At 43.2% G+C, this 72,089-nt stretch overlaps 1 protein-coding gene across 1 annotated transcript; it reads left to right on the forward strand.

The window, feature by feature from the left end:
* Positions 1-20,562: 20,562 nt before the first annotated feature.
* LOC134436818 (G2/M phase-specific E3 ubiquitin-protein ligase) lies at positions 20,563-21,136 on the forward strand. The gene is made up of 2 exons (XM_063186168.1): positions 20,563-20,761; positions 20,901-21,136. Exons 1-2 carry the CDS (start codon positions 20,578-20,580, stop codon positions 21,134-21,136), a joined length of 420 nt encoding a protein of 139 aa, XP_063042238.1. The 5' UTR covers positions 20,563-20,577.
* Positions 21,137-72,089: the final 50,953 nt, after the last annotated feature.

Below are 72,089 nucleotides of genomic sequence, written 5' to 3' on the forward strand. Positions count from 1 at the left end.
TTTTGCACGATCACTGCTCCCCCCTTATCCGCAGATTTAATAACAATGTCCACATTATTCTGCAGTTCTTTCTGCAGACGTGATATTGTGCTTGACTCTTTTTGTAGGTGATTTTACCACAGCTTCAATGTCTTTCTCTACCAACCTACTAAAGGTAGCTAGGGTGGGATCTGGGCCACCTGGTGGCATAAAGGTGGATTTTTTCTTGAACGGGTCATATCTGCCCAAGTCAGTGGCGCATCCTTTATTACTAAAGAAATGCTTGAGGTGGAGCTGTCTGTAGAATTTGAACGTGTCAACTTTAAGATGGAACACATTCACTTTGTTAGTGGGGACAAATTATAATCCTTTACTCAAAACTTTGATTTGGGGGTCGGTTAGTGGGCAGGGAGAGATGTTAATTACCGAACGCTGTCCATTCTTGTTCTGAAGCTGCGCGTCTCCTTGCTCATCATCTCATTCATTCATCGATTGCTTGAGTACTTCATTGGAGTCAATGTAAAAGGTGGGGGGGCTGCAGTCTTGAATACCCAAATGCTCCGTTCAGCACCAAATGTCAAAATTGTGATGAGAACATCTCTACTTCACCCCAGAAGTCACACAAACAGGGCTTAATGTTTAAAATAGCGAACCACCACTTTAAGCGTTGATCCGATCCGTAGGGGATTCGCTGCTACCAATAGTGTTGTCGATTTAGCGACTTTTGGCCACCTCTGGCGACAAAAAAAATCATCTAGCGACTTAGCGACTTTTCAGGCTCAATCTGGCCGAATCTAGCGACTATTTCGCTTGTCTTGTGAGAGGCAAATCAGTATCTCTACCCACGACACCACACAATGCATTTTCAGTGGCGGGTAGAGACAGACGTGACACATGATGCACTACGGTGTGGCAGCTTTTGTGATACGCACTGGAATTCACATGTACATCTTCTTGTATGAGGCTATGGCAAGCAATGTGGGACAAAGATATGACAGGAACCAAATGTCAACATAAACCGAGATTACAGTCTTTGATATGGTCACCAAATGTTTTAGGACTGTCATTTATATGCCTACACTTTGGAATCAGTCTTGTTACACAGGTATATTTGATTTACCTCAACTGTACCCTGCACTTAACTTTACTCAGTCTACTTCAAGCAGATACAGGGGGCATGAGAATCCGGTGCGTATCATAAAAGCTACCACAACGGCTCCTTGGGATATGCATACCAGTACGACAAATTTAAAAGAGCACTAGCATGCTGGCCGCACCGACCGCAGTGAATCCCGGGCACTGGCGACAAAAAAACTCATCTAGCGTCTTTTTGGTGCATCTGGCAACTTTTTAAAACGTGCATTTTCTGAGACAAATTCATTGTTTTCCCACATAGTTCTGACGCGCCGCCTTCAGAAGCGTTTCCCACGGTTAAGCAGGGCTGCAGCTTAGCTCTGATCTCCAAAAAGTGGCTAGCACCGCCCATTTGTACTGTGGACGAAGGCATGTGGGCACGTTTTTTGTAGATCAGTGCGCCATGCGTGACATTGTGACGTCATACGTAGCGTCATGACATCATCTAGCGACTTCTTGCGACTTTTCAGTAAGCCCATAGCTACTTTGGCTGATTTTCTTTTGGCAACACTGGCTACCAACAACTCAGTCAGGATTCGTCTCACCGAGTCGACGAAGGGAGTGACAGCCGTGGCTTTAAAGTCTGTACGCTGTAGTGAGTGATAGTAGTCACGAGAGTAACCTACAGACTGAGATGTAAAAGCGTTGGCATTTAGAAATGTAGACCTCAACAGAGTCACAAGCACACACATTAGGAGTGGGGATCCGCGACTCAATTGGCCACAACAAGGCAGGAAGGATCAAACAGGCTCGATGAATGACGAGGCGGGAGTTGATTCCGTTTTACTCAGTGAGTGTTCGTGACTGAACAGCATACTAGAGAGATTAGAGAATGGCTGTTGTAGTCAACTAAAGAGGATATATTTCTGTTTCACAATTTCTAGCGTTTTGTTGACATATTAATGACATGCCGTCTGACCCGCCTTTGGTGGATCAATGCATGTAGACGGTGGGTTAGATTTCGTAGCTCCTGTAGAAAACGAGTGGCAACTTGATTTTTCTATTATGACCTCCTGACAATATGTAAGGCAATATTCTGGCTGTTGCCACACTGAGAAGTTGCACGTTTATATTAAAAAATAACGAAAATAAAAAAGACTGGGGGTGACGTCACATAATGCACGGTCAATGGGAAGTCTCCGCCCCTCAAAGTTGAAAAGGGAATATTTATCCACATATCAGGCTTTTTTCATGGGCACATAATTCACCTAATCATTGAAACAACGTAGGTATTTCATTCATAACCATTTTCCTGTAACTGGAAAAAAATAACACAGCTTGCATTTCTTTACTGACACGTTGTTTTTTGGCGAATTGATCTACCCCCGTCACCTCATTGCTCTATTGCTTTGAGGGAACAGACCTGTCCTCTTTTTGACATTTATCTCTCGTTGCCCAATGATGGTCAGACAGTCGAACACTAACAGCAAAAAAGAGCACTTCTGAAAGTTTGAGACAACAAGTGAGCCCACTTACCCCCCAACTTGTAACTTTTTGCCATGAAGTCTGACGGTTCCGGGTAGCATGCACGCGCTAGCTGTATTCTGCCTCATTGACTTTGCATTGACGTGACGTCACTCGGTCGGCTATTATTTGTTGTCATTTTTATAAATCAATGTGCAAGTTTTGAGGATGGCAACAGCCAAAATATTGATTAATGGGTTGTCAGGGGGTTATATAAGCAAAAATAAAGTTGCCACTCGTTAACACCAACGAACTGACAAGATATGAGACTGATCCCACCACCTAATGACAGCCATCCGGTCTATCCGGATGAGGTCTTGATACGTCTCTCCAAACGGATCATCCGGGTTTAATCAGCTCTAGTTTTTAACACATTAATTTGCCTGGCTGACTGGCTCACTGTTCATAAATAGCTTTGGTTCATTATACATGGCCCATGTAGATATAATAAGCCAAACAGACAACTAATACGATAAAAAACACAAATCGACACGTCTCTTGAATTGTTCATAATTGCTAGATAGTAGTTGTTGGCAGCTAGTGCCCTAACACGGACACCACGTGTGACCACCTGCATTGTATCTGTTGTAATGCGCTCTAGCTGCTATCCTGCTAAATTGTTTGACCATCTTAGCCATGCTATCATGTTTAGGTAAAGTCGTCTGGTAAACGTAAGATAATGATTTACAGTCGAAAGGGATACTTTCTTCCAGCAAACGAGACTTCAATATGCAGTGGCTGCGTTTCCCAATCCTGCTAAATCCATCATACATGCAAGGAATCTAGAACTTGACCTTGATCGCTAAAGTTCGAACAGTCTCACTTCTCATAAATGTTATATTATGGGATCAGTTTATCACGTCGAATTTAGCTCTGTGGTTTATCGTTACACTTTCACTAGCACTGTTAATACAGGAACTAAAACATGAGTCTACCACACATTAGCCTGCCCTTACACATTAGCCATAGCACGGCCCACGTGTCAATTTGGAATGGATTATTAACGCATTCATTTGTCTGGCTGGCTGGCTCACTGTACATTATAGCTTTGGTTCATTATACATGGCCCATGTAGATATAATGAGCCAAACAGACAACTAATACGTTAAAAAGCACAAATCGACACGTCTCTTGAATCGTTCATAATTGCTATCAGACCTGCATAGCTTAATCAGACAAGAACTTACCCAGAACGTGCGTGGAGGAGTAGCAGCACTACCGCTACCATCTTCCCAGACCCCGATCCCGACACCGGCCGGTGAAGTTGGCCGGATGGCTTCTTCGATCAGACTGGCTGCCTCCCGGAGCAACTCTGGGCAGCTCTTTCTCATTTTTCAGATTTTTTCGTCTTCTCTATCCTCTATACTCTAAACTCTGTCCTCTTTCCTCGTTCACTGTCGTCTTCTGCACGTGTTGTATCAGCGACTACTATATATTAGGGCTGATCTGACACCCAGACCAACGAAGCTAATTTGGTCAAAATCCAAAAAACAAGAAGTTATTATCTTACTCTTGGCGTAATCGCAGGTACTTGTGGGTTGAATCACATAATTCCAGAAACTCGTCAACAACTCCAGAAAGTAATGTGATGATGCTTTGTTTATTAACTGTAGCCATTCACTTGAATGGAACTCTGCAGCACTCATCTGCTTGTTATGCGGACACTGCCTGCCGCAAGTGTCCTGCTACGGAACACAGAGAGATGAGCCACGCACGCGACTCTCCTCAACACAGCTGTAGTGATTAACCAGCCATGGAAAAAATAAATTGAGACTGTGAATTGCGATGTTTACAAGGAAATGATTTTAATCAATAACAATGAAATACCCAAAAAAGCAATACCCATGTCAGATTCGAATATTAATGGCCAATTAATATTCGTTCGAATGTCTCGAATTTTCTTAACATTCGACTTATATTCGAATATCGAATATCGAAGTCAAAGGCTTACTATATATATATTTAAAAAAGGGGTTCTAAGTTCCCCAGTTGCGGGGAACATAGGGATGACCCCGTCACCATGACAGACAGCCCAACGGTCCTTCACACAGTGTGATAACAATGCATTGTGAGCAAGGAAAATAGAATTGGATAAGAACTATCTCTTGGGGGAATATGAATTGGTCACGTAGCAGTGCGCATGGTCAGTGGGTGCGACACCTTGATGGATCAAAATTGTGACCCCCAAAATCTGCAAAAATCGCCCGAAAGAGGACATCCGGTTGTTAGTGTTCAGTGTGTGGCCAAATGAACTGCAGCTGTCAATCTGCGGTAATTGCAGGGGATAATAGAGCTCTTCAGCGTTGACGTCAACTTGTATGCAGCGTTTGGACTTCCGGTTCGATGGCGATTTTTTACATTGCAAAACGCCATAGAGATTCAGGTTTGGCAAAAATATAAGTTGCACGGCAACAACGAACATTAGCGTGTCCCCGCATCCCTTTCTCATTAGTGGAACGGATCGTATCATCATGTTGGTGTATTCACATGATAAATCATGACGATTATAATTCAATATTGCTAACCCCTTTCTGATCATTAAAACTTCCGAACTACATACTTTCCTTTGGTTGCCATGGGTACAACCCTCCGCACGTACATGCCGTTAGATACAGGCGCCGCTTCTGTAGTCGCCAAAAGCTTCCGGGTTTAGCATATGGACGCAACATTGTATTTATGTCGAAGTTTGACACAAAATGATCAACCATGTCATACCTACAGCCTATTTTTAACACCCTCGACAGTTTGCGGGGGTTCGCTAAGCGCGTGCTTGCACTCGGAGCTTATTTGAAATTTACCCCTCTTCATTCCCAATAGAGGCCGGAAGCCGATAGGAACCAGGACGTCCTTAAATGCTAACATGAAAGACTACAATCTACTACATGCTTCCGCGTTACTGAAGAACTCTATTAAGGACAGCTGACAAGCATTCATGGCGTCCAATGACTGTTCCACACTCCAACCCTGGCGATAGTGGCATTGCACTTAACTTTTATGCCTCAAGTACTGACTGTAGAAGATTTCAATGTGTCAAACACTTGATATTCACAGCAAAATAATGATGAATCAATAACATACATATTAATTATTAGTCCAAAAATAGGGAGGCCATCATTTTAGTCTGTGATTATGAAAGTATTTCCACTAATGTACTTGTTGCCATTAAGGGACAACCATTTCACAGAGATTACATGATGGAAACTGTCAATATTCAAAAAATCTCTAATCTTTGAACTGACATATGCCTCTGCGGTCTCTGAAACCGTTGATGTGGGGCCTAATTCCTTTTCATGAACAAATATATTGTTTGTTTGATAGGTACTTTCGACAATTTTGCTATTATTTACAAGATATTTGCAGACATTCATATAATTTAATTTAGAGGCCCACTCGGTCGGGTACCTAACCGGTAAAAAAGTTCAGTCAGATGACTTTTTTTTTGCTTTAATCCCTGTAGTTTATGCTAATGTTTTGTCTCACGTTTTTAACAGTGCCAGACGATGGATGGGGGTGATCTGTCAATATATGTTGATGTGTGTGTGGAGCGGGAGACGTGTTGTTGAGCGTGAAGAAACAACGTTTCACGTCTTTATACACTGTAACAACTCATCACTATGAACACGTAGCAAGCTATATCCAGTCGGAGGCATGTTGCTAGGGTAGCTAAGTTGGCATACCTTCGTCTGTTGTCGCTCTCGTATCCAGTCCTCCCACCTCTCCCGTCACGGACTTCTCGCCAATAATCGAGATTATCTTCTCAAGCAAGAGGGTCAAGGTGGATGTCGCAGACCCCACCTCCCGTCTTCCTCTGCTCCCTGGCCCTTTCGGCTCCCCTTTTCTTGGCTAGAGATTTGATGTCGGCCCACTTTTTTTTACCGCTTCAGCGTCTCGATTCAGACCTCCCACTGATGACACAGATTGGGCAACCCTCGTCCATCCCCTCTTTTTGTTTTCTGCGGTCACCCCCATGCTGTCAAATTTCCCCAATAATAGCTTTTTTCTTATGGAAACTTCTTCAACTAGCACCTCCAATTCCTGCTTCGAGAAATTCCTCGACCTCTTAGCCTCCATCTTTAATAATTGTCGTTATTGACGTTAGTCTCGCGAAAGCCCCCACCCCCCACACACAAGAACGTTCTTTAACAAGTACTTAAGTCATAAATGTAAGAAGTTCGTAAGAAATGTCATAGTTCTTACGAAAATATTGAGGAATATCACCTTAGATAAATCTCAAGAACTTCTTCGTTTTTGTCTTAAGAATCTTTCTAAGATTAATCTTAAGAAAACTTTTGTGAATCCGGCCCCAGGTCAAAGGCTATTTTGAGTTTGGCCTGTCTGTTAGCACTGGCTAAAAAATGATCTATTAGTGTATATGTGTGTCCTGACCGTGTGTGTGTCTTTCTGTCTGTCTGTATTTGTGTGTGAGGTCATGTTGAGCGGAGCCAGTGAGTCCGATCGATGGGCAGCGGAGTGCCATGGTCCTGACGGATTGAGAAGTTAATCACACTGACGTCCCTAATGGCCCCCGTGTCACCACGGAGACGAAATACTAATGTGTGTATGCATGTGTGTGTGTGTGTGTGGAAGGGATGTATGGGAGCAATATGGGAGGGACGCTGCTTCTACCGCTCTTTGCCCGTTTGTCTGTTTAGAGGTGTTTTTTGTGATTATGCGCCCATATACAGTGCTCGTCCTGTCTCAAGCTAATGACTAATGTCAGTCTTGTCATCTTGACAGATGTAAAGATGTGGACTGCGGTGCGGTGTGGAGGGAGAGGATGGCCGAGGTCAAGGGGTGGGTTGGGTGGAGGACTGGTTGAAGTGCTTGATCTGCGCAGGAGAGAGGTGAAGAGGGGAGAGCAGAGAGGAGGCAGAGGAGAGGAGAGAGATGAGAAAGGGAAAGGAGGGGAGGTGGAGTGAGGAGGGGTGGGAGGACTGACGGAGGTGTTTGTTCTGTGTTTATGATGTGTGTGCTTGTCTAGGTATGTGGGCAGGAGAGGGAGGAGAGAAAAGGAGAGGAGAGAAGGAGGAAAGAGGGGAGGGGAAGGAGAGGAGAGGAGAAAATAAGGGAGGGGAGAGAGGAGAGGAGATGAGAGGGGTAAGGAGAGGGACATCCGGTGGGAAGTGACATTGAGAGACGTGGCTATCTATCTCAGTGACCCACCCTCCCCTCAGACATCCATCATTGTGTGTGTGTGTGTGTCGTCTGTGTTGATAGCCAAATCTGTCACTAGTCATCCTGCTAATCAATACGGGGCAGGGGCACACATGACAGTACACACTGTAGGAAAGGAAGAGGAATCGTGTGTGTGTGTGTGTGTGTGTGTGTGTGTGTGTGTGTGTGTGTGTGTGTGTGTGTGTGTGTGTGTTTGTGTGTGTGTGTGAGTGAGTGAGTGAGTGAGTGAGTGAGCATATGTATCTGTGAGCGGGAAAGGCATGTGCCATATAATCGTCCAGCCTGTATACACACACACACCTTACTCCCACTACACACACACTTTAATGCCGCTGATGGGAAGTAGTTGTATTGAAGCCTCCCACCTGCTTTGTTCTGCCTCATCTGTCTTTGTTGTGGGTCAGCAGGCAACCTTTCTTTTATTACGCTCTTTCTTTCTTCCCCACTTCCTGTCTGATTCTTTATTCTCTCTCTCTTTCTCTCTGGCTTTCTCTCTCTGCTCCCCTCCCTCTCAGTCTTAGTATTCATGCTGAGGTTAGTGTGTTCCTCCTGGATAGAATAGTGTGTACCGCATCTGTCTGTGTGTGTGTGAGTGCTGATGTCCACACTCATCTTCCTGTTCTGTTTCTCCATCCGAGCGAATGGGAATCCGCGTGACCCCTGATGACCCCTGTAATGTCACCGCTCTGATGCACAGGAAATGCGCCCATTTTTCATCCATTTTCTCAACCTCTTTGTCTTACACACACACACACACGCACACGTATAATACGGCCTGTCTCTCTCATGCTCAGTCATTCGATCACTCTCCCGCCCTGTCTGATTTCTTCGGTTCGACTTCAGTCTTCTCAGCGGGAAAATTGCATGCCGCAGATAGACTCCCAAATGCATGCATGCATGCATGCACGCACACACACACACACACAATCAGTCACACAAACACCCAGACATACACACAACGTTACACATGTCACAGACAAATTTCCACACATCACGTCACATACCAATCAAAAACTTGCTTTTATTCCATTCTGCCAAACACACACACACAAGTGACAACAATACACACACTCACATACAGACAAGAAAGCAAGATTAGGTTCTGAAAACAGAATCAAAGCTGAAACACACACACACAGGTACGCTTGCACGCACACACACACACACACACAGGTACGCTTGCACATACACACACACCAGCCAATTACTAGAGACAGTAATGAAACAAAACAATCAGTCCTGTATTCATGCAGACATCCAAGACAATAGTGAATGCAATTTAAGCTGTCAGCTATGAAGCAATTTTGGAGAGATGTTCAACAGAAAGACAGAAATGTTCGGAATTGCGTTCAGATATGGTTAATTTGTAGGTTGCCCATTACGTGCTCAACACATTCCAAAAGGGTTATTTTTTGGTGTCCAACACGTTCTCTAAACGTTTCAAAAGGGTGTCAAACAACACGTTAGGAAAAACACGTCCACGGACGTACAAATAAGGTGTAAAGTTAGGTTTTATTACGTGTTCAACACCTATTTTTGACACCGAAAATAAGACCTGCCGCAGCACCATGGGCTTACTTTTTCTTTTTGGGGCTACTTTGGCCTATGCTTTATCCTATAGCATTTATGAGGCCATTATTCCATTATTACTACAATTATTGTATAGCCTAGTTATGCAAAAGAATGAAGCATGTGTAATGCTTGATCAATGTATTTATCTAAAGCAATAAGCTGCCACTTGGACTTGGAGCGGGAGTGCAGTCTGTGTCAGGGCTTTACAATGTTGAAGAGGGCGCTTGCGTTGGCTTTTCCCACCTGAAACACGAAAAGAAGAACTTATTCAACAAGTGATGCTCATGACAATATATGGGCCGCAGATATGTGTAACGCAGGCTAACTAGCACAGGGTTGGCGTGGAACGTTGGTAAAAACCTCCCTCCGATAGCCTCATACAGTCTCGTGCCGTTGGGCCGAGAGACTAGTCTCTTGGCCCAGCGGTATCGTACTGTGTCTCCCATTGCCGAACCGTTGTAGTTGACGAGGTCGCACGTTCGATCCCAGAGGGGGGTGAACAGGTGCAAGATGACCTCCGTCACAGTGGTGCCGTGACCCGGATGGGAGTGAGGTTTAAGGGGGAGAGTGTAACGGAGGCTAACTAGCACAGAGTTGGCGTGGAACGTTGGTAAACCTCCCTCCGATAGCCTCATACAGTCTCGTGCCGTTGGGCCGAGAGACTAGTCTCTTGGCCCAGCGGTATCGTACTGTCTCCCCCATTGCCGGACCGTTGTAGTGGACGAGGTCGCACGTTCGATCCCCAAGGGGGGAGAACAGGTGCAAGATGACCTCCGTCACAGTGGTGCCGCTGACCTGGGATGGGAGTGAGGTTTAAGGGGGAGAGTGTAACGGAGGCTAACTAACACAGAGTTGGCGTGGAACGTTGGTAAAAACCTCCCTCCGATAGCCTCATACAGTCTCGTGCCGTTGGGCCGAGAGACTAGTCTCTTCGCCCAGCGGTATCGTACTGTGTCTCCCATTGCCGAACCGTTGTAGTTGACGAGGTCGCACGTTCGATCCCCGAGGGGGGTGAACAGGTGCAAGATGACCTCCGTCACAGTGGTGCCGCTGACCCGGGATGGGAGTGAGGTTTAGAGGGGAGAGTGTAACTGAGGCTAACTAAGTTGGCGTGGAACGTTAGTAAAAACCTCCCTCCGATAGCCTCATACAGTCTCGTGCCGTTGGGCCGAGAGACTAGTCTCTTCGCCCAGCGGTATCGTACTGTGTCTCCCATTGCCGAACCGTTGTAGTTGACGAGGTCGCACGTTCGATCCCCGAGGGGGGTGAACAGGTGCAAGATGACCTCCGTCACATATGCATGAGCCCACTCTACAAATCATCTTAACCCTTTTACTGCCGTCGTCGCAAAATTGCGACAGGTCGCGGTATTGAATTAGGTGGGCTGTCACGTCGAATAGAGTGTAAAATCTTGTCCATACTCCTTTCCACTGGGTGGCAGACATGTGGTACTTCAATCCTTTCTAAGAATTTCGACCCCTCTTAGTGCATTTTTTTCGAGTAATTTCCATCTGAAAACCCAGACGCGGAAGTTGCGTTGCAAGTCACTATTTCAAAACAAAGGAGGATCAGCGTTGTGAGATTGTGCACATAATTTCCTCTAATTCAAGCCCAAATACATTCCAAATGCAAGTTGTCTTGGTGGTTTATGTTTAGTGACATTATATTTTCCCACAAGTTGATTGTATATGTGTAGATATTTATAATATGGCCGTAGGCAATGCGTCGGCAATGCTAGCTTAGCCGTGGCTACAGAGAAGAACAGCCAATTCGAATAGGCAGTGAAAAAGATCCCCTTGCCAAACACAGGGAAACATGGCGTCAGTTTTACATACATAAACAGTTTTACAAACATAACTGATCCTAACCACAACTCAATGGAAAGTTTCGGGATTGAGAGAAGTGGTTTGTTTGGAGACTTCATTACGTAGGGGAGTTCCCATTTGAACACACGCGACGCGAAGGCGAAGCCCTGTTCCAGGCGAGCTGAACCCATGCGACTGGTTTCATTCACTGAATAAATCTGAAGCAAGTTGGCCTGCCCCCAGACGACAACTTGTCATGATGTTTTGTGTGCAATGCAAGTGCGTATTTCGCCCCTCAAGTAATTGCAGCCATTATTATAAGAAAAAAGATGTTGCTGCTGAGATTGCAACACAGACGATCAATCGGCTGTTTGGGACCTCCCCTGTCAAACACAGAAACACGGTGTAGACCTAGGAAACATGATCCTGAACACAAACTAATGAACATTTGCGGGGTTGTGATAATGTGTTTGCTTGGCGATTTGTAAATGGTTACGGGGGTTTTCCTTAGAACATGCGAGAAACGTTTATTGTCATCCAAACCCACAGGGCGATATGCGTAATTTCACTGAATAAACCTCCAAATAGGCAACCACTATTTCTCTGTCGTGCGTTTTATATGCAATACAATGCCATATGTCGCCCCTAAAGTGATTGCAGTCATCATGTGTTCATCGAAATAGGCTATATTTCACTTGGTGGTGAACTTTGACGTGCGTCTTCCCCTAAGCTGGAGTAGGCGAAACAGCTAAAACATAAAGATAACATATGTAATTTCCCTCTATGAAAGACTGTAAGGAAAACCACTGCTACAAAAAAGAATGGATTATCCTGTTAGACGTTGTACATCCCGTAGAAATTCGATACATGGCTTGGGGAAATATCCGCGTTTTTTTTTGTTTTTTTTTACCGTTGCGCACGGCGAAATGAAGACGCATACCCTATAACACAAATATTTTAGACTTGTTGAAAACTGGGCTGGTCGCCGTGGTTGGACTGTCTTTATTAGAGTTTGTCATGTCACTAAAGCAGCATGGAAGAGGGGGCGGAACCGGAGAGACTGGAGAGGAAAGCGCTGCGCTATGCGTGAGGGAGGATGGTGCCCGCTTCTGATCGCCTTCAGATGGCCGACTTTAGGTGTTACTTATAAAGTATAGGCCTACTATAACGTGATAACGTCGGCCTAATTGGGCTGTGTGTATTTTCGATCCATGTCTGTATGCCTAACAGTAGCCTATGATACCAAAATGAATAGAAGCAGTTTATAAGTCAATAGAGCTGAGATAACAGGAGAGGTGATGCTGATTTGCTCCGCCTCTCCACCCCTTTTCCTGAAACTGATTTCACAAGGGTACACCTCATGATACAAATTAGGCCTTTTTTATGCCCATTACCTTGACACTGTGCCCATTAGTTCTGTGAAATGTAAGTGACAATCTGTAACATTCATTCACTGAGCTATGCTGATGATCATCCAGGATGATCCTATGCATACAGAGGTCACTGCCCCTGCGCCTTATCCAAATAGCCTACAGTAGCCTATATAGGTCACAAGTGTAGTAAAATAGGCTATATAGGCATATAGGCTATGTGTACTGAATATGTGTGCTTACCCTGCCTGAGAAAGGTTTTCACAGACTAAAAAGTCACAGGTAGATGCAAACACTTTTGGCACTCCAGGCAACAACCTCCCAGTTATTCCGTTTCTTGCTAGTTATTATTATTACAATATTATTTACAATATTTACTATATGTTAGGCTTAAAACTACTTTTTTACTTGACCATAATGTATGTGCACAACATGACAGTAATGGGATGCCACATATTTCTAAATAAATTCAATAATCTATTGAAAATCTATTGAAAATTATCAATATTTTCCATTACTAATTAAAAATTCAAAATGGCCGCCCCATATGACGTCATAATATGCTAATTAGGTATGCATATTTACTCCCAAAATAAACTTTGGGTCTTCCTCAACATTTTTGTATTTTACAGTTAGGCTCTATCTGTTACATCTGTCCAGCCACAGCCTGTTGAATATGTGATGCCCAAATCGAGCATTTTCACCAAAATAACATTGGCATTAAAAGGGTTAAACTTAAAGAATGCTTTGCTGGTCGCGAAGATTTCACTGTTGTAGGCTAATGTCCGTTGGGTTCAAGGGATTCGTGTATGAAATATGAAACAAAATCTTATCAACATACTTCTATGTCTTCTCACCTTATTCATAAAATAATACAGAGGTGACACCTGTGGTAATCTTAAATAATAGTCCAACACAATGTCCGTACCGTTATAAGTGTGGAAACCACGTTTCATTACAGTCTAAAAGCCCCCATTGGTTTTAATGGGTATCTTACATGTTATTAGTGAAATGCTAATGACAACTCACCGGAGTTTCACGTTTGAAGTTTCACGTCGTCGATCCAGAAAGAGAAATTGTCAAAAGGAGGGTTGATAGTTGATAGTAAAGAGGATGCGGGGAAAGTCAAAGAAGGTGAAAATATGAAAGATGAAGGATCAAATAGTCAAAGTTTACGGAGAAATCAAGAGGGTGAAGGTCTCAGTCAGGTCAGGCAAAGAACAAAGCGGTCGCCTAAAAACAGGACAGCCGTGAGCTGCACAGCTGGATCCAGTTCAGACAAAAACATTTTGGATTTGGGAGCTAGATCAGTGTTTTAAGAAACGTGTCTTTTGACACCAAATCTGTACCTTCGAATTCGGTGTCAGATCGGTGTTGTGGAAAACGTGCCTTTTGACACAAAATCTGTACGTTCGGATTTGGTGTCAGATCAGTGTTTTAAAAAACGTGTCTTTTGACACCAAATCTGTACGTTCAAATTTGGTATCAGATCAGTGTTTTAAGAAACGTGTCTTTTGACACCAAATTTGTACGTTCAGATTTAGTGTCAGATGCGTTGGTATTTTCACGTGTCATTTGACACCTACGGTGGCCGAGGGGTATCAATCGTAATTCAAATAAAAAAAACAACTGCAAGTAATGAAAGCATTTCAAAGTAATGAAAGCAACTTCAAGTATAGAAAAAACAACTTCAAGAAGAAAAAACGACACAAATAAAAAAGATGCAGACCAAAACGCGCTGAAAAAAGAAAACGCGCTGCAATTACAGAACCACTTCAAAAGCGGAAAGCGCTTCACATCAGAAAAACGCTGCAAGTAAGCCACAACACAACGGAAGTGCTCCTGAAGTGGTCATCCGAATCTGAAGAGGGCGCCGTGAACAAACATATCGGATGATGATATCAGGGAGACTGCATATGAATTTCTGGTTCTATGAAGCTAGTTTTACCGGTACTTTACCTCAGAGAGAAGCTGTCGCCAGAAACAGTGTTGCCAGAACTGTCGCGGACCACATCAAAGGTAGGTGAATCAAGCAGAGTGAAATATAATTATAATAACTAGCTTTATAATCTGTTTGTGGACAACTTCTTACCTACTCTGGAACGATATCTGTCCACTATTCAGTAACGTTGAGGTGTAGCACAGACCTTTTCGCCACTGTCTATTACTGTATACTATATTCCAATAACGCAAACGTAAATTATAATCTGACGGCATTTAAACAGCTGTCGCTGCAGCCGGGGACTACATCAAAGGTAGCTGAATCAAGCAGAATTATATAATTATAGTTTTGCTACTGGCTTTGACTTTGAGCTATGTTTGTTGATGACTTCTTGTACTCTCAATCGGGTAACATTGTTATTGACAATGCTGTCCGCTATTCTGTAAAGTTGAGATGTAGCAAGAACTGCCACTATTGTATATTCCAATAAATACAAACGTAAATTATAATTTGAGGCATGAACTCATAAACTAAAAGCTCGAAAAGTGTTCTTCTGCGATTGATTGATTGAAGCTAGTTCTACATTTTACCTCAGGGAGAAAGTTATTGCCGCCTGAAAGACTGAAAGACTGCATACACAACTGTCGCTGCTGTAGTGAACCACATCAGGTAATCGGGTAACATTGTTATTGACAACGCTGTCTGCTATTCTGTAACTTTGACATGTAGCAAGAACTGCCACTGTTGTATATTCCAAGAAATACAAACGTAAATTATAATTTGAGGCATGAACTCATAATGTAAAAGCTCGGAAGTGTTCTTCTGTGATTGATTGATTGAAGCTAGTTCTACATTTTACCTCAGGGAGAAAGTTATTGCCGACTGAAAGACTGCATACACAACTGTCGCGGATCACATCAAAGGTAGGTGAATGAAGCAGAATAAAATATAATTATAATTAGGCTACTGACTTTATGAGCTATGTTTGTGGATGGATAATTTATACATGGAATGTGGGTGTGTTGTGGACCTTTTTAAAAATATCAACATCACTGGGGGTTAACCTTTATTGTAGGGAGGGGATCTCATTTTACTGATTTGATGAACTTTGTTAATTTATTATTTACTCATATTATTACTATTATTTACATAAATGTATCATACTTCATGATATAGTTTCTTTGACTACTACTTTTTGGTTACTCCTATATTTTACTTGAAACTCACAGAAAACCCACAGTTTCATTGCCTTCATTGACTATAACGATAAACTCCTTGAACTTACAGATGGTGTAACTTCAATCTGCTCATTACCGTGCCGGGCCGCGACAGCGTACCGTGATCATTACACCCTGTGGCCATTCGGAATGCGGGGGGCAGTATAGCACAGCTTTTGCAGAGCAGCGTCTGCCTGTGTCTATGGTCTGTTTGTGCTTCCGTCCTTGCCCGTCCCCCAGTTTTAGTAGTAGTAGAAATACAGTCAGCAAATTGCATGTTTTATTTAGCATTGGGCATTTGATAGGGCATTTGATAATAACACAAGTGTGAGCCCTAAACAAGACCACAACCACAATAACCCAATTTAGGACCATAGGCCTATTCAACCGTTTCCACAACCACACTGATCACAGTTGCTTCATCTGTAATGCCAGGGCTAAGAATAACGAAAATAGCAAAACAGAGTAGGCTAATAAACCGTAATGGAGAGACTGAGGAGACATGAAATCAAGCGGCGGAGTTCGGACCATTTTGAGTGGACCGATGTCGCTTGCTTTGTGTAGCCCTATCAAGCAAGCCTGTCTGTCTCATTTGTGCGATGAGCACAAAAACACAAATTGAACCACTCGTATAGTGTGAGTCAAACAGACATGAACAACATTGTAGCCTAATGAAGTTGTGCCCCGTCATGTCAGCATGAGAGAGGTGATTTTACATTTGGCGACGACATTCCGTCTTTAAAACTGGCGCATGCCGCTTCCCCTATTGCAGGTTATTACCTGATCTACACTGTCGTTACCACAAAAAACAAGGTAGCACAACTTAATACTATTACTAGCCTATATATCTGGTAGCCTAAATAGTAGGTTGAAGACGGGGGTATTATTGGTGCACTGGGTTTTTTTTTGCGAAGCAGAGTAATCTGCTTCAGTGTAGCTCATTGTATGTTGATCCCTCCCTCAGTTTTAGGCTACAAGTGGAAAGAGTCAGCCAATTGCGCACGTAACATTGGGTATTTGATAATAACACAAGCGTGATCCCTAAACAAGACCGCCAGTCGACGGTGTTTTGTTTTCATTATTCTGTCCTGCATTCACCGTCTCAATTCCGCTCCTAACTTATAGGCTAAGTGATGTCTGTTAATTATTTCTGCACTACCTATTCAAGTCAGGAACGGATATCCTCAGGATAGCCTACGGACTAATAGGTTGAAGACGTTTTTTTTGTATTGGTGCTTGTGAACATTTCATCCTTTCAATGCGCTGTTGTGCGCGATCGACGGGATTCCGGTTAACTGGGGATGTGATGCACACATGACAATACATCTGTTACACCAGGTGTGGCTAATCATCTGTGATTAGGACTGCAAATTCAGTTGCTTCGGTGGAGATGCGAACCAACAGTAGGCTTAGGCTATGACTGGGGAACTATGACTCCTTCGGAGGCTGGATAACCTGTCGCGCCACGACATGTCACAAAAGGCTGTGCAGTCCCGTGCACTGCACTGCACTGCTGTAACCCACCCATCCCCCACAGACAAACATTCATGTTCTGAAAAGTTCAACACGTTCTGAACATTTTAGCCGCTTTGCATTAAGTTTTCGAGCAGACACTTGTCCACGGTGACGCAACATCGAAAGTGAAACGCAGAGACTGTTCACAAATAACTGAATAAAGATTTCATTAAAAAAAAAAACCCACAGCATTTCTATGAAAATGTGCTGGGTGACCACACTGCCTATGCCTATCCAGATGCACGTATAGCAACAATGAGAAAGAGAGGGAGAGACGGAGAGAGAGAGAGCGATTAGCGCGTATCTCTGTGTGTGTGTGTGTGTGTGTGTGTGTGTGTGTGTGTCGGGGAACATTTGAAGTGAAAAAAAACACCCTCCCCCACTTCAGCATCAGATGTTGGTGGTCTACAAGTCAATATGTTTACCCGACTATCTTGTAGCCCAGTCATGAAGTTCATAAAGCCATCGGTAGCCTATAGGCCAAGATATCCAAAATCCCTCCGCAAATTTCTGCATTGCCTGAGTTCATAGGCTAAAACAACTTTATTTAGGCCTAACTTATTTAGCTTACTTTATTAGCCTTATTTAGGCCTATTATCGTATTTAGGCTTTAACGTGGACCTATTTTACAAAATATCGAAAGAAGGAAAAGACACGACAGACAAGTTGAGGCTTACTGATCGTAGCCTATTACAGCAAATCGAACATGCGCTTTATGAACACACTAGCCTGAGGGCAAACATCTTCTTGGCACTATTGAGATAACCAGGCCATGCCATGAATTCAACTAGGCCTACCTGGGCCCACACTAAAATACTGACAGACTACAATTGCTTGGATCTTCAGTGGGTTTCGTGGGTCCGGGGGGATGGGTGGTGATGGCACGCTTGATGTATTTTCCCCCACCCCATGCATGCACGCGGACACAGAGGGTCGGGACATTCACCCAATGAATGACTGAGTGCGGCTAAATATGCCTGTTGCATATCGTAGCCTAATTATTCACACATCACGTCAAGTCACAAATTAGTAGTCTCTTGCAGTTGACCTATGCCAAATTAACGTCCTCCCTGTAAGGCTGCACTAATTCAAACAGGTAGAGGAGTCGGCTTAGCCTATAGCCAAAGTCTATAAAATGTAGCCTATTTTTTGTAATTTCCAATTATCTAGGCTATGTTTACGATAATGATTTGTTGCGCTACGACGGTGCTCAAGACAAGTTGGAACATAGTCATCTCAAGTGCTCCCATTTTATTTTGATCCTGCTTTAAGTCAATGGGCGAGAGGGACGGATGAAACGGGTGTTTCATTCGTCCCGACAGTGTCTACTGACACTAAAATCCCTTTTGCCTGTAAACCTGACAACTTTGACTTTTCATACTTTCGGATATGTTAAAGTTTTCGAGTAAATCGCAGTGTTTCATTCGTCCCGAGTTTCATGAGTCCCTGCTCTCCCCTACTGCCTAAACTGTTACAGTTTAAATGCGTCCTCTCCAAACTGTGTGTGTGTGTGTGTGTGTGTGTGTGTGTGGGCGAGAGAGGGAGAGAGAGAGAGCGAGGGAGAGAGGCGCTTAATTCCCCGCAGAAAGAGCAAGGCGATGTCTCCAAATATTAGACAAATGCATCTTATTTTAGTTAAGTAGACATCAGGGATGTATTTTGCTTAATAGCAACGCCGACCTGATTGGTTCATATTGCTCTGAATAGCCACAGAAGGCTAGGCTATATTTTAATGGGTTTACGCGCGCGAGGTCATCTAACTGTGGTCACAGTCGCCAGGTGCTATTATGAGAGGAAAACTATAGCACGTTGGCAAACATTAAAGTCAGTTTAAGCCATGCATATGATGAACCAGTTTTCTTGTTTGAAAAAACACACTTCCCGGTGCGCAAGGTGCATGCATTTCTGACTGACCCAGATGAAATCGCATGAGGAACTCCATGATTATGAGATGACATTGCATAGGCCTATATTTCCCAGCATATATTTCCCCCCTCTCTCTCTCTCTCTCTCTCCAAACCCAGTTGTACTTGGACTCACTTTTAACACCGCTGGCCTTGAATCGCAGCACACATTGCAGTGAGCCGTGCCGTGTGCGAGTGCTGAGCAACTTCACCCCTAACGTTTCACCTAGACTAGCGAGTGCAGTGTTGTAAATCACGTGGAATAAGTGCAGCGATTACCTGCGTAGCCTACTTAATTATGGAAGTGAGTGTCATTTGGACTGCCTATGGAATCAAGCCTACTGTCACCAAGCTCTTCCTGTCTCCCCAGCCTCGCAATAGATGGACACCTGGCCACCGCTCCTCCGCCTCCTTCGGAACGGATGACTGTGGGGGGGATCTCCAAGGAAATTTGGAATTTCGGACTTGTATAGATTTGGGGTGCCCCGGGACTCTTTTAGATTTCTGTTAGTTAATAAATATTATTTTAAAACTCAATATTTGTGTCTTGGCGTATTTGTGGTGTACAGTACTCTCCAGGGTATTTGGTAACAAGGAGAGGTGTCGCTGGAAAAATGCGCACTTTCTCACCTGCGACACATAACCCGACAGTTGGTTACACTTAATTTGAGCACGAAAACAGCAATATCAGTCGCTTGCTAATTTTTGCCAATGTGACAACATTAAATTCATTAGGGAAGTGTAGGTTAGGTTATCGCCCCAGCTGTTGGCGATGTGAGATAAATAGCCAACGCTTACACGCTCAAACGAAGCGCTGTTAGGTTACTGCGGTGAGGTGTATTGCACTCTCAGTAATTTTTACCAAACGAAAAAGTATCCACATCCAGACAACAAGTCTGAAGTTGCAATATTAGACGTTTCAAATCTTGCGATGCGATAATCGGTATGGCTTCTGGCTACACTCAATTTACATTTTGTCAGAGCTTGCACATTAATGCAATTCATCCGATCATCATTTAAAAAAAAAAAGAAAATTCATTACATTATTTAGGCTATTCTTTTTATGACTCTTCCTACTTCCTGGAGGTGTTCTCACACAATTTATAGGCATGTTGTTATCCGCTGAATCGGTGCGTGCTGGTGAATATGAGCATATATTAATATGCCGTCAGCATCGTCTAAAACATTCCAAGCGCTCCCAAGTGCCACCCGGCGGTTGTTTGGGTACACTGCAGCTAGGCCCGGTACGTACCGAGGTGGATGACGTGGCATTACCTCGGTAAAGGGTGTGCATTGTAGGGGGACCGACTGTACTGTATGAGATACAAGGTGAATCTATTTTTCATTTAATAGTGTTCTAACACGGCAAGTGTTCTGGGCAGTCAAGGTTTGTGTGTGTGTGTGTGTGTGTGTGTGTGTGTGTGTGTGTGTGTGTGTGTGTGTTTCTGTTGTCTGTGGATATTTTTTAGGTTCAAGGATGGGCTTTCGACCCTCAACCTGATGCAGGCTCTGGAGCAACATGCTTCTCTTTTCAAAGACTTCATGTGTAGCAGTGAGATAACGCTGACCTCCCAAACAGTTGAAAATCTGTTCGAGTTTCACCTAAGTGCACCAGGGAGCACCCGACGCCAAGACGAAACCCGAGTCTTGGGATTCTGGATAGACTATCTCATTGAGATACAAGGTATCATTTCATTTCCATTCTTTTATTTATTCCACTCTTTATCACAGTTGTGTACAAACTCAGGTGAATAGTTTGAATACAATGTTAACAAAAAACACATTTGAAGACCATGTTATTAAGATTTACTTATTTTATTTAGGCAGCGAAATCGGTCCTTCCTTGGCGGACCTCCTAATGTTCGCCACAGGGCTCAAGTCCCTCCCCCCAGCTGGACTGAATCCCAAACCTCAGCTGGTCTTCAATTGGACGTCCCGGTTCCCCCAAGGCCGCACCTGTGCCAACACCATTGAGATTCCTATTTTGCAGACTTATGAGATGTTTCAGGACAGCATGAGCTTTGGAATCCAAAACTGCCCTGGCTTTGGCATGTACTAGCCTTTTTAATGTAATTCTATTTATATATTTATTATTAATAAAATCAATCATTCAAAAAGTAATTTTGCATGCGTATCTGTACCATCTAAGTAACAAAACATTGCTTAATATCGCAACTTAACCCTTTTAATGCCGTCGTCGCAAAATTGCGACAGGCCGCGGTATTGAATTAGGTGGGCTGTCACGTCGAATAGAGTGTAAAATCTTGTCCATACTCCTTTCCACTGGGTGGCAGACATGTGGTACTTCAATCCTTTCTAAGAATTTCGACCCCTCTTAGTGCATTTTTTTAGAGTAATTTCCATTTGAAAACCCAGACGCGGAAGTGCGTTGCAAGTCACTATTTCGAAACAAAGGAGGATCGGCGTTGTGAGATTGTGCACATAATTTCCTCTAATTCAAGCCCAAATACATTCCAAATGCAATTTGTCTTGGTGGTTTATGTGTAGTGACATTATATTTTCCCACAAGTTGATTGTATATGTGTAGACATTTATAATATGACCTTAGGTGATGTAGTCCATGAGCCAGACCACCGATCGCAATCGAAAGGGTGGGCAAAGTCTTGTTGGTATTTTATTATTGCTATATATGTCCAGTTTATGAATTGGTATGATAACCTTTGCAGAACAGTAGCTTTATCATATTTATCATGTATTTCTTATTTGAACCATTTTACACTAAAAACGCCTAGGCTAATTTGCCAATATCTTGATAAATTGAACATAAAAATGACTTTGAGATAAATATATTCATAGGAAAAGATGTTATACAAAGTTCTTGGATAGTTAAAAGGGCACGTTACACATATTTCCCACTTAATTTAATTCAGGCCCCCATTTTCACTGACTTTTCATTTAAAAATGAGGGTTTATTTCTCAAGAGTGAAAATACTGGAAGATTGGGTAAAAAAAATAAATCTCCTATGCCTCACCACACAATTTTCCCAGTACATTACAATACAGGTGGGTTTTGTATTACAAGTTTCCTTAATAGTTATGTTTCATTATCCAAACAAAGTGTAATGTACATGTACTTAAATGTAAACTAATTTACAGACACACTCGAATTTGATATGTAGACAACCTATTTGATAAAGCAGAGACTACACTTTTTACATCGACTAAGGGTGTTCGGAGAGGATAAAGTAACTTTTTGTACCATGCTGTTATTGAGAGTGTACTACACTATACAATCCAGTGGCATGCACAGACATTTTTGGGGGCAGTTGCTCAAGGTGGGGGTGGGGGGCGTGTGGAACTTCCAGTTGCCTTGCTAGGTTAGAGCAGGAGTGGGGAGCCGTTTTCATTCGTGGACCACTTCAAATTTTACAAAAGGCTGCACTATGAACACAGATCAGGATTTCCCCCTGCTGTTTAGGCCTATATTGAAGGTGGGCACCTTCACAACAGACCCCACCTCCACTAGGTCCCCTGAAAACAACTTAAGTGCATTGCAAATTAAATTTCTAAGAGTTCTTTACAAAGCATGTCAAATTCCATTTGAAACTGCATACGATTAAAATTACATCAGGGGCCGTAAACGGCCCTTGAGACATAAGTTACATTCCCTACCCTTGAATTATAAACTATATTATATCAGGGGGAATTGTCACATGCTTTTGATCTGAAGAATTTCTACCGCATGATCATGCCAATATGGAACACATTGTGACAAAATAAAAGGGAACTGTCAAAAAGGGCCTTTTTTGTCCAATACTGCGAAGGGGCAGGTGCTTTAGCACCACCAAGTCCGTTCCTATATCTGTGCATGCCTATGATACAATCACTTGGGTTTGGAAATCTAATCATAAAAGTAAAGTCCCAAATCAACAGACTGACCCACTCTGCACTGAAAGTAGTGGGGGTGAGGGATCACCCCACCTTCAAAGCAACATACTGTATGAAGAGTCCAGAGAGCAGGCCAGTAACAGGGAATAACAGATTACACGTTTCACGATTATTAACAATCAAAAAATTGAAGAGTTGCATTCTCTTACAGTTACTACTTCAGTGTCTGGTAATGAAAGAACATTTACCATGTGAAAATAAGTGGTGGTTTCTAGATTCATATGTTATGCTATTCTCAAATTTTGATCATTCCACACATAACCCAGAGAATACACATAATGTGCATGCGTGTTGGTGTGGCAGTGGCTGTGCGTCTGTGCCTGACAGATGGAGTTGACTCTATGAGCTTTATCTGCTTGCATTTGTCTCCTTCTGCTCAAATATCTACCTTCATCTGGCTGTCCCTGCTGGTAACTCTTATAATGTCGTCTTAGGCTGAGTTTCCCAAAAACATGTAGCCTCTTAGTGCAGCTGGGGTCGCCAGCGACCCTATTCACTTGCTGAAAATGCTTAACTACATCATAACAACATTGCTATGAAATTACAGAGAGCCATAGTGCTGCTCTAAGGGGTTGTAGTAATAAGTATTACTTAAGTACGAGGCACCCTTTAGACAATATCAGGGATAGACATCAATTCAAGTTTATACAATACCTTTTCTTGTACATGCATGCTTAACACATGTGTGGGGAAAAGGCCTATACACTTTTAGTGGTGATGTGTATATTCCTGATATACTGACAAGGGGCCACCTCATACTTGTGTACTTTACCTGTACCTCATACATGTGTAATTTGTAGTTTCCAAAGTAGTTATTAAAATGGGTGATTTTATTTTTTACTCAAATTACAATTTGGCCCAAGTATTTTACTTACATCTACCTTGAGTACTGAGGAAGGCAAAATTGAAATAAAGGGGAAAATCTGTCAGACATGAAGGGAAATTGTGTGTTATTACCATTTACCATAAACTATCTATTTTGAACTAATCTATTGGATTACTATTTAGGGCTCGCCGGCCCCATACCATTAGTCCGACAGCCCACAGACGGTACACAAGTTGCAAGCAACTGGCTGAGAATAGTAGAGCACACACCAGGGACTAGATCTGAGGGAGTAGCAACGCAGCCTGAAAACAAGTTTTTTAGAAGATATACAAGACTTATCATTTATTAACAAAATTTATTCATAAATGTAATCTCACAACAGGAAATTAAATTAAATCCACCAGACTATTTCCTTTGGTAGGCTTCCCAGCCTTTGAAATTGAAGGTCCCAGACCCAAACACAATGAAATCCAGACCCCTAAATTCAGAGTAATGGGCTATTGTATCAATGAGCTGACCCTAGGCCTGCAATTTTGCCACACCAGGGCACACATAATTTTGTTCAGGTTATTATTCAGGTTTGTGCCAGGTTATTGGAAGATGACTTGTGTAGAGATAGACAGAGGTCATGAAGGGTGCTATTTAAGGAAAGCAATAGAAATACAAACTGAAAGTAACTAACTTTTACTCAAATTACATTTTTTGTATTTTTTTTTTTTTACTTTTACTCAAGTAGATTTTTTTTACTTCCACTTTGAGTAGAATTTGAACCAAGTAATGGTATTTTACTATTCCTACTTAATTACATTTTTTTGTATTCTTTCCACCTCTTATAGCCTCCTACTGCAAATGGGCCTGGCGACAGGCCAATTCACTCTTGGCTGAAAACGCTCAACTACATTATAACAACATTGCTAACAATGCAAGAAGTCTTAGGTAACCGATTAAGACTTGGCCATTACCATTTGGTGACAATAAGGTTATAACAGAGGGACTGCGTTACAACGTTAAAGCCAGCCGGCCGGGGTGCACCACATGACAACCGGGGTACACTACATGACAGTTTTCTTGAACTACTTTGTACCCAGTGCGAGTACTACCGAGCCACCAGGTTATTTGATAGGGAATATCTTAACATGAAATACAGATTTTCTAATGTAAGGGGGAAGGGGCTAGGGCTACAATAGAAAAATAATGTAAAGTAAATACAAAAAATAATCATAAAAACACAAAAGGACAGTGCAGGCCGTGGAAAGCTCAGAGCCTTAAAGCTCACGATGAGATCAGAGCTCTTTTCATAAGCTGGGGCAGGACTTGGAGCTGTCCATGTATGTATTCATGAAGCATTTAGGTGTCAACTCTACATAACATCGACAAATACGTAGAACATAAATACAACCTGCTACCAGCTTTTCTGCACTCAGCATGGTGTGTGAATCAAGCCAACTTCCACCATGTGAGGACTGCCTCCTCATGCATGCTATGTTTGCCAACTATCAAGGCTGGCATCTTGAGAGCAAGTCTTCAGCAGCATCCACAAATCCCAAGCCCACTTGACCATGGTTGGGCCAACTATGAAAATGACCAGCTCATTATGGATGCGGCAATCTCCAGCCCCTGAGGCAGTGCTACAACTGATGTCTTGCAAGTACAGCCATCAATGCAAACTGCCGGATTGCCAATGTCTGAGAAGTAGCTCAAAATGCACAACCCTCTAAAAACTCAAGACATGCGTATATCAGCATGAAGAGGATAATCATAGTGACATATTTCCAGATGCTTACTGGACTGAGTCAGATCTTGAGGACTGAAATAATGCTCTTTAGTTTATTTTAATATGGTTAATGTGTATTTGTTCATGGTGTTTGTTCATGTTATTCTTGCTGTTGCAGGACAAGTTTAATAATAATATAAAAAAAAACGATTTCACATGTTGTCATTTTTATCACATTTTGTCATTCACATATTGCTTAGGTGATTCTATTAGGTCTATTGGTATGGTCTAACAACAGTTTTAGGGTCTTGATTGAAGGGAAAGCATCCCTGAGGAAATGTAAGCACCCTGTGTGGTCAAAAAACTGCATAATAACAAACAACAACAATACAGTTTTCACATTTCCGTTTTACTGGTTCACCATTTCAACGCATGATCTTTCACTAACTACCTCTTTGCAATGGTTATCATGCCATATTAATGTACAGTATATGGTTGTCACATGTTAGTATGTGTTAATTCATTATGTTTTTGGTGTTGCTTTGCTGTTGGGGGAAAAGTAAAAAAGTAAAAATAAAAAAAACATAAAAAACGGATTTCATATGTTATCCTTTTTATCACATTTTGTCATTCACATATTGCTGAGGTGATTCTATTAGGCCTATTAGTGTGCTCTAACAACCCCTGTAGGGTCTTAATAGAAGGGGAAGCATCCCTGAGGTAATTCAAGCACCCTGTGTGGTCAATTAACTACATAATAGCAAAGAACCACAATACCGATTTTCACATTTCCATATTACTGGTCCACCATTTCAACACATGATAACTACCAAAAAGCTACCTGTTTGCAATGGTTATCATGCCAAACTGTTTACTTGAGATGTCCAAGAAGTCAAAAAAACAGATTAGAACTTGCCCACCCGTTCGATTGCGAGAGGTCAATTTTTGGGACCTGGCTCAAGGCCTAATGCGTCTCCTATTGCTAGCTTAGCCGTGGCTACAGAGAAGAACAGCCAATTCGAATAGGGAGTGAAATAGGAACGTGGCGTCAGTCTTACATACATAAACAGTTTTACAAACATAAATGATCCTAACCACAACTCAATTGAAAGTTTCGGGATTGAGAGAAGTGGTTTGTTTGAAGACTTCATTATGTAGGGGAGTTCCCATTTGAACACAAGCGACGCGGACGCGAAGGCGAAGCCCTGTTCCAAGCGAGCTGAACCCATGCGACTGGTTCCACTCACTGAATAAATCTGAAGCAAGTAGCATATTCCTGCCCCAAACGACAACTTGTCGTGATGTTTTGTGTGCAATGCAATTGCGTATTTCGCCCCTCAAGTAATTGCAGCCATTATTATAAGAAAAAAGATGTTGCTGCTGAGATTGCAACACAGACGGTCAATCGGCTGTTTGGGACCTCCCCTGTCAAACACAGGAACACGGTGTAGCCTACCTAGGAAACATTATGACCCTGAACACAAACTAATGAACATTTGCGGGGTTGTGAGAATGTTTTTGTTGGCGATTTGTAAATGGTTACGGGGGATTTCCTTAGAACATGCGAGAAGCGTTTATTGTCATCCAAACCCACAGGGCGATATGCGTAATTTCACTGAATAAACCTCTAAATAGCACAGGCAACCACCAAGTAGCCTATCTTGTCATGCGTTTTATGCAATACAATGCCATATGTCGCCCCTAAAGTAATTGCAGTCATCATGTGTTTATAGAAATAGGCTATGTTTCACTTGGTGATGAACTTTGACGTGCGTCTTCCCCTAAGCTGGAGTAGGCGAAAAAGCTAAAACATAAAGATAAAGTATGTCATTTCCCTCTATGAAAGACAGTAAGTAAAACCACTGCTACAAAAAAGAATGGATTATCCTGTTAGACGTTGTACATCCCGTAGAAATTCGATACGTGGCTTGGGGAAATATCTGCGTTTTTTTTTTCACCGTCGCGCACGGCGAAATGAAGACGCAGGCTACCCTATAACACACATTTTAGACTTGTTGAAAACTGGGTTGGTCACCGTGGTTGGACTGTCTTTAGTAGAGTTTGTCTAGTCACTAAAGCAGAAGAGGGGGCGGAACAGGAGAGACTGGAGAGGAAAGCGCTGCGCTATGCGTGAGGGGCGAGGGTGCCGCTTCTGATTGCCTTCAGGCGGTCGACTTTAGGTGTTACTTTATAACGTATATTATAATGTGTTATTATATGGTTGTGACGTCATCTGTCGAATGCTCCATTCATTTCAACGGGGCTCCCCAACGTTCGGACGTCTGTTATTTTTCGATAACGGACGGGTTGGTCTATAACAGACCGCTGTCAATGGCAACAAGACTTTTCACTGCTAAAGCGACTTTTCAACAAGACTCTAATCAGCTGCTGTGATAGACAGCACCCGTTGTCCTGGCTACCGCTGTCAATGGCAACAAGACGTTCACTGCTAAAGCCACTGGCTTGTATACAAGTCAGTGGCTAGAAGCGAATGTTTCATACCACTCCGCAGAGTGTCCGGTCTTTTGTCACTCTAATCAGCTGCTGTGATAGACAACACCTGTTGTCCTGGCTAGCCTACCTAGCTGTTGCCTAGCGGTGTTCCACAACGGCACTGTTTTGTTTTGCGCAGCAACAATCTTAACATTAAATAGGTCTAAAGAAATGTCCCCGCATGTGTGAATCATTTAAGTATATCCATATAATAAGCGGGTTAACTTTCGGCGAGTCGGTCGCTTTGTGGAATAGCAGCACTTCAGAGAGAAGCTCCGCGTCGGGGTCTAAAGATTCTCTCTGTCGTGCTGCTATTCCACGGTAGCGACCTTCTCGCCGAACGTTAACCCTTACATAACGTCGGCCTAATTTGGCTGTGTGTATTTTCGACCCATCTCGGTATGCCTAACAGTAGCCTACGATACCTAAATGAATAGAAGCAGTTTATAAGTCAGAGATGAGATAACGGAGAGGTGGTGCTGATTTGCTCCGCCTCTCCACTCCTTTTCCTGAAACTGATTTCAGGAGGGTACACCTCATGATACAAATTAGGCCTGTTTTATGCCCATTATCTTGACACTGTGCCCATTAGTTCTGTGAAATGTAAGTGACAATCTGTAACATTCATTCACTGAGCTATGCTGATAATCATCCAGGATGATCCTATGCATACAGAGGTCACTGTCCCTGCGCCTTATCCAAATAGCCTACAGTAGGCTATATAGGTCACAGGTGTAGTAAAATAGGCTATATAGGTATATATTAGGGGTGGTACGGTTCACAAATGTCACGGTTCGGTCCATATCACGGTTTCAAGGTCACGGTTTTCGGTTTTGTACGGTTCTGTTTTTTTTTTTTTTTTTAATAAAATGTATTAAACAAAAATTAGAATGAAAATGTAAGCTTATCACGGGTATGTTGAATTTCACTTCATTTAACCCAACTGAAAGAGGAAAGATATCAATGATTTTAACATGCTTCCATTTATTTCACAAAAACTAAGTCCTAACTTTTAAGTTGACAAATATTCAAATATTACATGCTATAACACATTTGACGTGTAAAAATAAAACAGCTACACTCCTGTAGGCAATGGGACCATTAGGTCAGTGCAGTATGACTATTTTGGTTAATGACACACTGAGAACGAATTGGACTTTTATTTTGATACCGCTTTCTGCGAGTTTTGCGCTTATGAATCAGTTGCTTCCTAGCATGAAACTGCCGGCCGTGAGAAGCATAGAAGTAAAATCAGAAGTCAAATTCAATTTTAAGTGAACAAGTGATAGGGTTATGTTATGTTAAAATGTGAAAATTAAGGTAACAAATAATTTTAAAAGATCGTTTTTTTTAGAAGTGTATGCACAAGAATGTTTCACAAAACTCCTGTGAAGCTGAGCCTTTTAAAACAGTCAAATTTTATTTTTGTTATAGTGTTAAACATCAATGTTAACTAGGCAACAGCACAAAGTCCCCTTCCGTCCGTCAGAGTTTAACTGGCTACATGTAATTAGGCCTACAGTTGATTGCAGTTAAGGACAGCGCAGTGAATCTGATGGATATGTTCAAATCTCGCATTTTGCCGTCCGGAATCCCCATTCAATGCCACGTGGATATAGCCTACACTAGGCTACTGTAACGTAAGTCATAGTATACTTTGTTCTGCTAATCTGTCATTGTTTGTAAATTCATGTTCATTTAATTTAAAATGGTCAGCATAAAGGCTGGGAACAGTCACTTGCGCTAACGTGGAGAGAGAGGGGGGATGGGTGACGCTGCTGACCGACTGCACTTGCTTGTAGGCTACTGTAGCCTAGTCATGCTGTTACATTTAATATGCCTTTCAGTTGGCTGATAGAAATCAGTCTTTCCACACTCAATATCCTACGTAGTCTTTGTGTTTTATGCTTGTAAAAGTAGTAGGATTTTAATAGCGTCGTCCGCCGGTGGTCACTATTTTTTTTTCTTTTTGAAACCGTGGGCACTGTGCGGTTGCCCACTACCCCGTTCCGTGACATGCAAACCGTACGGTCTCGGTTTGCAACGCAAACCGTACCATGCCTAGTATATATGTGTACTGAATATGTGTGCTTACCCTGTCCGAGAAAGGTTTTCACAGACTAAAAAGTCACAGACACAAACACTTTTGGGTCCGTGTACCATTCGTTCTTTTGTTTTTCGATTCAGAACCAAATAACAAAAAAACGAAAAAACGGCTGGTTATTTCATTATTTCGTTTTAGTGAAAAACGAAAAAACAAATTTTGACCTGTATTTCCAAATTTTATTTTCTACTTCATTTCAAAATAACGCCAATGAAAAAAAGGTTCACGTGCTATTTTTATTTTTTGATATTTTCATTTCTCGGCCGCATGTACCCCGGAAGTTATAGCCTACAAGCTGACCTTGATTAAATAGGTTAAAATCATAACTAAATCCATACTGGATGTTGTCAGAAGAGGTGTTTTGAAACATATATGTGAAATTCACAGTCTAAAGCAAATCCAAACGACAATATTTTTTATGAAAATGTATCAGAAAAGCTTTCATGTCCTTCTACATGGCCTGACGCGCCTTGCCTGCGTGGACGGGCGCCCTCTGTCCATGGTGCTGAAATCGCGGCACCAAAGATTCTTTTAATTCTAATTCAGTAGGCCTACAGTAGGTTACATTTCTGAGTAGCTCTAGGTGCGATCATTCTCTCTGGCATTTGCAGCTGCAGCCCTTGTATTGCACTGCGAGCTGTCCACGTGTGTGGTGCTAGGTGAAATGTGCACTGGCAGCACTCATCGTTGAGTTTGGGAGATGTCTTTAGTGGGAGTATTTGAATGTGTAAAAACACGTTGAAGACAGTGGCAATGGCCATTTTCAGTTAGCTTGAGGAAGCCTTGCGCCCTACTATTTGTAAGCCTAGCGTTTTGTTTCACCGTCGTACTTGCATCAGCACATTAGGCTACACTTGCCAAAATAACGTTGATGTGGTGCTGACATTTTACTGAAGCCTAATATCTCAACCAAATCGGGAGTAAATTGAATTAGCCTATTAAAGTCTCTCAACATGGCTTGCCATTCCATGAGGGATAAGGAGAATGCAGCTCACACACGCGGTGCGTTCCTTTGATAGATGCCTGCTGTGTTAAGTGCTGCGCACGCATTGTGTAGGTTTAGAAAAATGACAGTGATAAACATATCCAGGTCAAAATTACTAACAGAAAAAGAGGGACAATGACAAAGGGAATGAATTCGCCAGGAAGACAGATTTTATTTGGCAAACTAGAGACTTTCTAGGGTTCATGACAAAATAATGCTTGGCATTAGATCTAGTGGGGAAAACGTCAGAGGGCAATTATTTCCGAGAGTCCAACAACAACACAATGTCAAAATGTCATGGTGGACGCGACCACCTGCCACCAAAAGTCAGCTCCTTTCGGTTCCTAGAAAACAGATGCCTTAAAAAAATAATAATAATCCAGATCCCATTCGGCTACTTAGGCCTATAGGCTATCTCCACATTGTTCCATAAGACAGCTTCGCTGATAAGCCTATAGTAAGCCCACAAGACACCAAAACAGTGTTCGGTGGTCGTTGTCTATTACAAAACTGTTAATAAAACCTGGGGTCTTCAGGTAGCCTAGGCCTACGACATTTAAAACTATGTCAGTCGTGCGCGCTGTCAAATGAGAGCCACGAGAAACGCGGTGGAGCGCAACATCGTCCTGTGTTTCGCAACATCGCCAACGGCAGGGGCAAACGCTATGTACTTCCGGGGCACATAAGGCTGAGAAATGAAAATATCAAAAATAAAAAATAGCACGTTGGCTTTTTTTCATTGGCGTTGTTTTGAAATGAAGTACAAAATAAATTTTGGAAATTCAGATCGAAATTTGTTTTTTCGTTTGTCACTAAAACGAAATTATGAAATAACCAGCCGTTTTTTCGTTTTTTGTTATTTGGTTCTGAATCGAAAAACAAAAGAACGAATGGTACACGGACCCTTTTGGCACTCCAGGCAACAACCTCCCAGTTATTCCGTTTCTTGCTATGTTATTATTATTACAATATTAGTTACAATATTTACTATATGTTAGGCTTAAAACTACTTTTTTACTTGACCATAATATATGTGCACAACATGACAGTAATGGGATGCCACATATTTCTAAATAAATTCAATAATCTATTGAAAATCTATTGAAAATTATCAATATTTTCCATTACTAATTAAAAATTCAAAATGGCCGCCCCCTGTGACGTCATAATATGCTAATTAGGTATGCATATTTACTCCCAAAATAATCTTTGGGTCTTCCTCAACATTTTTGTAATTTACAGTTAGGCTCTATCTGTTACCACTGTCCAGCCACAGCCTGTTGAATATGTGATGCCCAAATCGAGCATTTTCACCAAATAACATTGGCATTAAAAGGGTTAAACAGTTCTTACCTGTTTTCTCAGTACTGTTGTCACAAATCAGCCATGTTCTTCAATGTGATGTAAAGATCCACACAGCTCTCCCAGGTGATTGGCTGCATTAGACCACTCTGTTTCTGCAGATCCTCAAAGTGGGACTGGAGATGTCCATCTCCACATGGACCGTGTGTTGTCTCGATCTGAAATGGCATTAGATCCTTGAGTGTAACCGGAAACCCACCGTCAGTTCCACCAAACCTGAGAGTGAAAATACATTTGTATTTGATGTTGCTTGCACCTAATTTGATGAGAGAGTATCTACTTGTGTATGTTTTCACATTTTCGTCATGCACATTAAAGTGTTTCATATCCTTGTTTTAGGTAAAGTTTAGCAGAAAAAAAACCTGTGGGGTAGGCTGTACATGACTTCAGCCTTGCCAGATGGACAACGAGACTGTTTAACAGGCCGGATTGTATGCGTGTTCCACTTCTCCCTGAATTCATCAAGGTCATTTTGTAGAACATCCATGAATGCATATCGCAGAAGGCATGTGTGCTCATAACTACTGTTGAAAAGATTTCTCTCTCTTAGGTCATTCAGAAGGTCCATCCAAAATTGAGATCTGAAAAAAATATATTATATATATATTAGAATATTATAGAATGGAATAATTAAAAGAACTAGGCAATTCATTTCAAGGAATGTAATGGTTGTAATGCATTTGAAAAATCTGTCTTACACTTTAATTGGTTCAAGTACCATAGTGCTGCATATTTTTAAGTGAATGTACTGTATGTGCATGTGCAGCTAGGCAGAACGTATACCTCTGTTTGCGAAAATATGACCACCAGCTTTCAATTCTCTGATTTGCTGTTGACGTGCCATACACATGACTGGCAGCCCCAGCATAGTCATCAGTGTGAGATGATCTCAATGTACACAGAATGGCTGCCATTGTGCCATTTTCTGTCCCACAGTCAGTGCGAACTCACATTGGAAAGATCCCACCTTCTGACAGACAGTTCAAATAGTTTTGAGCAATAACCTCTGGGTCATTGTTGCTTGCTCCACATTTCAGCCACAGCACCTTGCGGGAGTATCCATCAATGCAGCCACTAATTGCAAATCCATAAGGCTTTAGCTTGTCATACCCATCCACATGCCACACATGGTTTGGTCCTTCTGAGGTGTATACCCTTCTAACAAATCTTCTCCTGGAACGAAGTTGAGTACCCTCTGCATTCAGTTCCCTCATCAGACCCATGACATCGTCCCTCCTGACTGTTAACAAATGTTTTGTTCGCAGTGTCTGGCACATTGACCGGTAACCACATAATTGACCCGGACCCTCCAATTCCTCCTGAATGGCAGCACGGACACTTGCAAGAGGAGAATATTTTTTGTGCCTAGATAAATGCAAGTCTTTTAGCTTTCTCTTCAGTGTGCAAAGGCTCATGTGAATGTTGTGCTTCGATCCCAAAAAATCCAAAATTTCTGTATAGCTGAAGCCCTGACTAAAATATTCTACTATCAGGTCCTCTGTGGAAGGAGTTGTGGAAGGAGATGTGCCTACCAATAGAAAATGAGATGGTGGTTGATATCATATTAACAAATACTTGTGAAATATATTACTTGTTCTGTAAAGACTGTTTATATATTAATATTATATATATATTTTTTAAAACTATTCTGTAAAGAGTTAACTGTTGTCTGCATATTCTTTTAAAAACTCTATATTGTTTCCACAAGAGCCACAGAACACCTGGATACTGTCCAGAAGTTGTCCACAGTACGGACAAAACATTGCCTAAAAAAATTGGCCCTTATGTGTTCGGGTTATATTTGCTTCGTTTAAGGGAATATCGTCCATCGACTGTGGCTTACGCAGGCGTACGCATACCAACCAGTGGTAAGTGAGAGCCTGCTGCTTATAAAGTTTTGTAACAGTCCCATGCCAATAATGTGTGAACCAGGCATATGGTTTTGATGGTAAGGCGTGCTTTGTTGTCGGATGGTTTACAAAGCAGTGCCGCGTTTCTGCAGTGTTGTTTTACGTGGAAGGTTTAGAAATTGCCCCTTGGGTAGGCTACCACGTATTTGACTAGAATGACAGCAGCATAAGTAGCGCAATGTTCCATAATACACTTCTATTCAATACGTACAGAAATACTAATGAACTGTCAATGTTGACTTACCTTGGAACTTGTACTGGAGATTTATTTGTCATTAAATGGGCAACTTGTCTCGTCCCTCTGTTGACTGAGTTGGTTGTTGTTTAAAAATAATAAACAGACACTGCCCTGGCCTTTGAGTAAAGTAAAGCTTAAAGCACTTAGGTTGTCTAAAGAACTGACATGGATATTCAATATTTTAATTAAAAAGTGTGTTTATTAATTGGGCTTAGGTCTATCGGTTCGGAGGAGCACTTCCGTTGTGTTGTGGCTTATTTGCAGATGTTTTTTCTGCGGTTCTGCAGCGCGTTTCATTTTGCAGACATTGTTTCCTTTTTGCAGTGCGTTTTCGTTGTTTGTTTTGTTTGTTTTCACCCTTTATCTTCTTGAAACTGTTTTTCTGTTATTGAAGTTGTTTTTTGTTGTTGCAGTTGTTTTTTTAATTTGCATTCCGATTGATACCTCTCGGCCACCGTAAACACCAAACCTAAACGTGTATTGAATTTTTTAAAAAGGTGTTTTCGCAAACGTGTCAAAGAAAATGTTCCACAAACGTGTTGAACATGTTGGTTTTACTCAACACCTAAATGACACCGCTAAAAAACGTGTCAATTGGTTCAGAAAACGTGTTTTGCTGCTTGGGTCACGCTACCCTTGACTTGTCAGTACCCGGTGATGCTGCATTTTTCGACTAAGCCCTTTCCGAGATATGAGCTATTCTAAAGCTGGGCTTACACTGTGCGACTTTTGCCCCGATTTTACCCCGATTTGGAACTCGTGCGACTTTTTGGGAGTCGGGCCGATTTCTTCCTCAATCGCAGGTCAATCGTGAGTCTCGCATCGTCCAGTGTACATGGGGTAACGGCAAGCGATTTCGCCTCACGATTGTGCAATCGCAGGGTCGCAAGAAAATCAAAACTGTTTGAAATCCTGGTCGTGGCTCGTGCGTAAATCGCACAGTTTAAGCAGTGCTACGACCCGATTTGACACTTCACATGCACAAATTAATAGGGCCGTGCGATTTGCTGTTGAGCGCGACCTCATCTCCACCTCAGGTGCGCATGTTCCCTCCTCTGCAGACCGGGGAAACATGTCTGTTACGTCGCGCAGTGGAAGCATTTGGCTCGCATCCGACTGTCGGCTCGTATAGTGTGAGGACGTGAGTCGTGAGATGTGAACTTTTAAATAGTGAAATTCCATCGTGCAGTGTGAGCAGGAGCTTAATACCCACGAGCGAAAATATCGCACAGTGTATGCCCGGCTTAATGGGGGCAGCGTTTGTTTACATTAAAATAATAATAATAATAACATAGGCCTACTCCGCTGTTTGCTAGTTGTCTGCTGATGTTGAATAACCTTTCGGATGTTTTTGGGAATAAATAAAAATGTTTTTTTGAAATGTAAACAAAGCGTTGCCCCCATTACAATGACCAACATCTCGGAAAAGGCTGAAGAAGAAGAGAAAAAAATCTCAGGTGACAAGTCCAGGGTAGTGTGAGCATTACAACTGCATGTTGAAATTGATTGAACTGGTCCTTTAAGAAATTCATGTTGATTCTTGCAAAGGTGCACAAATTATTCCTCAACACACATATATACACACACAGGCACACACACAGCTAAACAGAAAAGGCAACAAAGGTCATTGTGGAATCTTTGCTGTGAACAAGCCTTGAGAAGTTGCCACTTGCCAGGAGAAGAGAGGAGGAGAGGAGAGGGGAGGAGGTGCAACAGGGTAACCATGGTGACTGAAGGACCTGTTGGCAGACGCCTGAGGCCCACCTGTGTGTGTGTGTGTGTGTGTGTGTGTGTGTGTGTGTGTGTGTGTGTGTGTGTGTGTGTGTGTGTGTCCGTCCTTTGTTTTCCCAGATTGACTAAATAATTTGGTAGTCAAATGGAATGCTGTGAGGAAAAGTGGAAAAAGTTATGAAATGATGACTCAGAATGCTTTTGGGAAAGACTGGGACAGATCTGTCTGACACCAAGCAGTATGCTTCTGCTCCAGAATGCTTTGATGCTCTTCAGATGTCATTTTTGCCCACAGCATGTACGCAGAACACAAGACCAAAAAAGCAAGCGGACAGATTGCAGTAGTGTGTGTGTTTATTCAATTCCTGTTAAACTAGATATAGCACATTATCTTGTTTCCTTGGTGTAATTAGAACCAGGGTTTTGTGTGTGTGTGATATTCCTTGATAGACATGCTAGGGACTTTGCGATTTTTAAAATGTATTCCTTACGCAGTAGAGAATAATAGCCAGGGTGAACAAGGTCTCAGTTTTTATCTAAAGGTTAAACTCGTGTAGAGTCTACCTTTTCTGTGCCAAGTGAGAGCTACAGCTCTAAGTAGGGACCAAGGTCAATTGACCGAAATGTCACAAGTAAACGCAGCAAATGTGAATAGTGTGTGGGAGCTTTCTTGTCTCAAATGTTGGCCACCCAGGTGTTCCCTTCCTCCACACCTGACTGACGGCCAAGATACACTTGAGCTTTTTCCTCATCACTCTCAACCCACCTGCCCGCCTTGGGTATAGGGGCTCCAGGGGGCACACACTCACACATAAGCCGTGCTGGAGCCCGTTCCCGCACCTAATCGCTAACCGGCCGTCGTGTTCATGCCACAGATTTTAGCGTTCGCGAACCGGAAAGCTGGTTCGCAATGCGAACCACAAAAGACAAGGTTTGCGGGTACCGGCACCAGTTCCGTTCTGGTCGGCCTGAAAGCCCTTATAGAGGTCTGGTGAGAACTGGGCTAATGGGGTTCAGCCATGGATATCAAAACTTTTGTGTAATACCTGCAACTGTAATCACAAGACAATTATGCTGTAGCTGTGTGACTTTGACTTTTAATCCAGAATTTTCTTTTTACTCCTCCCTCCTCAGACAAGTAACTACATCTTTTGTATTGTCTCTGTAGTTTGCATTGTCTAGTGCACAAGACAATACAGAAAAGTGGTCTTTTGTTACTCTCATAACATGGATGTGTGATTTTGATTAAACTCACACATTGTAAAAGACTGTATTAATACAAATCTGTATTTTTCTGTTATCTCAGTAGCATGAGCAGTCATTTATCCCCTTTAATTCTTTCAGTTTGACTAGAACACTAAAAGGGCCTCTGTGACTCAGCAATGAAGGTTTAATTAATTTCTTTTCATGTGGACTGAGGCGTAGTATCAGTGTGTGGTATGGGCTGCAGCATGTAGCTACTGCATAATTGTCTGTAAACACAACTGAGGCAAAATGTGGACCACACGCACACACACATACACACACACACAGAACATAACTTAATGAAAACGTATGTATTGCTAATCAATGTTGTAACTCAGGCTATCTACGATATGTGCACAACCGTATGCTCATCCACTCTCTCTCTCTCTCTCTCTCTCTCTCTCTCTCTCTCTCTCTCTCTCTCATGCGTCCGACCTCCACTTTAGGTTAATGTGGCATGAAGTGTAATGTCCACTCGAAGCGTAGCGGAGGGCCTCAGACTTTTACAACCACTAGGAGCCGATATCATAACACACAACGCTAGGCCATTAAAACCATTGATCATTATACGCGTAACAGATGTACATTACGCAGGCTATAAACTTTATGAATTGTACTAGTTTTCTTGCTCTCTCTCTCTCCAAGTTGCCCTCGACCCATTTCATACTGTTCTCGTTTCCTCTTCTCCACCTTCTCCGCAATTGTTTTTTTTCTTTCTTCCACAGATATTTAGCTGGCCTGAATAAATAGAATAGAGATTTAATTTCTGTCCATTTGACCCATTAGACGGACGTCTCTTCTCTTGTCTGCAAGAGAGTGGCTCTCTGTCTGTTCTGCTCTCTAATCTATTAGATGATTTACCTCTGAACTTCACCTGGTTTACTCCTGAACCAGTTTCTTAGTACAGGCTTTTGGTGCCTAGGCCTCTGAGGCTTCTGGTGTCCAAGTCTGAATACTACACACCGAAACCGTGTAAGATGTAAGTCTTTCCATGTCAGATCTAAGTGTAAAATATATATATATTTTTTATATGACATGTAGAGACTTACATCATAAACGGTTTCTGTAATGAGAAAAAGGTGATTTTCACTGTGTTGTATTCGGTTACATGGTGCTATTCAGACATGCCGCTATTCAGACATTGATGTCTATTCTCTGAATACTGGCATGTTTCCCACCTAAATCTGTCATTTCTGTGGTTTGTGCTACGTTGCTCAGATTCTTTTCAGTTTAGAGAGAGTGCATGCATTTACCTTAACCCTAACCCTACGGCATATCTGGTAGGCCTATCTGAATAGTGGTATGTCTGAATAGCGCTTGCCCCCCGTTGTATTCAGGCTTCTCAGTATAGGCCCCAGGGCAAGGAATTTTCCCTCCCCCACACAACCTCTACTGAGATCGCGAAAAAGCAGAGGGCAACATACATGGGAATGTAGCCTTTGCTGTTATTTTGTATCCAAAATGGGAAAGTGTGGAGGAGTGATAGTGGTAACTGGCAGTGATGCGTGTGCATGTGTGTGGAGAAGGTGTCTCAGTTCTCCAGGCAGGGAGACGTGGAGGTGAACGCTAGTCAGAACGCCTCCTTCCAGTGTGTTGCTACGGGCCGTGCCATGGACACAGACCCCTTCTACTGTACCTGGAGGTCAGTGCCATTTTGGTGCCTGTATGTCTGAGAGAGTGAATATGGGCCTGTACAGTATGTCTGAGTGGACAGGGGCCTGTACAGTATGTCTGAGTGGACAGGGGCCTGTATGTCTGAGAGAGTGAATAGGGGCCCCTACTGTATGTCTGAGAGAGTGAATATGGGTCTGTATGTCTGAGAGTGGACAGGGGCCTATATTTTTGTTCATATCACCACCATCCCTTCACATCATTCTCTGCCCTTAGGCCTCACAGTCCTTTTGAACATGGAGTCTCAACAAAAGAATGGAAGATGGAAGCAATAGATACATACAGCGATAAAGTGAATGAAAGTTATTTTATATTACTGCTATTATAGGGTAAGAGAGGTTATGATTGGGTCACAACATTTACAAAAAAACAGCTTCATTTTCCAGATGGAAACTAGAAAAACCCACTTAGGTCCTCCAACAGATGCACTTAAATGGTTGTAGATAAAAACATTTCAAATAAAACAATATATGCAAATGAGAACATAACACAATTATATTCAAGTCCAAGAATACATTAACAAAATCACACCGTAGATAAATAAATAATCTCTATGGTATTCAGAGCAGAAAATTAGAATGCACAACTGAGTTGTTCTACAAAGTCACTCACCATTAAAAAAATATTCTTGAACCTGAACCCAGTGGTGTTCTGTGTTATTTTGTGAAGTCTTTGAGGTTCATTATCATTGGGGAAGTTTTTGATATGCACGCTCCATGTTTATTAATCACTAGAGACACATGTTTTTAAAAGTCTGCCATTAGCCCCTGTTTAACAAGATGCTGTTTGATCAGAGAGTGAGAGAGAGAGGGATGGAGAGATAAAGAGAGGGATTAAGAGAGAGATGGATTTGTTGGCTTTGCAACTGGTATAAGCTCATGGCACGCGGGTGAACAGTGAGAAGGAAGGAATGAAAGAAAGAGAAGAACAGAGAAAAAGGCAATGCATGTCTGACAGAGGGAGCAAGAGAGAGAGAGAGAGGAAGAGACGGACCAACATTGTGATGGAGAGAGAAAAGGGGAGACTGCAGTCTCATTGATGTCCATGCTTTGATCCTCACCAGCTTTCCATCAGACTCTCCTGATGGACTGACAGGTGGGCTTTGTGTCTCTACATTGCTATTTTTACCACAATTTGAGCATGCGCGCGTGTGTGTGTCTTTTTTGTATATAGGCTATCTTTTGGTGTTTTTGACTTAAGTCATGATGGTACATTGCAGATGGTGACAGGAAGCGAGTTGGGAGAGAGTGAGGGGGAGAGAGAGAGAGTGTGTGTGTGTGTGTGTGTGTGTGTGTGTGTGTGTGTGTGTGTGTAACAAAAGTTTGCTGTTGGATGAGCTGCCTTAAAGAGAGCAGAAGAGGTCACCACGGAAACAGGAACATTTCCTGCAAGGCCCTCGTGCATTTTAAAATGATGTGTGTGTGTGTGTGTGTTTGTGAGCTTTTTGAAAAGAAAATGAAACAAGCCGCTAGCCATGCCTGTCTTTTCCATTCTTATTCCGGCAGCCAGCTGTCTTTCTCTCTTTTGCCTCCTTTCCACTGCCGTTTTTCTGGTAGGCCTACAGCTCGACACAGTGCGACTCAGCCGCCACTTTTTGCTTCACGATTGAGCTGTGTTGTGCCTATTTGAAAAGCAAAAATTGGCGGCAGAGTTCGGCTGTCGAGCAGTAGCCCTACCAGAAAAAAGGCAGTGGAAAAGAGGCATTAGTGTCTGTCCTCAGTTCACCAGCGTGCCATGATCTAACACCATCCCACCTCTCTTTCTTGTCTCTCTCCCTCTCTCTTTCTCTCTCTCTCTCTCTGAGGGCTATATAGTCCTCAGACTATAAACTACCATGCCAATGCCCCTCACTGATGTCTGTGCCATTAGCACATGATTTGGGGCCGGTAGCAGGGCATTTACGGCCATAGGCTGTCTGTGTACTGTTGCACATAAAGAGGTATGCCACTATTTTTGGGCTAAATACTGTTCAAATCGTTGCCCTGGGTTTATAAAGGAGGCAAAGGGTCTGATGTTTCATTTTAGGTGTTCTTTTAGACTCCCTTGGGGAGGGACATGAGCCACATGATTTGGGAAACATTTTTGGCTCTTACTTGACTCGCAAAACACTTTTGCTCATACATGGGTTCTCAATTTTTGTTTTCCCTTGGCTGCGTGACTCTAGCTGCGCACAACTCAACCTCTGATTGTTGGAAACCGCTGTCGGTCAAAAAATTAGCTCACGTGGTTGGCTGCCAGTGTCTTGCCCCTCCTCATAACATTGTGTTTACAAATACTGCAAACCCATGTATACCTAGTCCACATAGCAAGAGAAGGTTACAGACTCTCCCCCTTGGCAGATAGGACTGTTGGGACAATTCTTTGCTGAGTTTGAGCCAATGACACAGTGAGTACTGTGCCAGCCACTCCCCTTGGACGGAGACGCACAGCGTGGGATCGCTCACCTACAAGGTCTGGCACCTGGAGCCCGACACGGAGTACCGTATCAGCATTCTGCTGACCCGACCCGGGGAGGGGGGAACCGGGTCGCCAGGACCAACACTTATCAGCAAATATGCACAGTTGAGTTGGGAGGCAAGTGTGTGTGCGTGTGTGTATGAGGAGAGAGAGAGAGAGAGAGAGAGAGAGAGAGGGAGAGAGAGCTCTTAAACAATCGTGGATATTGTGAGCTGACCAAACGTGTCGATGATTGAGTAAGGCGGTGTGACAGCATAGCACAGTAAGGATGTGTCACAGGATAACAGTGTAGGTGTGCATTCTTGTCTGTCTCTTTGTCTCTGTCTGTCTGTCTTCTGGAAATCTGAAATGATGCTTCTTTCCTATAGAAAAGTTTGCACTCGCGTTTGTGTTGCGTCTGCATTTTATCCATGCGTCTTGTGTAGTGGGTGAAAATCTGCGATTCTGCCATACAGCTGGTAGAGAAGCGTGCATTGGCATGCCTCTTTAATACATCATCATACATTTTAAAATCTATGGGGAGAAGCAACAGAGACACAGTGTAAACAGAACACACACGCACACTCACTGCTGTCTTTGTAGATGTTCCCTCAGCACGCCTACACATGCATCTATTCCCAAACAAATACACAAACACCCTTCTGAAGTTACACCACCACATACAGCAAAGCCCACACATACAGACAGAAATCAGGCACACGTGCACACTCACATATGCACGCGCGCACAAGCACACACACACACACACTCGTCCCCCATCCCATTCACCTACCTCTCTGCTGCCAGTCTGTTACCTCCAGCTTGTCTCTCACACACACACACACACACACACACACACACACACACACACACACACACACACACACACACACACACACACACACACACACACACACACACACACACTCTTTCTCTCTATCTCTCTCTCTTACCTGTCACCCTTCCACCCTACGTGTCCACCCACCTGCCTGTCCACCCTCCTACCTCCACCCCCAGCCTTGACAGCACTCCTACCCCAGAGACAGGCCCTGATGCTGGGACTGACAGACAGTAGAAAGGGGCTGACATTGGATGGTGGGAAAATACAGAAATCCAGATCAGGGAGTTGTGTTTTGTTTTTGTTTTTCCATGAAAAAAGAGTAAGTGGTGAAATGGGAAGAAAGAGAGAGAGAGCGATTGGAGGGAGAAAAGGTCAAATCAGGCCAAAGCAACACAAGTGGGCATACAGTTCAGATCGACGAGTTCACAACGATCAGAGAATCCGTGCGTGAAATCGGACGAATTGTTACTGAATAGTTTGCAAAAAAATATATACATTTCCAGTAGATGGGGAGTAAGACAACCATTCTCTGTCACCTTCTCTCCATTTCTGAGCCGGCGACAGAACAATGTTTGCTCAGACATTGCTTCTGATTTTTATAGCTCCTTTCAGAAGCTGAAAAATAGGCATCTTTATGTTGACATTGTGGGGGGGGCAACCGCCATTCCGCCAGTATTTGATTGTCATTCCGAGCCATTTGAACATTGTTGCAAGTACGTAAAGGCTTGTGAACAATGTTCTAACTCAATTGACATTTGCAACAATGTTTCTACATGAGTGGAAGTGGAGAGAGTGACAGCGCAATTACAGGATTAGTGTATAATTTAGTGTCTAATTTTGTCACAGTCCAAATGCCCTCACAAGTAGGGTCTGCAAACAGTTCTTTTTTTTTGCAATAAAAAGTCAATGTCGGAACGACGGTATGTCTGAATGGCGGTACGTAACCACCGTGTTGACTTGCACTTCGAGCACGACTGTGGCGACAGTTCCTTGGGTTGGCCAGCCTTCTACCGTGAACACTCCTGTCAGAGCGGAATCCACCGTTCAGGGGCAGGTGTCCGGAGTTCAACTGGCGGTGAAGCCCCGATGTAAGAGGTGTCATACAGCACAAGAGAACTTTTCTACCAGATGCACAAATCACCGTTGCGAAAGGTGTAAAATGCTGCAATGCATCAACATGTACGTCTTTGTATACAGTGGTGTGCTCGTGCTACTACCAAGCAACGGAGAGGAAGTGGTGCTGACGTTAACGAATTCGTCGGTGTTCAACTTTGTCCGCGAGAGAACATGTTGGCGGCGGTGGCCCATGATGATGTCGCCCTTGAAGAACACGTGATGGACAACGGCGAAGTGGTCGCAACCGTGAATGAAGAGGGCCTGGTGGTGCGGTTCGCAGCGTTAGGTCGTCCGGTTCAGCATGAGGAGGATGAAGAGTTGGTGCAACTGTTGGAGGAAGTTGAAGATGGGCAGTGCATTATTTCTGCACCGTTCTTTATTGAAGTTGACATGTTTGTTACTAGGCCTATGTGAAAACTGCTTTTTTGTTTTTCGTTTTTACGCAAAGTGACATGTGCGTGCACTGTGATAATAGGCCTATTTGCATATTTAGTAAGTAAATTTGTGTTAAAGTGGGTTTGCATTTTAACATTTCTTAACATAGACCTACACCAAATATTTCCCCAAAAGGTATCGCTGTTTGCTAGTTGTCTGCTGATGTTGCATAACCTTTTGGATGTTATGGGGACTAGATCGAGATGTTTTTTTGAAATGTAAATAAACACCTGCCCCCATTGCAATGACCAGGATCTTGGAAAAGGCAGAAGAAAAGTCCAGGGTAGTGAGAGCATTACACCTGCGTGTTGAAATTGGATTAAGTTATCTAAATGTTTATTGTTTTGATAGAAATCAGAAGGAGGAATAGTGCGGTAGAGAGAGATTTTAGAGGAATGAGGAGCAGGGAGAAAAAGAGATGTAGAGAGGAATAAGAGAGGGAGGGAGGGTGCTGAAAGAAGGATGGATGAAAGAAGGAGAATAAGGGAATCGAAGGAGAAAGGGATGTACGGAGAGGAATATAGGAGGAATCCAGCAGAGGCAAGAGTAAGAGGAATGAGAAGAGGGATATGGAGATGAGGAGGAAGAGGAGGGAATGAAGGATTGATGGGGGGAGAAGAGAGGGAGAGGAAAGTAAAGAGGGAGGGGATGTGGAGGTGAATAAGAGTAAGAGGAATGAAGGATTGATGGGGGGAGAAGAGAGGGAGAGGAAAGTAAAGAGGGATATGGAGAGGAGCAGGAAGAGGGGGAGAGGAGGGGATGTGGAGGTGAACAAGAGTGAGAGGAAAGTAAAGAGGGATATGGAGAGGAGGAGGAAGATAGGGGAGAGGAGGGGATGTGGAGGTGAATAAGAGTAAGAGGAAAGTAAAGAGGGATATGGAGAGGAGCAGGAAGAGGGGGAGAGGAGGGGATGTGGAGGTGAATAAGAGTAAGAGGAAAGTAAAGAGGGATATGGAGAGGAGGAGGAAGAGAGGGAGAGGAGGAATGATGAAAGCATTGGCCATGGTGTGCTGAGCTCACAGTGTGTGTGGTGGATATGGGTGAGCCTGGGGTGGCACGCATACATCAGTGTCACACACACTCAACACACACATTCATCTCCCTCACTCACTTACAGGCCGAGACGACAGAGGGACAAGACACAACCCTCTACCATAGTCTTCTCCTCTCCTCTCCTCTCTCGCTTCCTTCTATTATTTCATGCTCCTCTCTTTCCCCTCCACCATGCTCCTCATCCTCTCTATATCTCCTCATGCGATTTGTAATGGAAACACAAACTTGGCTGACTTAACACCACTGCTCAGCTCGACACAAGACAACATTAGCTTATTTAACAGGGACCATGCACAAGACAGTTCTAGTACCAGAGTTAGCTAAAAAGCTAATTTACATCTGTGGTGTGTGTGACACACAATTGTATGCAGAGAGGCTTGGGAGAGGGAGGGTGTGTTGAAAATACAGGGAGGTGGAGAGAGGTGAGTAGGGTAGTGGAAGAGAGCATGGAGATCTGCAGTGGAGGAAGGGAGGGGGTGGTAGGGGTAGTTGGAAAAAGGGTGGAGGGGTGGGTAGTTGAAGTGAGCATGAGGGCCCAGAGCAAAGCATCCAGTCAGTGATGTGCCAAGTACATTAGGCCAATCAGATTGAAGTCTGCTGTTGCTGCCGATGCCTGAAGTGTCCCACTGTAACAAAGAAAAATAAAGAGACAAAAACACACACATCGGTCTCAAAAGGTTTTGGGGACACGACTAGCAAAGTCACATGAAAAAAAAAAGAACCAAGCTCCCGTTTCTGTTATTTTACTGGGACGTTTCAGGCATGATGCCCTAAATGTCACATTATTTTTTTTCATTTTTGAAGTTTTCCACTGTCCATGCCTTTATGTATTGAAGATGTCAGTGTGCATGCGTGAGTGCATGCATATGTGCGTGTCTCAGTGTGTGTGCATTTTGTATGTGTGTCAGTAGGTTACAGTACACTACACAGTGTGCTGGTCAGGCTGCCCGAAGTATTGGGCATGTTGTTGCAGGGTGCTGGTCAGGCTGCCTGAAGTACTGGACATGTTGTTGCAGTGTGCTGGTCAGGCTTCCCGAATTATTGGGCATGTTGCCTGAAGTCAACTCTGGAATGGCTGCCTGGCACTCAACACACACACACACACACACACACACACACACACACACACACACACACACAGTTGGCCATTTTGGCCAAAGTCAACTCTCAACTCTCATGCTCTTTTCTGCTCCACTAATGAGAACAACTGCATGCTTGCACGCACACACACACACACACACAGAGTAAGAAGCTCAACTTCATGCATCACAAATAACCTGCAACGTAAACACCCTTGTGTCCTGACATTTAGAGCAACCACATTAATTACTATATAGGCACACCCAGAAACGCTAACTACACAAAGGAAAAAGAAATAAACAAAAAAAAGGCAAGTTACACCATGTAGCCTATAGTATACTGTACGTGTGTATGCATGCATGGCTATGTGTGTGCCTGGGTGCGTGTGTATCTGTGTGTGTGTTTGGGTGTTTGTTTGTGTGTGTGTGTGCATGTGTGTCATGCTGTGTTAGTCAGTGTTCACCCCAGGCCTTCCTTGCTGAGTGTAAATCAGTGATGTACATGACAGTGTCACTGAGAGGACAGACATGCTGTGTGCACACATGACACTTGTAATTAGCTGATCTCCAGTCACACTAGATCATCAACACCCCCAGCACACACACACACACACACACACACACACACACACACACACACACACACACACACGCAATAAATAGAACTTGAACTTGAACACACACACAGACAAATATGTGACATGCAAGATGCCAAATACATCTAACCCAGGGATGGGTAACCTATGTCTCAAAGGCCGTTTACGGCCCTTGAGTCCATCTTATCCGGCCCCTGATATAATTTTAATGTCACACAGTTTGACCTCAATTAAGTTTTGTAAAGGAGTCTTAGAAATTACATTAGAAACAGTACAGTTATATTTTTGGGGACGTAGTGAAGGTTGGGTCCGTTGTAAAGGTGTCCGCCTTCAATATATGCCTTAAGTGCAGGGGGAAATCCTGTTATGTGTTTATAATTGGGCCCTTGGAGAACTTCATAAAATTTTAAGTGTCCCTCAAATGAAAACAGTTCCCCACCCCTGATCTAGCCCCCATGTGCTGTAGTCTACTTTTTTGTGGTGGGTATACTGTATATTTTGCCTCTTTTCCACTACCTTTTTCTGGTAGGCTTACAGCTCAACACAGTGCTACTCGGCCGCCACATTTAGCTTTTCGAATAGACACAGCTCAATTTTAAAGCAAAAAAAGTGGCGGCCGAGTCGCGCTGTGTCGAGCTGTAGGCCTACCAGAAAACTGGCATCGGAAAAGAGGCATTTATCCCACTCTTTTCCAAAACGCGAATGCCAAATAATAATAATAAAAAAACTTTGTCAGGTCATTCAGTTGTATACCAAGCCTACTCACCGCTCCGTAAATGTTTCTAACCAAAACGCTACATATCCCTGTTTAAATTGTACAGAAAGGTATCGTTTACTCCAAACCGCGACAGGCGCTATACTCGTCTCGAGTCACAGTGCGACATATCCTCTCGGCCAATCGGAGTGTTCGGTAAGCAGAGAGAGAACACCAGTAGAGTTCAGTGAGCGTCCTGAAATAGCTGTCATGGATGGCGGCACACTGAGGCTTGAGGTAAACATTGACAGTGTGAAAGAAATACGTCGGAAAAATGGATGTGTTGACTGTGGTTAACACTTTTGACGGGTCTGAAGAAGCTGTTAAGCCTGCAGAAGATAGAAGACGGTGCTGACACACGACTGCACAACGACCCACAGCACTAACCATCTAGTGAAGTTTGCGGATGATACAACACTGGTGGGCCTCATCACCAAGGGCGATGAGACTCACTACAGAGAAGAAGTAGACCTGCTGGCCAGATGGTGCAAAGACAACAACCTCCTGCTGAATGTCAACAAGACCAAGGAGATTGTTGTCAACTTTCAAAGGGTCCAAAAACAACTGCCACCACTGACCATTGACGGCGATGCTGTGGAGAGAGTAGTGCAGGTGGATATGTCAGAAAAAAGAGGTTTAGGAACATTTCATATAGATTTTTCCAAATTGTGTTTTTTATCAACTACAAACCCCATAGTCTTCAAATCCACCTGTTTCCATTTTTTTTCCGAAGTGGAAACGCCCAAAATCCAAGATGGCGGATATGCAGTCAGATTCTAACACAATTGAATGTAATGGAAGGAAACATGTCATATACATTTTTGGAATTGGTGTTTTTTAGCATCTCTTGGACCCCCTGGATACAAAACTACCTGATTCTATTTCCCCCCTTCATTTTTAGAACCAAAATCCAAGATGGCTGACATAACATATAGCAAAAATGACATGTTTGGTGTTTTGAGGTCTCTAAAGTCAGTGTTTTTTTTTCTTGTATTTTTAATATTCTTGATGTATACAGGACCGTTCAGTCAGTCATTACATTAACTTTTTCAAAAATCATTTTAAATTTCTAAAAATTCAACATGACATCTATAAAACGATTGCGTAAGCTTACCTCTCTATATGGCCAGCTGATGTGTCTCATCCCAAATCTGAGCTGGCCCCTTTGATAATTTGTGTTTTATATTTCTAGGACCCCCTCTGAAAACAAAACAATCTGTTTCCAATTTTTAGAAGCAAAATCCAAGATGGTCAACATTGTAGCAAAATATGAACATTTGGTATTTTCAGGTTTATTAAGCTATTGTGTTATTTTGTACGCCTATTGGTAATATTTTGATAGGCACATAACTGTCATTACATTAAATGTTTCGTCTCATAGGAAGAGCATCTGGAATTTGGGGTGACACACTGTAAATCTTGTGCGCACATGTCGGCTAGCAATTGGCTAGTTGAAAAAAGTTGGCCTGTTGCCTCCAACTAAACTCTCTAGACTGCTCAGAAAGTAAAAGAAAATCCTATTAATTCATTTCATTGAACAACTGTAAAAAAAATAATGGGCAAGAGGACCACCTTCATGATGTGCAGCATCATTGAGGGAGCCAGTTTCTTTTCATTTTTATGTCAATTATTTTCATAAAAGATTCACACTTGTGCCACTTATACGGATCCTCATGATGCCAAAGGTCAGTGTATGATAGTGTGGCAATCAGCAGTCAGCGCACCTGCCAATAATCTTGCTCATGAAACACATATAGGCAGACCAAGGAACCAGCAGGGAGGACAGCCAAGCCCCCTTGAGTCATGACATATGGTAGTACTTTGGGTTTGGGTTCAAATAACAGAAGGCCTTGGTTCCAAGTCGTGTGAGCCCACTCTCCTCTTCTTCACTACACATGGCTTCAGAATTGGGATGACTTGCTATGAGGCCAACATAGGCATGCCAACCAGATGAGCCACAACAGACCCACAGAGACGTGATCTCAATGGATGCTACTGATGGGTGAAGCATAATATTAGACACCATGGATGATATAGGCCTAAGTAAGTTGGGAATTATATGAGGGACGTTCAGAGCGTGTGAAGCACATGAGTGGGCTTACCGTAGGGAAGACCATATCAGGGTATGACCCATCACTACAGTTGAGGATATTCTCTGACTGTCATGCCAGAGAGCCCAGTTCTATGAGCAGAGAGCATGGCAAGATTGTTGGCATTGGAGGAATGCAACATCCCGAATAGAACATACGGTTTCACAGCCTTCAGATAAGCTGAGGCCGACCTTGAAGCAACTTTGTAGCCCTTTGCCTCAATATAGGCAGCCAATCCAGTGAATGTGCATATTACTGTACAGGTAGCACTGCATAATAGGTAGGCCTACTGAAGTGAAATGAAGTGACTCATAGCAATTGTTGTTGGAACAATAATTTGGACCAGCATGGAATCCTCTGTGCTCGAATTCACAAATGAATGGCGTCAGAGTAGAGTAGAGTATCATTTATTGATTTATAGACCTGAAAGCAACATTAATGTTGATTTTGCTAAACAAAATGTCTTCCATCTTGGATTTTGTAATGGGCTTAGTTTATGTAATGGCTGACTTCACATTCATGTAACAAATATTACCAAAACAAGTCAACAATGGCTTTATAGACTTCAAAATATTAAATATGCCAATTTCGCCATAAATTATGTCAGCCATCTTGGATTTTGCCACAAAAAATGAAGGAAAACATTGAAAATAATTTGTTTTCTATTCAATGTTGCCCTGGAATTATTCCACCTTTGCTTTCTCAGAATCTGACTCTCAAAGGATTTTATTCCCACCAAGCTCTACACTATCACTAACCAGCATATCCAGCCCTTTACCCCAACGCCTGGAAAAAATGAAGAAAAGAGAGATGCGCTACCACCTGCATGGCGAAACCCTGTCTCAATACTACAGGAACAAAAGGATTCCAAGGGGCCTTAGGATTAAGAAGAAACCCACCATCGGACGCTATGATGATACGTTCTGCAAGAAATGGTGCGACATCCTGAACAGGTGCTCCCTTGATCTTATGCTTTTGGTGATTGAGTACACAAATGAGGACCTTTCAAAGACGCGCAACGAAATTACAGAATTGCAAAGTCAACTATCCACAAAGTTTGATGGGGAGCAGTTGAAAGCCATATCGGATCAATGTGATGCTATGCTGGAGCAATACAAAACGGAATTACTTCAGGTCAAACTGCAGAAATACCGCCGTGATACACTGGATTATAAGAACAACCATGTATACAGCTGGCTCGCCGCCCCTAGGCGTCGGCCACAGCCAAACTCCAACGAGGAAACTGATTTCTCTTCCAGTGGCATGGACTCTGATGGCTCGGGACCCGAATCTGCTGGCGCAGGCAATTCTCAAGTGCCTTTTTTGTCCACCAGACAATGGAGAGGTCGTCATCCACCACAACACCGAGGCAGAGCCGGAGGCCAACACGGAGGGCGGGGAGGAAACACAAGAAACCGAGGCAGACAACCGAGATATCCAATGTACTGAACTATTCCGATAGGCAATTGGATGCGAATGAAATCTCAGTTCTGCAGAAAGGACTGTCGTTTGTGCCATCCAAGACAACAGACCCATTTACAACTAAAATCGAACTTTTCAAGTTTTTCCGATCCATCAAACTAAAGGCTTTTTTTGCCAAAGACAAAATCGTCACCAATGGCACACAACAGGTGACAGAACAACAGCGACGCTTTAAACAGAAGAGTACGTTTGTGCCCCCAGCCTACAACCCTTCAGTTCAAACTTTTTGTCGCTTAGTGGACCAGGAAGTGAGTAGCCTTTGCAGCTCCACCAAAGACACTAGATTCTACCCAAACCTATCCACGCAGGAGCGCGCGTCATTACGCGCGCTACAGGAGGATGATTCCATTGTCATTCGATCCGCGGATAAGGGCGGAGCTTTGGTCCTTCAAAATAAAGAGGCATATCGCCTTGAGATCAAACGACAATTAGACGACACAGAATTCTACACTGCCTTAACTGCTGACCCAACGATCCGATTCCAAAGCAGGATAAAGAGAACACTGAACACTGCACTGACAAATGGGGAAATCAACAAGGATGAGTTTGACTTTTTATATCAAGAACACCCCATTCGAGCTGTGTTTTACACGTTACCGAAGGTACACAAAAAAACAGGAACTAACATCCCAGGGCGGCCCATTGTTGCGGGCTGTCAGTCTCTCACTGAGCCCATCTCGCAATATGTGGACTATCACATCAAACCACTCGTGAGCGCATTGCCCTCATACCTGAAGGACACAACGGACTTCCTGAATAAACTTCAAACAATAACCTTATGTGATTCTGATCTGTTGTGCACTGTTGATGTAACCAGTCTTTATACTAACATTCCTCATGACTTAGGTCTTGACGCTTTGGAACATTTTCTCAAGTCTAGAAACACCAGCCAGCCCCCGACCAAACTGTTGTGGGATCTTGCCCATATCATCCTCACCATGAACACTTTTCTGTTTGAGGACACGTTCTACCACCAGGTAAAGGGCACTGCTATGGGCTCTCCATTTGCTCCTAATTATGCTAACCTTTTTATGGGCAAGTTTGAGGAAGATTTTGTACACAATACCAATGATTTTAGTCCATATGTCAAATGCTGGTTTCGCTTTATTGATGATTGTTTCTTTGTGTTTAATGGCTCTGTTGAAATGTTGCAGGAATTCCATGGGTACCTCAATACCAGGCTTGACTCCATTAAATTCACCTTAGAATTTAATGCTGATAGCATTCCCTTTCTGGATGTGCAAGTTACTCGTCGTGGCTCGACTCTACATACGTCTGTGTATCGCAAGGCGACGGATAGAAATAGCCTCTTAACTCACAGTAGCCACCACCCGCCATCTATGAAAAAAAGTTTACCATATAGCCAATTCCTGCGTGTTCGCAGAATCTGCAGCACAGATGACGAATTCGAGACCCAGGCCAAAATAGTCTACGAGCGCTTCGTCAATAAAGGATATGACACTGGTAATTTAAATGCGTGTCTGGAGAAGGCGCGCAATTCAGCGCGCGGTGCCCTACTGGAGAAACGAGTGCGTAACCACGAGGAACCACGGGTGACTATGGTCAATACATTTTCACCCCTATCTACATCAAACACGTAGTAAAGAAACACTGGCACATACTTTCTAGTGACCCAACGTGTGGACAATCTTTTGCGAGCCCCCCGAGATTTGCCTATAAGAGACAAAATAATCTGCGCGATTCACTAGTAAGAGCGGATACATATACTCCACCTCGGAATTGGCTACGTGACCTCCCCCCAGGGAATTTCCCCTGTCGAAATTGCGTGAACTGCAATGCCATGATTAAAGGCGACATTTTCTCCCACCCTCGCACGGGAAAAAAGTTTTCTGTGAAGGGAAGGATAACATGTCGCACGCCTTTTGTTGTATACATGTTGAAATGCCCTTGCGGTCTTTGCTACATTGGCAAAACCAACAGGGAATTAAGACTGAGAATAATAGAACACAAGAGCAGCATAAGGCGCAAATGCGAAACATCCCCAGTAGCGCGGCATTTTAACGCTATGGGCCATGACATATGCTCTTTGAGATTCCAGGGCATAGAGCTGGTCAATCAACACAGAAGGGGGGGTGACAGGGACCGCACGTTGCTACAGAGAGAGGCGTTCTGGATCTTCACGCTTCAGACGGTGCACCCTGGCGGCCTTAATGAGGAATTGGAATTGAATTGCTTTATTTGAGTCGGTTGTAATACAATGACACTTGTATGGAAATGCTATTATTATGATTATCTTTTATTTTATTTTTTTCTGTCACGCAGGGTATGGTGTGTCTATTCATTCATTGTTTTTTTCTTTATGATTCACATGTATATATTTTATTTTCTCCCACGGCTTAGGTGGCAATTCGTCATGACTGATCTTTTTAAAAACCACCCTGCCTACATCCTCTGTAAAGACGCTGAAGAAGGCTTAGGCCGAAACATCTGTCTGTCTGCCATGCTAACCCATTATTAAAACTGCAAGAAATTGATCCAGGAGTGCGGCTTTTTTACTATACATGCCCTGGAATTATAAAACAGTTCAATTGAACCTTAAAACGGCATTAATGGTGAAATTTCTACACACAATGGCAGCCATCTTGAATTTGCCACTAAATGTTCACGAAAAAAATGGAAACAGGTGGATTTGTATTCGGGGGGGGGGTCCTAGAAGTAAAAAAAACACCAAATGGAAAAATCTATATGAAATGTTCCAAAACTTACATATCAACCTATACTAGAGTGAGCAGCACCAAGTTCCTTGGAATGCACATCAGCGACGACCTCTCTTGGACCACCAACACTACATCACTGGCGAAGAAGGCCCATCAGCGTCTCTACTTCCTGCGCAAACTAAAGGCAAGGCAAGGCAAGTGCTACACCCTCCATCATGACAACATTCTACAGAGGAACCATAGAGAGCGTCGTGTCCAACTGCATCACAGTGTGGGGAGGAAGCTGCACGGAGAAAAACAGGAAGACACTCCAGCGTGTTGTGAACACAGCGAAGAAGATCATTGGAGTACCACTCCCCTCCCCGCAGGACATTTACACCACACGCCTCACCCGGAAAGCACTGATGATCATCAAAGACACAAGCCACCCTGCACACAAACTGTTCAGCCTCCTGCCCTCTGGAAAGAGGTACAGGCGCCTCCGTTCCCGTACCACCAGGCTGGCGAGCAGCACAATGCACCAAGCGATCAAGATACTGAACACTCAACCCACTCTCCCTCCACTGTCAGCCTCCAGCCAGCAAGGCCACTGACAACCCCCCCCCCCTCATCCCCCACCACCATATCTGCGACTGAACATTCCACCTGCACTACTATATTTGTGACTGAACTTTCAACCTGCACTAACTCAAAACATGCGCGCACACACACACACACACACAAGCACACTGCACTTTCTGCACTAAACCCAAACATACACACACTGACACACACACACACAGACACACGAACACACACACAGACGCACACCGCACCTTCTACCTGCACAAAACACACACACACACACACACACACACACACACACACACACACACACACACACACACACACACACACACACACACACACACACTGCTGCTGGTGTACTTGACAGACCTTTTTAATATTTATTTTTCTTCAAAATGCTACTATTACTATGTCAGAACGCTATAAAGGACTTTTTAGGAAAAGCACAAAAGCACAACAATTACCTCTTAATGTATGTCCTCTACAAGTCTTCTGTTGTCCAGTCTTGCACTTTAAATGTCTGTATGAGCACTGTCTATGTCCATACTGTCTTAAGTCCACGTATAAGTACTGTCTATGCCTATACTGTCTATGTCCTTACCTAGATTAGTCTATGTCTGTATGGGAAAGCAAGAAATGTAATTTCAAATTCTTTGTATGACCAGTGCATGTAAAGAAATTGACAATAAAACCTACTTGACTTGACTTGACGGCAGCGTTAAAACGAAGAAAACCATGAACATCAACAAATTAAGAAGATCCGCTACTCTGGTGGAGGACGAATCCCCACCATTGGATGTAAACACACCTCAGCCAAATGCTATTGTCAAGCAGAGAGATTGACAACCGTTGACCTTGTCATGAATTTTCAGATGTTTGTACTATTCTAAATAAAGGATCAATCAATTTTAGGTGGGTATACTGAAATCCCTGAAATTTTGAAGTGGGTATAGGCCTACTGCGTTTACCTGCGTTCTACGTAGACTACACCATTGCTATCCCTTAACCCTACACATCAAGAAAGCTTAGCCAGCCTGATCTCTCAGAATTCCGTGGAATGGACACGGATCTTTGGCGACACAAAATCTGTGTCAGTTTCACAGATTTTACCAAAATTCCATGCTCGTAGACATGGAATTGTTTTCTGTGATGGACACATGGAAGTGCTTTCTATATACTCTCACTTGGTTCAACATTCAGAGCTGGACGGGACCATTGCCTGGCCCATTCACATCAAGGACAGAAACACCGCTTGTATGAGTTCCCAGGCCATGGGGATGGGAAGCAGTGTGTGTGTATGTGCGCGCGTGTTATTCTGTGCATGCCCATGCATATAGTGTTTTTGTATGGAGTTCATGCGGGTGTGTGTGTGTGTGTGTGTGTGTGTGTGTGTGTGTGTGTGTGTGTGTGTGTGTGTGTGTGTGTGTCGTTCCTGCTTCCAGCATGCTGCTAAAGAAGACAAATAGACTGTCATCCCCAGGGCCCGGCCACTCTGTTATCACACACACACACACACACACACACACACACAGACTGCTTCCCATCCCCAGGGCCAGGCTGGCTGCTCCAGGCTGTTATCAGTGTGCCAGTGGGACGAAGCACACACACCCCAATTTCAGCCCAGCTTTTTTCTCTTCCCACTGTGACTGTAAGCAAAAGCACACGCACACTTAGACACACGCGTACACACATGCACTAGCGCAAACACAACCTCTCACTCTCAACTGTTCGTCAACTTCTAATAACCTCTTCCTCACCTCTACTCCTTCCTACTCGGTTCATTTGTTCCATGCTACGTTGGTGTGTGTATGTGCTTGCGTGTGTGCATACATGCCCGCCTGTGTGTGTGTGTATGTGTCCGTCCTACTGTTTTTCTGTGTGTGTGCGCATGCGTGTGCGTGTCCTCCTACGGTCTCTGCCTCTGTACTGTAGCAGCTGTGTCCTAATATGTGCGTGGGTGAGTGGGCCAACCTGTGCCTGGAAAGTTTGTGTGTGTGTACGTTTGTGTCTGTGTGTGTGTGTGTGCCAGCCTGCATGCCTGCCTGGCTGCGAGTGTGTATCCTCTCTGTGTGGGGCAGTGGGCCAACCTGTTTCTGGCTTAGTCAGCCAGATCGCATAGTATATGTACATACAGCATGTACATTCAAATGGCGGCCCTCGGACAGCAAGGCTCTGGTACCCCACAAGCCCCTTGAAATACGGAATCAGAATGTAGAGATAAACGTATGGGTTCCGTATCGAGTTGAAACGGGACACGGGACGTTTAAATGCAGGAAATTACATCTAAGAAATGCAAAACTCTCTTTCATTGACAGTCAGCAACCATAATGCATACGTACACTTCGGCCCCTTTACTGGGAGGAATTTAAAAAACTGGCCCTCGTTGACATGTAATACCCCTGATGTACTGTGTGTGGGAGAGGATGCTGGCCACACTGCCCTACTTGTGACCACTTAAAAAACTGTGTCTTTTCCTCTCAGACCTTTATTTCTGTCGTTCTTTCCGTCAATCTTGCTTTCTTTTCTTTATTTATCTTCTTCTTGTCTGGCTCTCCCCTATGTATTGCTTCTTGTCTATCATTTGTAATAACATCATTCATTTACACAGTCTAACCTAATAGCCTATACCAGACAACTTTGTAGACTATTCTGGTCATTGATTTTACATAATCATATAACAAGACACATGTAGTCTCTCTATAGATCCTTCTCATCTTGTTATCTCATTTACACATTGCCAATCTGTTTTTTCACCTCTCTAGTTCTTTCTCTTTCTCTCGTTTACTCTGGCGTGAAAACTATAAATCGTTTTTCTCAGCCCCCTTGATGGGATCATGTCATATCCTCTTTCAAAGCTCATCTAGACAGATAAATCATTTTAATTAGCCCTAATGGAGTAATTGGGCCTGAGATGATCAATAACAACTCCTTGTTAGCAACGTGTTTACAGTCACTCCAACAATAATTTTACTACTCGATTGTGTTTTTGCTTGTGTGCGCGTGTGTGTGTTTAATTCCTGAGTCGTTGTGCTTCACTCCATTGGGCGACATGATCTTCTAGGTATCATGTTACTTCAAATGATTTTAAGAAAGTGGACTATCTGCCTGTGAAATTAAGGGTTGAACAGCTAAAACTGAATCATATGTTTAACATTATTAATGGGATAGCCCCTAAGTACTTGGGATCCCAGATTGTAATGGTGCATACTCAACATGCCCATGGAACAAGAGCAAGTGTTCACTCCTGTAAGGTACCAGCTTCAAAAAGCACAACTCGCAGCTCTTTCTTCTATACAGGGATTATGCTATGGAATAGCCTTCCACTAAATATTAAAATGGCAGAAACAAAAAGGTGTTTTAAACAAAGAGTTAGAGTATTTTTGTGGAATAAAGTGGAGAACTAGGTGACGTAGGAATGTGATGGCATATGTGTATGTGATATCTGTTACATGTTTTTGTATGTCTTGTCCTCTTCCATCAGGGACCATGTTGGAAATAAGTGTTTTACGCTTTTACATGCTATCCCTTGGATACCTTTTTGTCTTTCTATATCCATAAATAAACCCAACCCAACCCATCTTCCTGAAGTGGGAGGAGCCAGTGCAATCAAATATACTCATCACACCTTTTGTGTCTGTGGTATACAGTAGTGACCGTGTCCAGTACTGGCACGGAGTTGGTAGTGCATTATTATGGCATTGGAAGTTGTGTGGCATTAGTTGTAAATTGGTAGTATGGTTGTTATACTGCGTTAATTGTTCGGTTTTTTGAAGTCTACCCAGAGTTGGGAAAGAGTAAAACATTGTGGCCTAGTGGTTAGAGAGTTGGTCTTTCAATATAGGGGTTGCAGGTTTGAATCCCCCCTGACCTCTCCCTACATCTCCATCCATGGCTGAAGTGCCCTTGAGCAAGGCACCTAACCCCACATTGCTCCAGGGACTGTAACCAATACCCTGACAAATAATAACGAAGTCGCTTTGAATAAATTAAATCGTCAGCTAAGTGCAATGTAATGTGATGTAATGTAATGTTGTTTCAGAGGATGTGTAGTCCTCAAAAGTCAACAGGAATTAAATGGCAAGTGTAAGAACTCGTGAGACAATTTCTACAAAGAAAAGGACACACTGTTTCAACAGACAAACTTTTCAGCATCAAGCAGGTTCAATTCACACACTTCAGCTGTTATCAGCACTGCTGTTTTTTCTTTTTCTTTCATGGATAACAAAAAATAATGTAATGTAAATGAATGCTATAGGAAAAGGCCATTAACCTGGCTCTGTCCTTAAGTACAGTCAATCTGCACAGAGGTTATGCAAATCTCCCTGCTCACACAGTGTCCACCCTTATCTCGAAGCGGTGAAATGCTTAGCTTCGATTGACACAAATTGCCTTCACAGGATTAAGCCCTGCTCAGCTCCACTCCTCTCATTTTGACATATAGAGGCATCTCCTGTGAGTTTGTAAAATACATTTGGAGAGGAGAGGAGAGAAGAGGGCAGGACAGGAGAGAAGAGGAGAGGGGTGGAGCAGAGGAGAGGAAGAGGAGAGACATTTCCTGTCAGTGGGTAAAATAATACTGGGTAGAGGAGAGAGGAGTGATGAGGAGACAGGAGAGGATGAAGAAGGCTTTGGATGAAACATCTGTCTGTCATGCTAACCCAGATTAAAACTAAAAGAATTACACCAGAGAGTGCCTCTTTTATAACTAAATATGAGACAGGAGGAGTGAAGCCGATTGGAGCTAAGTGGAGGAAGAGAAGAGACGTGCCCTGTGGGTACGTAAAATATTGTAAAATACTGTAGAGGTGGACAATGCTGCTGAGTTTGGATAGCACTTCTGGAAGAGGCCACTGTCCAAGACCTCAAACACTACTGGGTCGTTTTTGTCAGACTTTCTCCCCCTTTTTTCCCTCCACTGTCTATTATTGTAGCAGCTAAAGCAGCACAGAGCAGAATGCCCTCACTTTGAATCCCATCAAAACAGGGGTGAGTTTCTCAAAAGAGAAGTTGTTAGCCTGTTAGCAATTTCGGTAGTTGCCAATGGGAAAATGCATTGAGAACAACAAAGTAGCTAATGTAGTAAGCAACTTTGGTTTTGAGAAATTCACCATTTTTGGCACAGTTCAACACACATCAGCTCCAGTCATAATCCAAAACAAACCCATAACACAGTCAGCATGATTCAAACACCTTGAAGTATACATGGACAATGTTTTTTTCCTGGGCACAGCATGTGGATTTTATTTGCAGCAAAGTTCAGCAGAGAATACACTTTCTGAGAAGACAGAGCCTTTAGGGCCAGTAAGAAGATTTTACACCGATTCTACACTTCCACCATCCAAAGTGTTCTACGGTATGGAGGGGTAGTCTGGTTCTGTGGCCTCTCAGTCCAATTGAAAAACAAAATACTCAGACTGCTGAACATTTGCTCCAAACTGGTAGGCCACACCCTGGAGGGACATTTCTTGGAGAGTTGCACGGAACATACTCTCAGAATGGCGGACAAGATTGCTCTGTCTGGACCCTTTGCATGTGCTACACCAGGAATATGAGCTCCTTCCTTCTGGAAGACGTTTCAGAATGCCCTGCTGTCGAAAAAGTGAATATAAACACTCTTTTCTCCCTCATTCCATAGTGGCGTTGCATAATAAAAGGGGAGAACAGTAGACAATTTTTAGTAAATTAATTTTAGTAAGTAATTAACTCTTTTTTTAGTAACTTTTAGAAACTTCTTTTTAGTAACTTAACTAGTAACTTTTAAAAATTGTATTGGGCTGTGCTGCCCTAAACGCTTATGGACCTAGATGACTAGACTCTATAGGCCATGTTGTGTTTTGTGTGTCTTAAGAGTCATGCAAGACAAATTTCTGTGCAAACAGACAATAACAGTTTATCTTTAAAAAAAAAAAGATGAGTCTTCCCTACCAGTTTCCAAATGTTCTCCAAATGAGGAGTGGAATGACCAGGGGCGCTGCCAGAAATGTTGGGCCCCATGAAAGATTCGAATTTTGGCCCCCCTTAAGGGCCCCTGTCAGTGCTTGGGCCCCCTTATTGGTCCCTGTCAGTGCTTGGGCCCTTAGAATCTGTACCACTTTTCCCCCCCTAGCGGCCCCCATGGGAATGACTAGATGGCAGTGACAGCTACAGTGAGTCCAAGATGTATTTGATCCCTTACTGATTTTGTTGGTTTGCCTACTAACAAAGACATGATCAGTCAATAAATGTTATGATAATGTGCATTCTAATATGGAGAGACAGAATATCAAAAAGAAAATCCAGAAATTAACTTAAGAGAATATATATTAATTTATTTCCATTTCATCAAGCAAAATAAGTATTTGACCCCCTGCCAACTGATAACAGTTCCGGGCCCACAGACCAGATGGGTACTTCCGATCAACTTGTCATCTGAATTAAAGACACCTGTACATACTAACATGCATAAAAGACACATTGAATCAGCAGAATCAGTCCATAGTATGAGTGAATCAGTGACACTCCAACCTCACCAGCATGGAACAGACCGGTCAAATGATATCAGGGACAAGATTTTTGACCTGAGCAAAGATTAAATGGGCTGCAAAGCCACAAGAAAGAGACTGGGTGTTAATGACCCAACTGTTGATGCATTTCTTCCAAAATGTGAGGAATACAAAATGACTATCCATCAGCCTGTCTGGGGTTCTATACAAGATTTGACCTTTTGTATGGATTTGATTATCATGAGAACAGAAAGAAAGCACCCTAGACCTGTACAGGATGAACTAGGCAATGATATCTAAGCTACTGGGACCAAAATCACTGAGAAAACTACTGGTAGCACTTAATGCCACAGAGGTTTAAAATCCTGTAGTGCACACATGGTACCTCTACTTCAGAAGGAACCTGTGCAGTCCCACTTGAGGTTTGCCAACGGACATCAGACTGGTTTAGGATATGATAAGGAGGTGCTGTAGTCAGATGAAACCAAAATCAAGCTGTTTGGCATTAACACAATTCAATGTGTTTTGAGAAAGAGAACTGCTGTCTATGATCCCAAGAACACCCTCCTTACCATCATGCATGAAAGTGGTATCATTATGGTTTGAGGGTGTTTGTCTGGCCAAGGCACAGGACAACTTCACATCGTCAACGAATGGATGGAGGGAGACATGTAATGTGCAATCCTGAGTGCAAACGTCCTTCCCTCCACCACTACACTGAAGGTGGGCCATTTTTGGATCTCCCAACATGACAATAATACACAACATACAGTCAAAGCAACGAAGGAGTGACTCAATAAGAAGCATATTTAAGTCGTGAAGTGGCCTAGACAGTCTCCAAATATTAACCCTATAGTAATTCTATGGAGAGAACTGAACCTCCCATTTGCCAAGTCACAGCCACAAACTATTAATATTTTAGAGATAATATGCAAAGAAAAATGGACAAAAATATTTTCTACTATATGCACAAACATTGCCATCAACTAAAATAAACATCTGACCTCAGTGTTAGACAAATAGGGCTTTGCCACAAAGCACTTTATCTTCTTTAGCTAGAGGGGTCAAATACTTATTTGCCGAAATTAAATACAAATAAATTAAAATAAATTATTTTAAGTTATTTTCTGGAATTTCTTTTTGATATTCTGTCTCTCCATGTTTGAATACATAATTATCATAAATTTATAGACTGATCATGTCTTTATTAGTGGGCAAACCGGCAAAATCAGCAAGGGATCAAATACATATTGGACTCACTGTAATTACACAGAGGAGGGAATTGAAGCCCATCATTAACACCCTCAATCTTAAGCTGAGTAAAACAGATTTAGATTTATGCCTCACCCATGCAAGAGCATGTTGTTACCAGGCCCGGCAGCAGCAGCACATGGCTGTTGGGTGGGCCTTGCTGTGTGTGTATGGGGGGGGGGGGGCATTAAGCGGGGGTCTGGGGGGCCTCCACCCATAAGTTAGATTTTTTTAGATGCAATATACTGCATTTTAACCAAATTGTATCTTGTTTCAGCTCAATATTGGAACCACACTTTTGTTTCTAACAGAAAGATTTTGTTTTTCAAGGGACACACATTTTTCCATAACTTCACTTAGGAAATAATCAGTGAAATACTTTTGCCCACTGACTTGTTACCATGCAAACTGAAACTTCACTGAATCAGGGAAACCTGCATCCACTGAGTGAGTCTTGGGTTTTTATTTGTCACAATTCGAAAATATATCTCCCACCTTTAAAAAAAAAAAAAAAAAACAATGTAAAAATCATTAGGCCTATGGTCGGGCAAGTCTTTGTATATACAGTAGGTAATTAACAGTAGGCTAAACTTTACATACTAGGTGTGGTTCACAAATGCATTCCTATACACTAAAGTAAACAACATTCAGTAAGCTTTCAGACACAATATCTTTAGTGCAATTATATTGGTATAGGTAACTACTTTGAGTCCATTCACAGGTAAATAGTTAAGTATTCTCCTTTTCCTCTTTTAAAAAAAAAAAAACAATAGGGCAGCGACCCTGCGTGTGTGTGTGTATTAACAACAATACATTCTTGAATCATAAAGTGGTCAGGAAAATCTCTGATAACTGGATAAGACTATTTTTGGGGGCAGGCTACCAATTGCCGTTCACTTGCGCTAGCTTAGCAACATGGACATGAGAATTCACAAGGACTGCATGGAATGTGAAAAAAACGTTCTGGACACATTGTTTACACCCTGGCTGACTCGGAAATGAGGTCTGGTGTCCAAAATCCCGGAGGTACACTTTAAAGTAAGTGTAACAGTACCGAGAGGTAGATACTACTTTAAGCACCAATTTGTGCAACTCAATATCAATTTAACCACACAGGTTTTAGGGCAGAGATGACAGAGACGTGGGTTACAAACAATTACAAATCTTTATTTTCATTTAATTATCACATATAGAATAATATTTAAAATACCGGTATTAGAATCTCACACACTCACATGCACACGCACACGCACACTCACACACACACACACACACACACACACACACACACACACACACACACACACTGGCCTGGGCTACAAGTAGCCTAGTGCTCCACCCTAGTGGAGGTATTCCCAAAAACAAAACCAATGATGCTGAGCCAAAACAAAATACTAACAAAATATTAAAGAGGACACACCGCAAACAAAAAGTAAATAAATGAAAAGCACTGCACACAATATAAATGAAGTAAAGAAATAAATCAAATCAAATGAAACACAGCAAACAGAAAGACACACCATGCAAATTAGCACATCAGCATAACAGATTCTGCTATTTGGAAAAGCCCCATTAACTGGGCATTGGCGCACCGCCACCAAGCTCAAGCAGCGTGCACCAAATGGACAGGGACTGAACAGACAGGACACACACACAGAGAAACACAAATCACGGGACAGGTGATGCCAAGCAGTTATAGCAAGCAGCAAGCATAGGCTAAGCGTCATGCACCCGCGTCCAACACACAAAGCGGCCAAGCAGCAGAGACGCAAGCAATAGGCGAGGGGCGGCAGTCACCGTGAGCAGACAGGAGGAACAGGACAGGGGAGGACAAAGCGGCAACTCTGACCGTAATGGTTGGAAGCCCCACGGGCCCTAATGGAGAATACAAAATAAATGCATTTACTTAAAGCGCCTATTTGTATTTACATAACGCGCCTAACTAAGACAGTTAGAAGGGTATGAGAAGGAGAACCTACCGATGTAGCCGGCACACGCCGTCCAGAGAGGCACACGCTGCCAAGGTGGAGAGACTTCGATTACCGAATCGTCTCGTGATGGATGCTGTGAACCGAGAATAATGTCAGCATGTTGCCCCCAGTAAAAGTGAAGTGCACACGCCAGTGAGCATTACCAACTCACCTGGACAAGGGTCAGCGAGCGCGTCGGAGGGGAAGAGATGGAGCCATACAGCTGTGCAGATGGCAACAATTAGCCCAAGCTGAAACAAAGAGGATCTGTTAAGCTCTGAACTAGTGATGGGAAATTTGAAGCGAGGCTTCGAAGCGTGCTTCGAGCAAAAGTGGGCGCAAAATCTGAAGCCTCGCTTCGAGGCGTTTGACGTCAAGAAATACCACGTGACAATGCCAGATGAGGCTTCACATTTTGCGAAGCGCGTGGACGTGTCATTGCGCGCCGCTACCCAAACAAGCTTTCTGCGCCTCGGAGCACTTGTCAAGTTTTCAGATTGCGTTTGTTGTGTGAATGTTGAGACTGGATATGTAGTGACTTTGATTTGGTTCCACTATACAATAAATTCAGCTCATGCCGTAGATTGACCCAAATGTCCAAATATGATATGCAATTCCCTTTTGATGTAGATTTTCAAAGTGAGACGCTCCCGAAGACGTGGTGGAAAATTGTTTTAGTTCTAGGCCTACCTTGAGCTAAGCTACCATAAACGAGACAGCAGTTCTGTCAGCAATTATTAGTAGTCCTACTCAACTTAATAGCTAAATAAGAGTGCAGACATATTTTATTTAGTCTATTTTAATGGTTTTTGTGCGGGTTTTAATGGGCTTTACAAGTTGTGTCATCTTGACGAGATGAAGGAAACTCAGCTCTGCCGTGTAAAAAGTCACATGGCTGGCGCAGTGGTTAAACTGTCCGACCTGAATTCCCATGATCATTGGTTCAAATCCTCGTGGTAGCAGTGTGATGATCAATTAAAGATTTTAATTTCGCAGGGTAGCCTTCTGTCAAATCTGACTAAATAAACAATGAAATTATCTGTGAGCCTGGCCTAGTGGTGAAGGCGGCAGAATGCTACCTTTATCATTGTGAGTTCGAATAGGCCTAGTGGATAACTGATATTTGTTAGAATCTCTTGAATTAGGCCTACATTTCATTCATAGGCCTATAATGTGACTCTATTCATTATATTTCTTTCCGGTTTAATTGGCTGCTGTTGCGTTTATGGCCCACTCCCGGTCGCGCGCCGACCTCCACAAAATGATGCTCTCTCTCACTTCCACGATAACACATGGGTCAGCGTTAAACTTGATTTGAGTGTTCCACAATCACGAGTCATTAATTCCATACACACACCCCATCACATTTATTGAAACGGAACGAATACAAATAAGACACAAGAATTTTTTTTTATGAAATCAATGCCTGCCGTGTCATTTCATTGCACACCAGATGGCGCCAGTGAGAAATGAGGCTTCGAAAAATGCTTCGAATGCTTCGAACCTTTTGGCTTGAAAGCCTCATTGGTTCAGGAAGCCTCATTTGCCCATCACTACTCTGAACGCAATCCAGGACAAGAAACGCGAGTGCAGAGGAACGGCAACCTACCGAGCAGCCAGGGGCACGACGAGTTCCCTCCGGGGCAAAAGCGATGAGGAGCATACAGCCAAAGCTGCTAGCAAGTCTGTTCCTCTCAGCAAAAGCACTGAATGTTTGCGTCGCCATCTTCTTTATGCAGGTGTGGCTTGCGGTCACCCAATCGTGAGCTCAGGTGAAGCCCCGCTGGGGGGACTGTCACCAAAGTGTCAAACGTGCACAGGGAGGAAACAGACATGACTGACAGCAATAGAAAGCTCTACTGCTACACATGCATTCAGGAACAAAATATTTTTCCCTGTGCATAAATCCTGCCCAATAGTCCACCATAACACATAAGAACTCAAAATAAGAAAGTGTACTCACGTTTATGAACGCACACAAGACATAAGAGAACTAAACAACATGTGAGTAAATATTATATTTAGGACCTCTGGCCCACCTACCATACCACCACGGCCCACAGCATATAGTTTGAGAATCACTGTCCACTACTGGTCCTTCTTCCACTGGTTCAGCGTCTCTCTCTCTCTCACTGGGTCTTTCTCAAAACCTAGGACAGTGTCCTTCCAAGTGTATCAGCCTAATTAGTCACGCCCAGTGATTGGATACTCTTTGGTGAACTCTACAGAATATCCAATCACAGGCTGATACACTTGGAAGGACACTGTCCTAGGTTTTGAGAAAGGCCCGTTGTGTGTGTTTGTGTTTATGTGTGTGTGTGTGTGTGGGTGTTAGGGCAGCGATCCGCCTACATCCTTGTGAGTGTGTCACAGAAAACAGAGCTGGCTGGGGATGTTGCTCGCTGTTCTTAGCATGGTCTTCTTCATCTGTTCATGAGTAAACATTATTTTCAGATTAGAGAGTGTTATGTATATTTGGAGTTACAGCACTGTATTCAGCACCGATATGTAATTTATTTCAGAGTTACATTTTTTTTTAGGCCATACTTTGTGTTGATTGACCAACAACAACTTAAGTAAAACTCTTATGAAGTGATTTAAAAACTCAAGCTCACCCTCAGTAAGGTGGTAGGCGACGATGTGCAGCTGCGTGGAATCTTCGCAAGACAGCGTCCCTCCATTCGTCCCTGAATTTTTTCAGAAGTTCTTCTCGAAGGCCAGTTTTATTAAATCGGCCTCACGTTTGTGCAGCATGCTTTGTCTGTGGTCGGTGAAAACATTCTTGAGAGTGGAAAAAGAGTTCTCACAGACAGCAGTACTTGCGCCAAAAGTCACGCCTGGCATAGCCTCAAGTGGGACTTGTTTCGCAATGGTGAACTCTGTGTCGACAGCGGTTGTGTTGCTGAGTTCTAGTAGAGGGAGTATTTTGGAGATGTCCAGAAAAGTGGGATCATTTGGGTCCAAGGCTTTCAGTCCGTTCAAAACGCGCTTTGATTTCCTCACAGACAGCATCGATGCAGCTGAAGTATAATCTTTGTAGTTGGTCTTCGCTATTTGGATCGTCTTGCGTCACTCTGGCCTCCGCGACATACATGTGAAACGCTGGGTTTAGCGTGCGCCTTCTTTTCGCCACCGGCTCTGTACCCTGGTAGCGCTCCAATAGGGCCTTGAATTCTGTTTCCTCCAGCAGATTCTCGATGGAATGCACACGCTGAATTGACGAGTTGTGTGCCAGTGAGTAGATCCATGTCCTCTCTCTGCAGCATGACATTGGGGGGATCCAGGAATGAGAGAATACGGTGAACCATCTCTGCAATAAAGCGAAAGCTCGGCTCAGCTATAATGCGCAGTAGCCCCAAGCCTTCGACGCGCACCTCAGCACCGAAAGTTCTCTTCCCGTCAATGTCTTTGAGCAATGTTACTAGGTCATCAAAGGACTTGGAATGGCTGAGACGGTGTTTAGGTGACTCGCCCAGCGTTGATCCAGAAGATGCTTCAATTGTTCGCCCTTGTACAGGATGGCCACAGTTGGTTTTCGGCGGAATTTATAAAGCATATTGCATGCATTAAAAAAAATACACCAGTAGCTGCTCTCCCGACAGGGCGTGGGTGATGACCAGATGTAATTGGTGATTAAAACAGTGCACATAGGGTATCTCACGGCACAATTTTCTCTGCAGAAGCTTTTGCACTCCACCATGTTTACCTGACATCAGGGAGGCGCCGTCATAGACTTGGCTGATTGTTTTTTGTGGGGCTATGGCTCGTTCAAAAACTGGGGAATCCCAAGAAAGCTGACCTAAAACCTCGGGAAAGTGGGCGTGAACATTTGGTGACGCAATGTCAGATTGATAATTATCGAGGTTGATCTCAGGCGGAAGTATATAACAACAAGTTCCCGAGCTCATGTTTTGTGTGACGACACACGCATCATCAACATGGCACCCATGCATGCAACTGGCATGTAAACAGTATCATCAATGCTAAAATATCATCTTGTAATCACTATCAACAACACCTGTAAGGGCCAAAACATACCAAGGCAGAACGGAACCGGCACGGGACGAACGCGGTCTTTCTTACTTTCGGCCGGCGTGTTTTTCTCTGCCTTTCACACTGACAGCATCGGCGTGCGCGGCCAGTCCTATTCAAAACCCTTCCCATAGCCAAAGCTAGCATGCTACTTTGCCATTCATTTGAATGAGACACCGCCGGCGTGAAAAATACGCTCGAGTTCTATTTTCCAAATGCAGCGCGGCGCGGAGCCGGCTCCCGCGCCGCTGACGCTCGACTACCGCCGGTTGGTGTGTAAGGACAGATAGGTTTCAATGTATTTTCACCGACGCCGGTAAAAAACGCGGCCGTTCCGCGACGCTTTACCGCCTTGGTGTGTAAGACCCCTAATGTCATTCAATTGCAGATGCACATATGTCAGTAATTCTGGTCTCTGACTGTTTAATTTAGCTTACTTCAGCTAAAATGATATGTCGTGGATGTGGAGGCTCAAGTGGAGGTGACAAAAAGGAAAGAGGACCAAAACAAAACGGGCATGATTCCCGATTGTTCCGGGATCAGTGGCGTTCATGCGCCTAACTCCAGAACTCGGTTGTCATGTGAGCAGTGTCGTCAGATGTCTCGAGAGGTCCCGAGTCCGTGAAGGCAACATTAATCCTGCTTTGGTCAACTCGTCAATGATGCAATCCGTCAGTATGGCAGCATCCCCCTCATCCAATGTAGCGATTGGTTAGAAGGCGTTCAGTTGGCTCCAGGAGACCATTGATGTAACGCAGAACGATCGAAATATTCTCTCTCCCAGTAGGATCTCGCGTGCCATCGGCCTTAATGGTGTAGAAGGATTCTCCGACCTTCCGCACGATGTGCTCTGTCACCATAGTAGGCCTAGACATAATGTCTACTTTTTCGTTCTGGATTTCGCGGCTGGTGTATCTAGCGTTGCGTGGCATAGTTAGGTCTACCTTGGCTAACTTGGGTTTTTTTCTCAAGGTGTATTCAAACAGAGACTAAAACAATCCGCAGTCACTTTCATCCCTGCTGTCAAAGGAGTCACGGTCACCTCAGAAAGGCAGCTGGTTTACGGACAGGAATTCTATGACATCTATTATGGATGACAAGTAATACCTGTTCCGATCTAGCTGATCGTTGTTGAGTAGGGTGCATATCTTGACCAGATTCCCTTTGCTTCTCCCTGTCCCTCCACATAGCCTCGCAGGTCAGATGGTCCTTTTCCCCTTTCCACTGCATGCTTCCAATCCCGGAACCCACTCAAAGTAAATATTGTGTCTGCGGACGAGGTGCGAAATTTACGGAAGGGAAAACAAAATGCTGCGTCTCTTTTGACCAGAGTACTCCAGCCACTCTCTGCTTTTGTACCAGTCGGTACTGAAGGATCTAGGTTTCCCTGAGAAAAGACGTTTAGGGTATGTCTGAAGAATGACTTGGGCTGGCTTTTCAGTACCAAGATCTTCTGAGCTGGAGTCAGACGCTCCTTGATCAGATTCATGCACTGCAGTGTGGATCGCGCCGGTGCCTGATGACTGTCACACGAATCTTTCACCTCCACAAACTTTTTGAGGAATCGTCGTATATCCATCATCTTATTTCTGTAAATTGTTTTTAGCCTAGCCTACTTCCGTTGCTCATATCACTGAAACTGACATTCGCGCTAATTTCTGACAGTTCTATGATTGGCTATGTTTAACCCACATCATCTTGGAAAAAAAAACAATCAGATTATTACAAATAATCTGAAATGTTTTAAATTCATTCATTTTTCTTTTTTATGCCCTTTGTAGGAGTCTGTTTTTTTTTTTTTTTTCATCACTCCGTGGATGGGATGGCCTACGTCACTCAGTGGGCGGGCCTTGCCGCCCATGGAGCCGGGCCTGGTTGTTACACTTAGGAAACGTGTATTAGGTTAATTGTAGAGTGCTTATAAAAGGGGAGAAATTGAACCTTGTGGATTTAGTAGGATTTTGTAGTTTTTATAATTAGTTGACTGTTGACAACTCTGCAATTAAATTAACTTGTATGACCTGTGTAGGGTGTATAGTATTAAATAAACGGCCCATATATTGAAGTGCATCATCTCTTCATAGGCTTTACACATTCCTATTTGGGAGGAGAGAACAAGTGCCCACAGTGTCATGGCACCCCAGTGATTGCAGCTGGGCTCTATCAAAGGCTGCCACTGCCACCGCCTCACCAGAGTGAACTCATCATTACCATACATTAACATTTCCACCAGTGCTGCTAAATGGCCCTCTGAGCATTCACATCAGCAGCAGGGCTGAGTCACGAGGCTCAGAGAGCAGAAGAATTGCCCTTCACAGAAGCTTCTAACCCGCTCAGGTGCTGTGCAACCATTGCATCAGTGGATTGAATGCAAAATAAGTTTGGGTGGATATGAAACCTGAGATGTTTCTGTGTCTTGTTTGTTTTGTCAGACAGGATTCTCTTTTCAGTTAGCAGGGGGACAGAAGGAGAGAACAACTTGGCATTCCTTTAATTACCACACTCGTGAAAATATAAACACAGCAAATATAAACACAAATACCAACAGTCTAATTAAATTACCTTGCTATAGGAGGGCTGCAAAAAAGCACGCACCAGGGATTTAAAATCTGGGAAATTGGAAAGGCAGTTGGAGCATTATGTCAAATGATTCTCCAAAATAGTTTGGATGAAAGTCATTTAAAAACACACTTTTCACAGATTTGGCTAAAATCTCCCATTTACTTCCATTCAAAATGTCAAAATGCCTATGTGCAACAAAGAGGTGATGGAAAGGAGTGGGTACATATCCTTTGATTGTGTTCATCTGCGATCCCTGCAATGGGGCACCTAAGTCTCCACCTCTTCCGGGTGGCTCGTGGGGCTGGGAACGCAAAAACTTTTGACTGGGCTGTAATGGACAGATCAAAGCTATTTTCCAATCCACCTAGCATTTCCCCGTCGATCACACATATGCTGTGCCTCAGAATTAGTAACATGTGCTTGTTGACTTCACTTGGCAAGCGGTTTTTGAGTTGTGTGTGTGCAAAATGTAAATATGTAAATATGTAATTATTTGGACTACACAACAGACGTCACATGTCCGACGTCCAGCCACTTAAGCCGCGGTGCAGCGGTAGGGTTGGCTGTGCCTCGGTTCACGTCAGATATGCGAGGCGCACGTGTAGTCTCTAACACAGTTTTGCACAAAAGTTAAAATAACGTTTCTTGCGTGTCAAAAATGAGTGGTCTTATGACGCAAATCCAAACCTCTCAAATTCACTGTCATCATATGTGAAATCTGGAGCACATGCCAAACGGGATGAGGATTTAGCTTGACTCGCTCCATTAACTCTCATTCAAAATTTTGAGAGCTCCAGCCCCACGGATCGGAAGTAGAAGGGCGTGACTTAGGTGCCCCATATTGCCCACCTACCCTTAGCCCTCAGATTGAATTGAGGGAAGATGTGCTGAGTGAAATCGTGTGTAGCAGGTGGTTCAACCCAGAGCCATCTAATAACAGAGTTACGTCACTCCCATAGACCTCTATGGTCCAATCTTTCCACAGCAATGGCGGCTCTCATGGAGCCTCACGGAGCGTTAACATGGAAATCCCCATTGACTTTAGTTCTATTAGAAGTTACTTATTTCTAGGAGGTGGCCGTAGAACACAGAAAATGTGGTTAATGTAATTTGTTTGTACTTAATCTTTGTTTGGTATGTGATGGTTCTGTGTTAGTTTCCAACGAACAGAAGTTTACTGTTAAGAAACATTTTAATCTACGCGAATCACATCACCAACCGACTTCCTGGTCCCCGGTTTGCGCAACTCTTATAAGACGGTTCTGGTTCAGCCAGGAGAGAAAAAGTGTGTCTTTCTAGAAAAATGGCAGCACAGGCTAATGGAATTCCTCTCAGGTGCCGTTTCCACGTAGCTGGATATTTTTATAAGTGGATTATTTTTTCTCCTGCTTGCATTGGTT

Source organism: Engraulis encrasicolus, chromosome 20 (assembly GCF_034702125.1).
Source record: "Engraulis encrasicolus isolate BLACKSEA-1 chromosome 20, IST_EnEncr_1.0, whole genome shotgun sequence".
Taxonomy (NCBI): Eukaryota; Metazoa; Chordata; class Actinopteri; order Clupeiformes; family Engraulidae; genus Engraulis; species Engraulis encrasicolus.

What these genes read in the sequence shown, in the direction of transcription:
- LOC134436818 (XM_063186168.1), top strand. Translation starts at nt 20,578, where the DNA reads ATGCAGGCTCTGGAGCAACATGCTTCTCTTTTCAAAGACTTCATGTGT. An exon ending in CTATCTCATTGAGATACAAG is followed by an intron (nt 20,762 to 20,900) that starts GTATCATTTCAT and finishes TATTTTATTTAG; the next exon opens with GCAGCGAAATCGGTCCTTCC.